This window comes from Phodopus roborovskii, unplaced genomic scaffold, assembly GCF_943737965.1.
Source record: "Phodopus roborovskii unplaced genomic scaffold, PHOROB, whole genome shotgun sequence".
NCBI classification, from domain to species: domain Eukaryota; kingdom Metazoa; phylum Chordata; class Mammalia; order Rodentia; family Cricetidae; genus Phodopus; species Phodopus roborovskii.
In genome coordinates, this window is record NW_026126549.1 from 21,192,526 (window position 1) to 21,264,614 (window position 72,089).

Genomic DNA, 72,089 nt, shown 5'->3' on the forward strand with positions numbered 1-72,089 from the left:
GGGAAGTCTGTGGACCATGTCCATCAGGGAGCGAGCAAGAACAACACCCTCAATTCCCAGGATGCTCTTTGCCCTCCTCTGCCCTGGCCACTCTCACAAGAACCGAACTGTATCTGGATCCTAGAATGCGAGGAATGTGCCACAGCCTGATAGGCATGAAGCAATCTGTAGAAGAGCAGGGAGGAGCTGCTCCCCAGGCCAAGGCCTGACAGTACAAGGACTATCTGGCCTGCAGACTGAGTGGCCCCTCCCACCTTCCCTGGCCTCCCCACTGCAGGCCGGATATCAAAGGCTGCTTTGTGTGTTGAGCAGCCTTGGTCCCTCGCGTGCCAGGGAGGAGGCGGGAGGAGGGACACCGATGGGAGGCTCCCAAGGTTCTCCTGACTGGCGTTCCCAGGGGCCTTGGCCCAAGGAGGATGGTGCACACATGGGTGGCTGCTTCTGTATCCCTGGGGAGCGGACTCTGCCCTGGGGCCCAGGTGAGTTTCCTAAGGGGATCTGGCCCGGGGCTTAACAACAGTGTTGGTCCAGGGAAGCTGGTGTTTTGGAGAAGGTATCCTTCCAAAGATTGGGAGATGGCTGTACTTTCTGGCTGTCTCTCGTCCCCTTCTAGTTTGGTGTTTCCCATTCTGGGTGCAGTCTGGGAAAATTCTACTTTACCTGAGAAGCAGGCTCTGTGCTGGGTCTTTGCTCTGTGGAGCAGGAGTGAGGGCCGCTTTTGGCAGCCTCTCCTAGTGTGTGACTAAGCCCTTCCTTCCTTTCTTCCCAAGATTCCCTAGGACAGGAAGAAGACTCCACAGTGAGTTCCTCTGTGGCCCATGGGTCGTCATAAATTTGGCCTGGGTCACTTAGCGCTATTTCCATCAGGGCTTCTGCCACCAAGGAAGCACAGGCGGCCTCCTCCCTCTTACCTATGACGGTGGCATTCAGCCTGTTGAGTTGAGGTCATGGAAAGTTGTGCTGAGAAGCTGCCCAGCAATCTGGACACAAGGTGACCAGTCTTCCTCGTTTGCCTGAGACTGAGGGTTTTCCTGGGATGGGGTCAGCTCTAAAACACAGACGGCCACAGCGAACCAGGACAGCTGGTCATTCTGTTGAAGGGATCCTGATGCTTTTCACAGTGCAGCCAAAGGGGGCCCTGTGGTCTCACTGCAGGATGTCCATCCGGATGAGTGATGGCTCTAGGGGAAAAGGGCTAGGCTGGGATGGGGAAGACTCACTTAGGAGATAGAGGAACACCACTCTAAGGCATCATTCTGCACCTTTATTAGGGTCACATGTCTTCCTGGAGCACTATTGTGGTTCTGGTGAGCACCACCTGGTTCCGGTGAGCACCACCACATGGTTATGGTGAGCACCATATGGTTCTGGAGAGCACAGTGGGGAGGTTCCCCTACTAAGGTCTTTTCCTCTGACTGAGTGCTTCCCTCTGTGATCTTGTGACTTGGGCTCCTCAAAAGGACTTAAGATTTTTGAAGTGAATCCCAAACAAGCCAGAAGTCCTGGCCTACACGTTTTGACACATACAGCAAGTACTTCTTCTTAGACAAGGGACTCCAAGAACCCCATCTGAAACCACAAGCAGACAAACTCCAAACATCACAAAAGGCTGTGACATATTTTGTTTCTCCAAATTTTTGGATTTATAACCTTTTCAAACCTTTCCTCCAAGTACTCCAATGGGAACAGATATAGTGAGAGCTACTTGGGATCACAGGCCTGAATGTCAGGGACCTGGGGTCTAGGTATGCCTCTGTTTACCTCCAGATAGGAACATGTCTTTATGCTCAGTCACTTGGACTTTCAGGCCTAAAGGTCTGGGGTTGAGCTTGGTTCTTTTATTCACATAGCATAACTTATTTAATGTACTGTTCCTGTTTCCTCATCCATGGATTTTATGACCCATCAAGCTGTCCTCTCAGGGTTATGGGAGGCTCAAGTCTACACATTCAACATAGAAACAGTTCAGCACACGGTTAGTCATGTATTAATAGATATCAGGCCTTGTTAACATTTCTGCGACCCTGGCATATCACATGCTCAGGGGTCCATGTGGCCCTCTGCAAAGTCTGAGGCTGTGGTTTGCTGATGGAGTTGCTCAGGGGCTCTGCCCCTGACAATAACCCAGTGTCAGTGGGAGGAACTAGGCCGTTGTTTGATGGAATCTCATTTGGAAGAGTTCTGTGGTGTGAAACTAGGAAGTCGATTCTGAAGTGTCCTCCAACTTTCACAACATTGTCATCCCATAATTTTACCCTTTCCCTTTTTTTAAGCCCTGGGTTTACTGTTTCACCAGGAGCCTGCTTCTATTTATTCTGTCACAGTTTCCTAGCCCTTTTTCCTGTGTTGTTCTCCACCCACCAGGCTTTTCCTGAGGGAAGTTGCTAGGGATGCATCTGAGGTCAGATGGTGTAAATATTTCCACCCAAGCCTCCCGGTATATCCTAGGGAAATGTCGCAAAGTCTGAGACGATTCTCTGGACAATTTAACATTTGCATGACCCAAGGCAAAGTCTCTGTAACATTTGACTAGCACTAGTTATCTGACAGTGTGCTGCATTGAGTGGTGTGGCATTAGATTGGACAGAGTGTTTCATGAATATGACTTTTGGTGATGGCCAGCTGTTCTACTGTTAGTTAATATGGGCCACACTTCATCTCTAATTTGCTTCTCTGTACTGGAGAGAGGTCTGTGTTCTAGTTTCTTTGGCTGCTTCTGCTATTGGGTCTGTTTAGGTGGGAGTTAACAGTAAGGACCAAATCATGTGTCCTTGTGTGTATGGGAGGCAAGGAAGAAGGTCGGAGATAATGTGGCATCCTGGGTGGCTGCCCAGGTTTGCCACGGAGCAACAGTAAGTTCTGATCTCCTGTGTAGATCCTTCCTGCAGCTCCTCCTGTTGATGCTTCTCGATTTCTGCAGAAATCTCCCACCAGCACTCAGTGGGAGGGCAGGTCCTGGTGCCAGGACCTCTGACTCCTCCCCTTTGGGTTTCTTGCCATTGTTAGATACCGTCAAGTGTCCACTTCAGATCACAGAGGAAGCCATGTCAGAAGCGTCAAGCACTTGTCCTTTATTTCCAACGTCCCATTGTAGAGATTTGGCAGAAATTCTTATAAAGATGATGTTGGGGGGAGTTTTTTTGTAGACTCTGTCACTCTCTTTTCAGCCTTTCTAGAAAGATTGACGCATTGATAAAATTACATGAGGAGAGGGAAGCACACAGCATTAAACAGGGCACCACTCCGAATTTAAAAGAGTGGAGAAACATTTTGAATGCAGTGTTGGAATAATGAGTCCCACCCACTTTGTCATTTTGTGCCATCAGAACTTCTTCATTTCTGTCTCTTTTTTGAATGAATAAAAAAGTTGCATCTACAGTTAGTGTGCCCTGGATGTCTCTTTCCAGTCTGATGTCCACTTCTCACTCAGCAAAATTAATCACTTTTGTGAACTGTGTGGATTTTCCCTCTTACATATCTATGCACATTCAGTCACTACAGAGAATAGCTTGCAGTTTTAGATATAAACAAAATGCTATTGTTTTGCAAATTGCTTGCTGACCCTCCCTACTTTGTAGTCTTCTGAGATACATTCATACAGATGGATGTAACTATAGACCTGCTTTTTTTTTTTTTTTTAATCCCAGCAAGGAGATGTAGACTTAGCTTACAAAACTGCTGATGGTGTGTTGTCTGAGTCAAAGGAAAAAAAATGTGGGCAAAGTAATAAAGGGCATACAGAGAAGCCTTCAGTGTTGATTTTCTTTAAGTTTTGGGGTGATGGTAGGAGCAGACAAGCCAGGAGAAGGGGAGGAGCTTCAGTTCCAGCAAATTTCTGTTTTGGGATGCTTTCTTCAACAGAGACCTTTGATCTTAGAATTCTAAGGTCAGCTACCATAGTAGAGATAACCAAGTCTGTCCCCAGTGATTTGGATGACCTCTGACTCCTCTGTTAAGTTGCTTTGACCTTGGTGAAGTCACTACTCATCTCTGGGCCTACATTCATTTTTTTTTTTTGTGCTGTTCATTTCAACCTCATATTTATTTTCAGTATTTAGCAGATCAGGATGTCTCCTCTTTTCCCTTTTCCTTACTGTAAAACATAGTATGGCATCATTCACTTGTTTTCTCACTTTACACTATTAAAATTGCAGCCCAGTCTCCCACTCCCTCCCCTGGTTTTCTAACAGCTGGCCTCTTTGAGTCTACTGCTTTCTTCTCTGTGTCCTTCCTATGCTTCTCCTAGCATAGTGATTATTTTTATTATGCAACCCCACTGCCAAGAGTGTTCCATAGCTCCCTACAGATTACATACCCATTCCATCACTTCTGCCTGCCACAAAGTGCTCATCTCTCCTGGCCCTACTATATTTACAGCCATGACCCCTTACCTGCCCAGCATGTGCAGGTTGGCTTTTACTACCATATATACCTACACAACTCATCTCTTACCTGCATGCTTATTTCTTGTAGATTAAAAGACCTTTTAGTTATATTTGTTCTTTTTATTTTATTTATTTTGCTTACATGTATGTATGTGTACTGCATATGTGCTTAGTGCCTGAGGAGGTAAGAAGATGGCATTGGAACTGGATTTACATACATATTTTGTGGGGGAAAGAATAGCTCTTTTCTGTTTCTACTTAGAAAACCATTAGCAGCTTAATTTATACTGATAGTATTTGTAGTTTCTGCAAGTTTATTTATTTTTCGAGACAAGGTTTTTCTGTATTGCTTTGGAGCCTGCCCTAGAACTCTGTAGACCAGACTGGCCTCAAACTCACAGGATCCACCTGCCTCTGCCTCCCCAGTACTGGGATTAAAGGCATGAGCTTCCAAGGCCCAGTTCTGCAAGTTTATTTTTAGAGACATCTTTTAAAATGTCCCATCCTCCCTACCCCTGGGGCTGGGGATGGCTTCACATTCCAAACTTCACACTTCCTTTTCAGGCCATGCAACCTGTGTCCCACATCAGGGGCTTTGCTTTGGAGGTAGGTTCCCTTCACAGGCTGCTGCTGTCAGATCCTTCCCTGTGCAAGAACACAATGAATAGGCTGGGCCATGGGGCCCGAACAGCAGGTCCTTCGAACAGTAGCCACTCACCTCTGCTGATTGATTGTATGATAATGAAAGCCCAGGTTTCAAAGGAAAGACAAGCAGTTTGGGGTAAATAAAATATTTTGATTTCTAAATTGTGTTAAACAAACCTAAAAATTCACTCTGTAGGAGAGGAAAAAGAGATGTTTTAGGGGGTGGGGGAGGGTTACTCTAGCCTGTGGTTAAAGTTTGTCATAAGGTAGGAAGCAGTTGCCACTCCGTATTTGTTTCTTGGGCCAATGAGGGAAACACCTTTAAGAAGTGCTCGAAACGCAGGACCTCACCCAGGATGATCCAATTAAGTACTCATTGCATTTGAGAAGCCCGGATCTGCTCGTGTGGTTCTCAGCCCTGCCTTACACTGATATAATCACATGGGAATTTAAGATAAAAATAACCCTGACCCCCATAGCTGCTCTGCAGATCACAAAAATCAGAATCCATGCTGATGAAGCATAAGTGTGTGTGTGTATGTGTGTGTGTGTGTGTGTGTGTGTCTGTGTGTGTGTATGAACTACAGGATAAATCTGATGGCCTCAACCCATTGCTGCCAGATTGCCTACTAACTGCTTAGCTTTCAGGACTGAGCAGCTCACAGGATTTTCCACAAGGAAAGCCGACACTTCCTTCTGTCCACTCAAGCTGAAATCCATTTCATTCCTACTGTCCATCAGCAGTGCTAACTGCTCCCACCACGAAGAAAGGGAGGGAGACCCTGGGTGTCAAGATGCCTCTATGGAGGCCCACAGTGGAGAGGGACCAAGCCTCTTGATAACAGTAGGGTGATTGTGGCTGCTTGAGTCTTGTTGCATGCTTGGGCAGTGTCATTAAACTACATGTTCAGATGGCAAGAGTTGGTGGGCCTGGACACCTCTGACCTGCATTTTATAGGCAATTGTGAAGATTAAATAACTGACTTGGAACCAGTGGTAGAGACACATTGTTAACCTTTTTTTTTCCTAAGAGGAGGTTATGCTTGCATGGTTCTTGTCCAAGTGGTTTAGTTCTTGAGAATTTTTGTTGCTGAAAGGACAAAGTCCAGCAGTCAAAATTAATGTGCAAAAGACTTGAGCTCCTTTGTATTTGGAGACTACTGTAAAAGAGGCTAGTTCTGGAGGTCTCTTTGGGTTCTCTACAGAGTGAAACCTGACATGGGCTATCTATTATCAGTGGTGTCTCAGCTGTGAGCATGATTCATGGGGTACTACTAGAGCACAAAAGAACTACCCGGGGCTGTATGTGGCGCAGGGGTGGTGGCTGGACACACCTTGGCATCTATAGCAATGGGTGAATTTCTCTGCTCCTTCCACTTCCTTGTGCTTTTTAGTTGCATTCTTGTCATCCTTAAGCAATAAAAATACCACTCCTCTAACCTCACCCTAGTCCCCACCCTGTGTTTCAATCTGCATTCCCCCTTTTAACATTTATTTATATCCTCTCTCTCTCTCTCTCTCTCTCTCTCTCTCTCTCTCTCTCTCTCTCTCTCTCTCTGTGTGTGTGTGTGTGTGTGTCTGAAGAGGTCAGAGAACAAGTTGCAGGGATCAGTTCTTTCCTTGGGGATTGGAGTCAGGTTATCAGGCTTGATGGTATTTATCTACTGAGCCATCTCATCAGTCTATCAGCCCACAGTCTTCCTTCTTTGAACTCTGTTTGGTGCTGCTTATGATGGAGTCCAGAACCTCATTCATGTTAGGCAAGCACTCTTCTAACAGCTTCAGCCTACACCCTTTACTCCACTTCAATAACTACAAAAACAGGAACTATTTTAAGAGCTGGGAGGATACAGATTTTAGACAGGACCCTGTTTGTGAACAGATAGATGGATTGCATGGGGGCATTACAGCTGTTCCTCAGCCATCTCTCTAATGATATCATTCTTTCTCATTGATATAGACCTTGCTACAGTTAGAGCCACAATGATCTGTGTAGGCTCCATATACCTGGAGCACCTTCAGTATACTGCATCCTGGAACTTGGTCTGACCTATGGGTGGGAATGTCTAATGAAATGGGTACACCCAGGCTGCTGTAGGACTGAGATAGCACACATGACAGTTCTTTGATAAGAAACTGCTGGCTACAAAGTAATTGCCAATGGTGACAATAATTCTTTCAAGCCCTGAGTCTTGGGAAAACCACTGGCACTTGGAAGGAACTTGCAGACCTACTTTTGGCTTGCATATACTCTCATATTTTTGTGAGCCTAGCCTTTAACTGTTGAGCCATCTCTCCAACCCTTGCCTACACTCTCAAAAATGACCTTTTGCTTTATTTTCTTCAGGTAAAGAAGGTCCTTCCAAGGATCCACCCAGATCGAGTGAGGACACATCCTCACTTGAAAACAAGAGAAAATGTTTCCTGCCACAGAATATGAGTCAAGGTATCTAAATCACAAAGATAAGTTCCATTTAAAACAAACAAACAAACAAACAAACACACAAACAAACAACAAAAACGAAAAACGCCTTCTGGGTAAAGTATCTCAGGAGCATCCTCACCTCTCTATCTGCAGACCCCTACCTCATTGCCCTAGCCTCTTGCATCTTTGCAAGTGTATCTATTATATTGTCACACTCAAAAACCTAGACTGTTACCCAAATCTCTTTAGCATATGGCATGTATCAGGAAATCCATATATGTGTTAAAGAAACATTGAGAATTTTAAGGCGATATGGGTGAAGGGTTAAATTTTAAAAAGTGTGCATTCAACATGGTATCTTTAAGAGTTATTTGTGTGTGGTTGGTGCCCAGAAAATGTGTGACAAAGACAAGGATTGAGGGATGAACATGTTGGAGGGCCCTTTCTATTCTATATAACGCTTATCACAGATTCTTCATATTTTAGGCTCTGAGCAAATATTTTCTAAACAAACAAATAGGAAAACGAAGACCAGAATGTGTAGAATGAGAATGTCTGAGTAGAAGTATCTGAATGAATATTTTAGAAGCAGAAAATGATTTGGAAATCAATGTGATGGAAGATGTCCATTTTCATTAATATCTCATAAGGTCCTTTTTTGTGAGACTTCAGTAGAACTCACAAAGAAGGAATTCTCATAAGAAAATGATATCATTGAGACCAGCCTTACAGCAGAAATCAGGAGACAGACATAGGAGATGTCATTTTTGTAACAAAGCTTCTGGTATGCAATAGTAGCTATCATTTTTCTTTGCTTTGCTTTTTTTTTCTCCCTTTATTTAATTTTTTGAGATGGTCTCATTATATAGCTCTGGGTGTCCTGAAACTTGCTATGTAGATCAGGCTGGCCTCTAACTCACCAAGATCCACCTGCCTCTACCTTCCTAGTGCTGAGATTAAAGACATGCACCACCACTCTGGGCTTGAGGGACAATTTTGAGAGCAGATCCTTTGTGAGGATGTTTGTTACATGGTCCTCTTCTTACACAATCTCCTCTGTATGGCGACACCCAAATGCCTACCTATCAGATGGGAAGGTGGGAAGTAGAGTCACAGAAGGGACAGTGACTTGACTGTCATATACTTACTATGTGATGAGGAGGAGGCTTGAACCCTTGTTATATTAGTCAGGGTCTAAAGGAACTGAACTAATAGAATTTGTAAAGGGGATTCATTAGAATGTCTTACAGGCTGTGGTCCAGCTAGTCCAACAATGACTGTCTGTCAACAATCAAATAGTTGTTCAGTCCATGAGGCTGAATGTCCAGGCTGGTCTGTAGTGTATGCTGGAGTCCTGAGGAAATAGACTCCAATGCCAGTGAGGGAGTGGACTTGCCAGTGAGAGAGGGCAAGAAGGCAGAGAGCTACACTTCCTTCTCCCATGTCCTTCTAGGATGCCACCAGAATGTGGGGCCCAGATACAGGGTGGAGTTTTCCACCTCAGAAGACCCAAATTAAAGGTGGGTCTGCCCACATCAGGTGATTTAATTAAGAAAAACTCCGCACAGGTGTATCCCGCTGCTTGGATTTTAATTAATTACAGATGTAGTCGGATGATAACAAAGAACAGCCATCACCACTTGTCCTGTTTGTGACAGTCCACACTCTTCCAGAAATGTAACTTTCCTTGTGACACAAGATTTGTGAAAGAGTTATAGTTTGGTTATTTTTTAAGGGTATACATGATGTTAATAGATACTGTATAATTATCAAATCAGGCTCCTCCTATTCCCCATCGGAAATTATGTCAAAAATGCTAGTTTTTAATACAAAGACATTAGCACATTTACTTGTAGGTGTGTTTGTATGTGTGTGGGCAGGTGCATCAAGACTTTTGAGAAGAGGTTCTCCCCTTTCACCACGTGTGTCTCAAGATCAAACTCAGGTCATCAGATGTAACAAAATCTTATTCACTGAGCCATCTCAGTGGTAATGAAACAAATCTTGCTCTTGGGTCACTTGCTGGACATCTATAAGCTTGGGTCACCCCAGGAAACCCTTTAGTTGTCACCAGCTGTTCCAGAATCACACTAGAGTCAGCATTTTTGACTTGTTAGTGCACAAAGGCCGATAAATGAAGGGTATCATCAGATGAAACTGAGTCTACAGGCTGAGCTTGCAGAAACGTCATGGTGTGGAAGTTGGAGACTTGGTGCTAGCTGCCAACCTTGCTTTATGCAGGCATGTGCCAGACACATTATCCTGATCACTGGCCTGGCTTCCAGAAGGATTAAAATAGGACACAACATGATTCAGCCTTGGCTAGAGTGAATTGGACTTACTGCCCCGTGTGGTAATTTGGGATACTACAGGATCCCACCTGCACAGAGGTTCTGCTCTCAATAACAACTAAGAGGTTTTTCAAATCCAGGGCACCTCCATTTTTGTATACATGGGTTCACACATCACAAGGAGAGTCACACTGAGGGATACTACCAGTGGGCAGCAATGATTTTGAAAGATATCCTAAGAAGGAGTCTGCACCAGAGATGGAATTTGGTAGAACAGAGGCCAATAGTATCAGCTATTATCAGGGTTAGTAGTATCAGCAGGCGAGGACATTGCTGAGCAGTAATTGTTGGGGTGTTGGGGCTGGGGAATGGGCCAGAAGCTTCACATGTACTGAACATTTAATGTGGGCCAGGAACTAAGAAAAGATACGAGTATAATTCATTGGAAAGATCCCTTGCTAGCCCTGTCATGGGCCTTATCAAAAAAAGAAAAAAAAAAATTTTCCCTCATAGTAATATAAACATACAGAGGTGGTTAACTGCTCAAGGTATCACAGTTATTGATACAGAGCTAATCCCTGACCTTGGGGTTGTGAAAATCCTCTTTTGGCTTCTTGTCTGTGTTATCACTCACCCTGGAGCTTAGCATGGAGTAAGGCTGCAGGGTGGGTGCTGAGGAGAATGACCAGATGTGGAGGAGGGGATAGCTGGACCTGAGGGAACACAGACCGAAGAGGTTCTGAGTGGAAGAACCGCCTCTTAACTTGATGCAGATCATTTGAATATGTTCAGGAGCTGACTGCAGCCACAGGCAGCACTTTCAGCACCTCTGGTTGAAAACGGGCCATTCCCACAGGGGAGTTCAGGCTGCAATGTGAACCCCACGTGCAGGAGAGGGGCCATCTCTATAACCTGGCTTAAGTCAAGTCTGGATGAGGAGATGTTTCTGTGAATCCAGCCTCAGCTTCTGTTTCTCATGTTAGATTATTATTATTAACAAAATTGGTACTTAATATCTGAAGAAGCCATTTCCAAAAGGACAATTTCTGCATCAAAGGGACTTCTTGTGTGGCATCTTCTAACAACCCCAGACACATATCCAACTGTGTGTATAGTTCTTGATCCCATGGCGTTTTCTTCCCTCCATAGTTCTTTTCTTCATGGAAAGAAATGAGTGGCAGGCAAGTTCTTTCTAAGCATCACTCATGGGAACAAGAGCTAACCTTATTCTTTGTTGTATGGGGCATCTAAACAGACACCCAGGAGACTTCAAGGGGTGTTTGTTAAATGAATATGAACTCTGAAGACATGAAAGATTGACTATTAATATCTTCCCTGGTTATCATGAGAAATGTTAGTCCTGGAACATGAGAAACAGGTTGGGAAAATGTGTCCAAATAGCTCATAAGATAATGTTTATTACCTACTATAAATTTGTGTGTAGGGGCTGGAGGGGATGGTTCAGTGATTGAGAGCACTGACTGCTCTTCCAGAGAACTTGGGTTCAATTCCCAGCATCCATGTGGCAGCTCACAACTGTCTGTAACTCTAAGATCTGACATCCTCACACAGACACATGCAGGCAAAACACCAACACACATAAAAATAAATAACTTAAAAAAAGAAATGTGTTTAGTAAAAATAAATTTGTGTGTAAATGCATTCCCTTCAGTTTGGATAACATAGTTTTCATTTGGAACAGTCATACAATATCTGCTAGAAGCAATGTCCGGCCTGCTGCTCACCTGAGCTGAAGTAACCACTGTGTACCTTTGCAGAGCGCTGCTGGCCCTCAGTATCTTCCCCTGTCCCCAGAGGGGACACTTGAACGGGAACTTGGAGGACCTTTTAGTCTGCTCTGATCTACTGTCAGTGGAGGACACCAGTCTAGGGCTTGTGGGGGAAACATTTCTTTCTTTGTTCCCTTTCACTGTGCATCCAGCCTTGCATCCCTGTTCTCTTTCAGACCTGGTGCTGTCATTCTGTGTGAAGAGTCGCTCCAGGAGGTGTGTCAACGCACCCTTACAGGAAGCAGCCCGGAGGCGGCTCTGGGCCCTGGAGAATGAGGACCATGATGTCTCTGCACTGTTTAAGGTGAGCTGGGGCGGCTGGCTCTCACATCTCAGGTCCCTAATAGCAAGGGCCATGCCTGAAACAAAGTAAGTCCTCAAGAAAACAGCTGGCTGTCTAACAGGAATGAGTGGCCCAAACCGGAGGACCCCATCATTCTGACCCCAATTTTGGGCAAATTACTTGCACTAATGCAGAAGGAGAACATTTATCCAATCTGCCTCAGGAGTATACTACTCCCCCACCCCCCAAGGTGCTACATTTGATTTTATTTTTGTTACTAAATTACAACACTCATATATTTTCCCATTGTTATTTAAATGTGCAGTACACTTATGATGCTTCTCTCCAGAACATTCTATCCCCATCACTCCAAGTTCAATCTTTGTGCCACAAACAAATGTCCATTTTTCTCTGGAATTCTGGAAGTAAAGATGCCATCTGTTGATGACTTTGATGAATTTCCTTTTGATCAAGTCATCTTTGCTGTGGGCAGGAGCAGGGTTTGATGACAAAAGCTGTCCTTTAGGTCATGTCTTGAGCTAAGTGTGTTTAGGAGTGTAAGCTGAGGCTGGAAGTTGGCAATAACCAAGAGACAGTCAGGGCTCTACAGCTTGCTTGGCATGACCTTGGGCAAGTTACCTCTCTGTGTCCTCATCTCTTTGTTTATAAAACTGGGGGATGGATGCTATTGGCTTCAGGACACTAATAATCATAACACTTATCCTTATATGGTGTACAACTTAGAGAAAGTACACCTGGTCCCTTAGGTAGGGTGCCTCAACACTTAAACAGCCTGTCTTAGAGAGGATTAAATGCCACAATCGCGCTCTTTTCAGGTTTTTATTGTGGGGGCTGAATTTAGTGTTGCTCATAAAAATTTGCCTTGCAAAGGTCTCACATCTAGCAATGTATATGTATCTCAGCCCTACTTGCTCACAGTTCTACACCCACTCAGGGTCTGGGGCGTCTGAGTCTCTGGTGTTGAGGGATGCAGATTCTGACTTTTCTGGGCTTGGGGCTCTTCTTTTTGGTCCTCTTCCCCTTTGACTCCCTGATGACTGGGTCTAGCAGTTGCTGTCAATGGCACTTCCTGGCCCTGGGGTAGGATGTTTAGACAATGACTCTGAGCAACCAACAGAGAAAGACTGAGGGCAACAAGTACCGCTGGCTTCAAGTGTTCCATATGAGACAGCAAGAGGCTCACAGACCTCTTCTTGTTCTACTAATGAAAATAAATTGGCAAATATTTTTGGAGGTTGTTGGGTGGCTCCACTTTTGAATAGAAGATGCATATATTCTCCACTGGCAACTGTGCTTCCTAGAATCATGTGTCCCCAAACAGGCCAGGGTGTGCATAAAGATTTATCTATCAAGGTAGCTATTCCAGTGCTGTTTAGGACATTATGATTGTAAAACAACCCAAGTGTGGAAGGATGGTGTTCATAACCATTTAACATAATGTAGGCCACTCACTGATGAGAGATGGTTTACAACATACTGCTTAGCAACCACTCATCTGCCGTTGATTAATGCTGGCTCCTCACAAGATCTCCTTAAAGCACTCTGTCACCACAGGCTCTCTTGTTGATCTTGTTCAGGAACTCTCCGCAAGGCTGGTGAGCATCCAGTCCCAGAAGGACCAGTTCCTCATCACCTTCAAGACTGTGGAAGAAATCTGGAAGTTTTCTACCTACCTGAACTTAGGTATGCCCTGGGTAGGTAGAGGAGAACATACTTCTCAATCTAGCCAGCTTTTTGAGCCTGGCAATTGGTTTGTCTCTGATAGATAAAAGAGACGCAGCCCCGAAATGGATGGTTAGCCTTTTGAAATGTCATAAACTCTCTAAAGCTAATTCTAAACTAAATACTCGCCATCACTCTAAAATGTCATGTGAAGAAACTCATTTCTCTATGTCCAGGGAGAGCTTATTTTTAAAGTACATAACCCGGAAAACCATTCAGTGAGCTGCTGAGTTGTCAGCAGTGAGATAGATGTTTCTTCGTTAAGAAGAAAGAAAGACAACTATTCCTGAGGAAGAGTGGGGGCTGCTCAAAATACTAAAGCCTGAAGATGTGTTTGTAAAAGAGTCAAAGAACAAGATGGGGGACCTAGCTGGAAAATAGCCCCAGTCTGCATGGTTTTCTAGAAAGTTACAGATGTCAGGGCACAGTGACGTTACCGTTGGAGTGGGTACTGTTTCATCCTCTGTTCCAGGACAAAAGCCTTCTGGCTGGAACTGATATTTTCAAAGCCAACTCACCTAATTTGATGGACATTTGCCAAGTTATAGAAAACACTGGGTTCCCTGTGGTTGTACCCAGAGAGTAATGCTGAGCTGGGATGAGGGTCAAAGGAACTCTTGCCTGGAGAGGGAAACTTCTCTTATATTCATGGTGATTTTGCTGCTCTCTGTGGCGTATTTCCTGTGACCATCACAGATGGTCGGTATTACAACTGTGCTCTGTGGATCAGTTTGTTTGCTCCCTAGGGTGTGCTGGTGTTACAGACTCAGAAACCCAGGCTCTGACTCAGACCTGCTGACTAGCCTCTGCATTTTCCTAAGACTCCTAGGTGTGAACCTTCAAGTTTAAGAAGACTTTTGTAATAGACTGTGAGGGTGGAGAATGGCAGTTTATTGCATTATAAGAATAGTGAATATGTCTCAAAACAAGCACAATTTCAATATAAACAATTCATGTTTAGAGAAATACTGAAATATAATAGTGATCTTTTCTTTATAATTTATATAGTTTTAAGTCCCCCTCCCCCTTTCTCTTCAATTCTGAGAGTCAAATCTAGAGCTATGTTCCTGCTAGACAAGCACTATGACCACTTTTCTACATCCCAGTCATTCCAGCTTGGTAGAGAATCCCAAGCTGTAGGGAAGGTCCGAGTCAGACTGGGTGGTGGAATGGGATTCTGACTCTATGGGCTATCACAGCCTCATCAGCCTCCAAAGTATCAGGGTACAGAAATTTGAGTTTCAGACTAGAACTTGAAGAGGAGGTCAGGAACACTTAGAGTTGACACAGCAAACTGGAAGACCCCCATTTTTGTATTAGAGAAAACAACTGAGGGCTGATGAAATGGCTCAGGGGTGAAGTCACTTGCCACCAAGCCTGGTAACCCAAGAGTTCCATCTCAGAAACCCACTCTGTGAAGGAAAACTGACTCTTGCAAGTTGTCCTTTGGCCTCTAATCATGTACTGTGTTTTACAAGTATATTTCTTCCCCTTGATTCCCCCAACACACACACACACACACACAGAGAGAGAGAGAGAGAGAGAGAGAGAGAGAGAGAGAGAAGAGGGAGGGAGACGAGCATACAAAGTTAACGAATAAACCTAAAAAGATAAATATTCACTTATGGAGACAACAAAATTCTTAGAATGGTAAACATGACTTAAACTTAACTTGTATTTCCTAGCAGATGTTGAGAAGAATCATTCTAGAAAGTGTCTAGTCATCACTCTGCTCCACGTAAATGGTGGGTCTGGGTGTGAAGGCAGGATGGAACCTGCTTTCTCTTTTCTGGTTGTTCAGGGCAGAACTCCTCTTGTTCAGCTGTGTTGGTTTGACCTCTAGGCTATGTGTCCACATGTCTGGAACAGCTCCTCTTTGACCACAAGTACTGGCTCAACTGCAGACTGGTGGATGACACTGAGATCCAAGTGTCTGTAGACGACAATCACTTGGAAAACATACACCTGGGCCTCCTGCTGCAGGAAGGTGAGTCTGGCATGGGATTTGGGATGGGAGGCTCATTGAGATATTTGCTATTGGAGTCCCTCAAATAATAAAGATACTAAGAGAGCCCCCCCAAAAAGACCATTGAAAGATGAAACCATGCATAAGTGGACCTATCTGTTGTAACAAAACTTCAAACATCCTTCTCAGCCTAGTCCTGATGTCACACAAACAGCTGTGCTAGCTGCTTCACTGATTCATGTTTAGGCTGCTTGGAGGTTTGGGGAAGTTGGGGAGGGGTCTGCCAGCCTAAGTTCCTGAGGGTGGGGACCCTGGCTCTGGCATTTTAAAAATAGTTTTTCCTATGTAACGGGTCTCCAGGATTGAGAGACCTTTCTGTGAACATATGTTATAATTTGGTTGTAAAATGAATTTATAAATCTTGGAAAACCTGAACTATTTCATGAAATTCAACAACAGAATGCTGAAGAGTCTGTTGAAGCACCCAGTCTGACCTTTCACAAGGGCAGATGCCATCGGCCTGGCAGCTGGTCAAGTCTGATCACTTAATACGTATTGAAAGCCAGATTGGTCAGCGACCATTTTAGAAGTGATTCTCCTTCCAAGTCTATCGCACAGCTCCTAGGACAGCGTCCATATTGTACCATTGCAAAGCTCATTTGGAGCCACTGCATCCATCTAAACCGACTTCCTTTTCCCTTCGTGGCTCTGAGTAAAGTGCAGGGTTGCAAAGACAGCCAGCGTTTAGTAAATGCACAAGTTTTCGTGGGGGCAGGGAGTTGTTTCATATCTCTCTCTCTCTCTCTCTAAGTCCAATTAAGCCTATTCTCCCAAATTACTCAGGTCTGTTAGTATCTATTTTAAGGGAACTCCCTGTCAGTGACTTTTCTTGCGCCCTGGGATCATAGCACAGAGCTTTTGTGCCTCCTCCTGGATGGTGGACTTTTCCTCGGAGGAAGAAAGTTGTCTGAGCTCTGCATCTAAGTGGTACCTCGGTGGAGATTCTCTCCCATTTCCGGCTACTCCTTGGAAGGCTTTTTTCTTCATTCTCTGCAGGCCACTTCCTCTGCAGAGCTGCATGCTCTGTGGCTCAGCCAGAGGAGAAGGAAGGGGAGTACTTGACACTGTGCAAGAATGAGCTAATCTCCGTGCTTCCCGAAGGCGAATCTGAGTGGGAAGGCGTGTCCTTAGTGACTGGTCAGAGGGGCCTGGTGCCTGTGTCAGCCCTGGAGCCCTTGTCTGCCCCTTTCCATCAGTGAGTAGCTGCCCACTCCCTGGGGGAGGGTCCCAGAGCAGACTGAAGTTTGTGCAGAATAGAATAGATACCTTTTAGATGTGGTATTCCTGGTGCCTGGAAGAGGGCAAAATTGGGGTGGCTTTTAAAGAAATTTTATTTATTTGTACTTTAGGTATGAGTGTTCTCCATGTATACCTAAGATACCAGAAGAGGGTATCAGATCTTATCATAAATGGGTGTGTGCCACCATGTGGTTGCTGGGGGTGAACTCAGGGCCTCTGGAAGAACAGCCATTGTTGTTAACTGCTGAGCCCTTGATATTTCTCCAGCCCATGGGGTGGCTTTTTAATTTCCTATTTTTAAATTGTATTATTTGATGAAAGTGGAAAAATATCTAAATTTTAGATGGACATAGTATATAGGAAGAAATATATGGCCTCCACTGTAGTGCTTTTCAAAGTATGGACTGGGGCTACTTATGTCAGTGTCACCTGAGGGTGTCACTATGAATTCAGCCCCCTGACCTTCCTTTTAGTTTCTTGGTGTTGGGCCCAGAAACTTCCATTTTCAATTACCCCCTCAGGCATGTTCTTCACACTAAAGTTTGAGAATCTCTACTGGAGGATGCTGTAAACTTGAGCACATAGAGCTACAACATTATCTCACATCTTATTCATTCTGCCTGGTCCTGGCAGAATTGACAGTGAGGCTATTACAGGTTGTGTGTGAGTTACTCAACTGGCAGGAGCATTGCAGAGCTATCCCAAACTTTCATTTCACAGTGTAAAAGTAAGTTCTTAGTTTGCTGTCATTAGAATGAGATGAACAATAATACCCCCATCAATTTTCTATGGGGTTATCCTGCTCATTGTTCTAATGTTTTAAATCTCCGTGTTTCCACTGGCAGATGGTTCCTAAAGAATTACCCAGGAATCTGTGGCCTTCCCAGGAAGAGAGACTGGACAGGCTCCTGTCAGATTGGTATGAGTTGAAAACAGCATTATCAGGAAGATGATGTTTACCTGTCTTCTAATCTCACTGACGGATGTGAGAAGCCAGTTATTATCTGCACACTTGGGGGCTTTGACTGTGAAGCAAAGGTTCAGGCCAGGGCCGAGGAGACAGATGCCTGCCTATGTGAATGGGCACGACACACATTTGTGGAGAGGGCTGGGAGAGGGGTGTTAGGGAGTGTCAGGGGCAAGAGAGATTTAAAGATAGACCAGTAGAAAAACAGTCTTGCATGGGACAAATGGAACACTTTTGAGCCAAATGTTACCAGCAGGCCACCCGTTTCCAACTCCTTACCCAAACATTTCCTGTCTTTCCATAGAGTAATATGATTTAGGGGGACTATGAATGCCTAGTACATAGTGAGTGACCAGGAAATACTGGACAAATATACAATTGACTATGCACACACATACCTGTGTTCACACACACACACACACACACACACACACACACACACACACCACACAATACACATACACTAGCTAATCTCTGTGTACACACACATTGCTAAGTATATGCATTTACTAGATAATGTATCTAAGACACACAGTTGAAACTTTATCCTTGCTGCTCTTTATTCTAGCACATTTCCTATCACATCTCTCTCTCTTTTTAATACAGTTGTACTAGTTCCAAACCAAAATAACACTTAAAATAACTAGAAGGATTTATAGAATCAAAATATTAGAACTATGCAATAATTGGCCATAAGCAAGGCTATTAGCATTTTGAAGAAACATAACTTATGCACAGTCAGAACTATGGGGCTTTGGAGTCTGTTGTTGTTTACACAACCTCACACTAGCACTCCCTGCCTTCACTAGGCTTCCACCTTCTCACTGAAGAAGTGGTGTAATCAAGCCAAACATTGTCACAGAGCTAAGCAGATGGACAGGAGAGGTGGGCAATAGCAGGGAGGCTTGACTGCAGTTCTAGCTCCTATAAGCCCTTTAGACATCACTCAGAACTGCTTCCTTCTTTCTCATCCATGAAGAGGGAATTCTGCTGAGTACCCTGCCTGGCATTCAGTCCTCAGGAAGACCAGAGAATGGAAATGCGCTTTATAAACTAGACAGTACAATCCTCATTAAAACATTGTTATTGGGTCCTAGGTGAGCCATTCATCAAACTGGATAATTACTATAGCTTTTAGGATAGTCCCAGATCCCTCTGGCTTCCTTGCAGCACACTGTCCTACCAGTGATTGTGCAGCAGCATCTTCTGAGGGGCGATTAGGTTTAGAAGCATCAGGGTGAAGAAGCCGGAAGAAGGTGTGGGCACCTTCTGCTGTAAAGATACTCATACACAGCTCTGAGACCTGTGCCGAGTGTGGTGATGATATGGATGATGATACAATTGGTTGAGGACAGTACAAAGAACATACATTTTCCTATTAGCTCATCTAGTTTAAAGGCATGCATATTCTGTATTCTGAGAATACCTTCCGTATACTTGGGTCTTTTCTTTTTAAAACTTGATAGTGAAAACATCTGGATTGTAGTTCCTTTTTGGATTGTGCTAGTTTGGCAAAAATGAGTAGCCTACTATCCCTGGTCATTCCTACCAGTTTGATTTTGGTGTGTGTGTATGTTGATTAAATTATTGAAATTTCTAAGGCTGGGATGCCCAAGTCTATATCATACTGATAGACAGGAAAGGTTTATCCCCTTATATCTTTCCATTTGACCTGTGTGTTGTTTTCCACAGGCAGAGGACGGTGCAAGGCCCTGATGGATTATGAACAGGAGGAAAAGGATGAACTGAGCTTCGTCCAGGGAGAAAACATTGAAATCCTTGGCTTTGTTATACCTGGGCTGCAGTGGTTCATTGGGAAGTCAGCGAGCTCAGGAGAAGTGGGATTTGTCCCCACTAGGAGCATAGATCCCGATTCCTGCTCCCCAGTGTGAGTATGTTTGGGGTCCAGCTGCCTTCTCAGTGCTTCCTTCTCCCCATGCAGCTTTGCAGAGAGTGCAGGGGGTACCCTGGATGTAGATCCAGAGGGGCTCCTTCTGACATCCTTGGTGGACACAGAAAGTTCTAGGAAGGAGGAGTGATCAGAACAGAATCATCTCCATTCATTTCAATAGATGTTCTCTGAAATCTCGCTGTGTTCATTTGCAGAAGCAGAGCCTCAAGACTTAAGGCTCTGCACCAGGGGTGCTGTGTAAGGATTTGGATCCCATCACTCACCATGTCCAATCACAAGACCTCACCCCATCAAAGAGTGAACATAGATAGAGAGTGGCAGATTACTGGCTTGGTCAATGACATTCTCTCCTTGTAGATCAGGGAGGCAGGATCCTTGGAGATGTCCACACAGTTAGTGTTCAGGCTAAAACTTGAATGTGTGAAGTCAGCCCTGGCAAAGAGAAGCAGAGGCACTTTCTCTCTGTGTCTTGATTCTTGGAAAAGTGGTTCTGAGGAGCAGACCTACTCATCTGACCAATTAGCAGCAGCTGACAGTCGACCCAACTCCATTATGGGAAGGTCAGAGATGGGTAGCATTGCCCAGGCTATTTGGTTGGGCTTCCCAAGGGTATAGGCAAGCAGAAAGTTGAAGACACTGTAGCCACAGTTTTTCATAGTGTAGAATATCTAAATCTACACAATGAATATCTAAGGCTGTCAAAGGAATAGCTAAGGCTACATGAAGAATATTTAAGGTTATAACAAATTTCTACAGCTACATAAGGAATATCTAATACTGCATAAGAAATAGATACAACTCTATAAGGAATAGCTAAGGTTACATAGGAATAGCTATAGCTACATAAGGAATATCTAAGGCTACATAATAACTACAGTTACACGAGGAATATCTATGGTTACGTAAGGAATATGTCCAATGCTTTCAGTATTTATACCAGGATTTCCTCTCATGAAAAAGAGTCAACAAAGAGAGTAGTCTAAGGGAAGAAACTCCCCTGTTCTGCCCTTTTCAGGGAGAGGAGATAGTCCAATTTTTCTATGCAATAGTCTGAAATCTGAATCCTTGAATAGGGAAGGCACCCCTTGCCTTGGGAGGGGCGGAGGAGAGCAGGATTTATATAGTGGACAAGGCTGTCAACACAACTCTCAGGAGAGGGAGTTAGTAGGGGAAATGGGAGGGGCAGGAGGCAGGAAAGGGAAGGGGGAAATAATGTTATTATATTTTAATTAAAATAAAAAATAGAAAACATACAAAGAAGGCACAGCAGAGAGAAAGAGAGAGAGAGAGAGAGAGAGAGAGAGAGAGAGAGAGAGAGAGAGAGAACTATTATAAGAAAGACAACCTTTGAGTTAAGCTTTGCAGCATGGGAAAGCAAGACATCCTCTTGGGGACAGTTGGCTGGGGAGTACTAGTATAGCCAAGACCTGGCATGGTACCCTTTATCTTACAGAGGATGGTGAGTATCTGAGTGTCAGCAGAGGCTGAGAGATGATGAGTGCCGCCAGGCTTTGGGTGAGGGATGAATCAATAAGGCACTGACCAGGAGGCAAGGCTAAGGCTGGAATCCTGGAGGAGGATTGAGGGGGGTGGGGCGTGGGGATGCTGATGCTGAGCAGCAATCAAAAGGAAGTTAAAGAATCTGAGAGACTTGCAAATATGGATACCCATGTCCTGCCCTGAGAAAGGCTTGGACTGTGATAATTAAAGAAGGTGGGTCTAGCTGGCAGCCAGGTGAACATGCTGGGTCTAAATGACACCTTTATTTTGCTGCAGGGGGTGGGGAGAGGGAACACACTCTAGTAAAGTGCTTGAATGCAAAGCCCTGTATCTAGAACCTTAAAATCCCAGCATCGAGTGTCTGAATTCTGTAACGGAGGTGCTGGTGATGGGGAAGAAAGGAGGAAAAGCTCAGAGACTTAGTGAGGGAAGAACCATTCCTATAGTCGAGGAGGGGAGGAGAAATACTACAGAAGGGCCCCAAAGAAGGAGCTGGCCAGGAAAGGCTGGAGTGGTTAACACTATTGGTGACACCGGTGGGTGAGGCAGGCTGGCTGGGGAAAGGCCTCTGTGGTTGACAATGGGGAATGATTTGGAAATACAGTAACTTATTGGGTTTCATATTTCTGGGTCAGACTGGCTAAAAGACATCTGTAGCCAGTGGATCCCATGTCTTCATGAGCTAATCAGCTCTGTGACTTTGCATTTAGCGAGTTACCTTTCTGACTCTCCATTTTCTTATCTGTAAAATGTGTGATGCTAGCATTACCTGACAGGATTGACGTGAGCTTAGGTAAGATCATGCATACAGAGTGTGCTAAGCCTGGGGCAGTGTGTCAGTGTTTGCCATCTTGGCTTTTATTATTACATTTTCTTTTGTCATCATTATGTATGGTAATCTTTGAGGTTCGGTTTTGATAAGATGTCAGAGGTCTTATAAATTATATTTGGATATCTGTGACTCAAACACTGCCCAAGTGACAACTCGGGCTCACTAAGTTGATTTGATGCTTACCTGTAAGGATTCCTCTCACACAGAGGGGCAGAATCGTCCCCATCAAAGGGTGTGGCGGTGCACTGTCGTCACCTGGGATCTAATGCATCAAAAGTTGTGGATTTGGTAGGTAGGGGAAAGAGATTCAGGGACCAGGGAGCGGTGGGAGAGGTAGGAGGACTCTTTGGACGGCAGATGTCCCTGAACCACAGTAAGGTTGGACTTTGGCTTCAGAGGTATGACAGCCAAGCAGTCTGTCCTCACAGCACACTGCTGAGGTCCTGTCATCCCTGTGCCCTGTGCCTGTCGATGCCACAGGGTGTCGCTCTTGGACTGTGTTCATTTATTTGTGAAGGGTTTCTGAGAAGGATAGCGTTTGCTTATACCAGACTCTTCCTAGTGTCCCATAAAAGGTGTGATTATAAATGCATATGAGTTTTTATGGTGTTGGGATGTGTCTGTTCATGTTTGTATGCATACCCAATTTTCCAAGTGTTGGGAGGAACAGTCCCGCAGGACTGTTTTCTGACTCAACTTTGACTAATGCTTTAGACACATGGCCAAAAACACATGGTCACAACCTCATGCTTGTCTTAGAATGCAAACTGATAAGTTTCCTTTTCATAGTATTTTAATGCCATCCACATAGCTTCACCGTGATGGCAGTTAGAAAACTAACCTGTGAAACTTGGGGCAGGTGTTTGTTTTATATTATATTATATTATATTATATTAATTTATTTATTGAAGCTCAAGAGCAATTTTATTTGGGTTTGAAAGAAAAGGAACCCAGGGCAGGCAAGTTACAAATCTCAACAGCTGCCCAGCAGAGGATGCTAGAACAGGAGTGGGGTGGAAGCCCGGAGTGGGTGTCATTTAAGCCAGCCTGGAAGTCAGCCACATGGAGGAAGAGAGGGGAACTTTAGAGAAAGGAAACCCAAATCATAAGGGAAAACATGCTTAGAAAAGAGACAGACAGGAGGAAAAGGTAAACTTTTCTGTATAGTTTAAAGAAATGGGCAGACTTAGGGAGCCACACGGCTGAACTCTGGTACACTTCTGCTTAAGGGATGGGGATTCTGAGAAGGGAAAAGGCCAGTATCTCAGGATGATTTCAGGCACTCTGATAGCTGTTGGAGTGGCTAGAATCAAGTGTGAGGTCCCTCCACGATGCCTGAGGGAGAAAAAAGAGGAGGAGAAGAAAAAACAAAACAAAACAAAACCAAAACTGCCATTTAATTTGTAGGTTAAAATAATGGGCCTATCTTTCTTGGTTGAACTGAGCCAAAGTCAGGAGGCAGAGTGTGTTCAAGGCCAGCTTGGTCTACAAAGTAGGTTCTAGGATGGCCAGAGCTACATAGTGAGACTTTGCCCCCCCCCCCCAAAAAAAAATCTCTAGTGATAAATAATTGCCTAAATGACATCTCATATGGAACTAAGCCTAATGTCCTTTGAGTGTGGTCCCTTGGATTGTTCCTCAGGGAGGAAACAGACCAATCGTTTTGCTCTTTGGTTATAGATATATTCCCATTGAGTATTTAAGGCCATGCAGGTGGTGGTGGAAAATAACCACTTTACATTTTCCTGTCAAATCCAGTGGAGAATCTGCTTCTCCAGGGTCACCTGGGCTTGGGCAGAGTCTCTGGCTCCTCATCCTTCTTTCTCACCAGTTGTCCCTCTATTTGAGGATGAGTCAAAGCCTTGCTTGACCATGGCTTTGCTTGGAAGCATGAAGGAACATTTACCTCCATGCTGACCCTTCTCTTTGCAGACTGGATGCTAGTGAGAGAGCTCACTGGGTGGGGTCTCCACAGCCTCCTTGAACAAGGGAGCAGGTGCCTCACATGGCAAGAACTTAGATTTTTTTTTTTAGTAAACATTATGTCCCCCATTGTGCTATAGATCATTTTAACAAAGTGCAACCAACAAGAAATGCACCCAGATATCTATGCTAAGAAAGGTAAGCAAGACTGATAAACCAATTGCTCAGAACCAGCAAGAAGAGAGTAGGAGAAAACTCAGAATTTCATAGTGTTAAAAATTATATCTTTTACTCTTTATAGCTTTTCTGTTTATAATTTTATTTATCATGACATCTACTGTTGCTGATTAACATTATGCTGTTAGTGTCATGGCCTTACTGTGCAGGAAGGCTGTCTCTTTTCATTTACCAAGACATGAACAGTGTCTATTAGGTGTTGATAGCAGATTAACCCCTGCTGCCTACAAAAGCTCTTAGGCAGTTATTTCCAGTGCAATTCCACAACTGGCAAACATCCCTAGAGCCCTTATTTGGATTAAATACTCTTGGGTGGTGATTTATCCAAGCATAGAGTAACATGTGTGTGGGAAAGTAACAAACCAAAAAAAAAAAAAAAAAAAAAAAAAATACAAGTGCGTCATGCTGGGGCTTTGTCTACTAGGAACCATGTTTTCTTTTGCTGGCTGTCTGTTTTCTGCACTATTGATTATAACATTTGACTTGATTATTTTCTTCCTTTGTTTGTTTTATTGCAGATGTGTGTGTTCTTGTCATTTATATTTCTTTTCTTTTTCTGTTTTGTCTTTTTTTTTTTTTTTTTTTGGACAGGGTTTCTCCAGAGTTCTGGAACTCACTCTGTAGACCAGGTTGACCTCGAACTTAGAGATCTGCCTGCCTCTGCCTCTGCCTCTGGAGTGCTGGGATTAAAGGCATGCACCACCCCTGCCCAGCCATAATTTACATTTCTTTTATGTCATTAAATTGAATACTTAATTTGTGGATAGTTAAACCCAAAAGTGAGAATAAACAAAAAAAGTAGATAACTTGGAAAGACCTGTAAGAAGTGGATCCCTTGTTTAAAAAAAAAAAAAAAATCCTTTTTATTTGTTTCACTCAGGACTTAGTGTGCTTCCTCAATTTGAAGACTCATCATGTCTTTCTCCAATTCTGGAAAGTTCTCAGTCACTCTCCCTTTGAATATTGCCCCATCTCAATCTTTTAGTCTCTCTCCTGGAGTCCTGGAGGAGGTAGGCTGGACTTAGTCTATTATCAGTCTCACTGAATCAGCTATTTTTTTTAATCACCAGTCATGTTGTTGTCAGCGGATGCCACATTCTGGGGGAGTCTTCCGTTTTTCTTACTTTTTCTTGCACTGTAACTGAACTTGCCATGTAACTCATCTCTGCCATTCTTAATGCACATGACCCTGCTTTCCATTTACAGAGCTGCGTGTTCCTCAGAGGGTGTTTGCTCTGAAAACCATCCAGCCTTTCCTTGTAGCACCTACTCATTTCTTGTTTCTCTGTTCTAACCAGGCCTGCTGTAAGTCAGACTTTGGATGACTGTTGCTTCTACTTTTGCAGTATTTGTTGATTTCTATGGACCCTGCTGGTTTTCTTTCCTAATTTTTATTTCTTACTTTGCATTTTTATTTTGTCATGAGAACTAGTTTTCAACATTTTAAATGATGGACCTTGCATGAATCCTGCAGTAAAGAAAAACTCCTTGCCAAGAGGCATCTTTGCATTTACTTCTCCTGAAATCTGAGGAGCTTGAGCTCCGGGTCCTATAACATTGCATCCTCTGTGGTACCCGCATCACACCTTGTATGCTAGGATCCCATGTACTCCAGTGGTGTAGATATTGGGGCTTGGTGTTTCTCAGTACTCACAGAGGTGAAAGGTGGGACCAGAATGACAGGCAGTAAGACATTTTGAAGTCCTCTGTAAGGACGCTGCTGTGTTTCTAGCCTGTGGGCTTCATGAAGGAACTTATGTTCAACTTCCTCTTACACAGAGGTTCAAAATCAAGACTTTTTGGATTTTGAAGAATTTGGTTTTAAATCACTTGATGCTGAACCTGATTTTATATATATATATTTGCTGTGTTTTGTGTTCTGACTAGGTTTTAAATTACTTGGTACAGAACATAACGTGTGTGTGTGTACACATATATACATATACATATATACATATACATGTACATACATACATACACATATATATATATATATATATATGTTTGCTGTGTTTTCTATTCTGTTTATACACAATATCTGTGGACATTGAGGTTGAGTGGACACCTGCTGGGATTCCTAGGCTTAGAACAAGGAACTGAATAGGCACATGCAGTGGTTGGCAGCAGAAGCAGGGAGATGCTTTTCAGGGGCGGAAGATGGCCAGAACAGGGCAACATTTCAGAAGCTACAAGGGTCATGTGATACAAAGAGTGGGGCTTTTGCATATATATCTTGGGGAGTCATTTGAACAGGGTGGGCCTTTGGTTTATGCTCTCTGTTAACGTGAAGTTTATAACAGACCACAGGCTGGTCACCTTCAGGTGCTCTGGAGTACCGCTGCACCTGCAACAGTGGCTCCAGCCAGCTCTGGCTGGCCTTGGCTGAGGGTGTGGGGTGTGGGTATGTGAGCGTGTCTGGCTTTCCTCATTGGCAGGTTTTTGTTTTTCTCTCTCTCTCTCTCTCTTGTATTGCTTTTGCCACTTTTGGCTAAGGCTTTCCTGACCTTGCTCTCTGCCCTACTCTCCTGCCTCAGTAACACTCTGTAGTCTGATGTGACCTTGAATTCAAAGCGTTTTCTGTCTCAGCCACTCAAGGAGTGCTGGAATCACAGGGGTAAGCTTAATCACTGGCTTGAAAGTGATGTTGCAGCAAGATTAGCTACTGGATGTGCTTTGGCAGGCATTTGTAGTTTTCCAAATGGCCTCTAACAAGCGAATGAGACTTTACAGGTCAGTCTCATATAGGCTGCACTCAATGAGCTCTTCGTTTATGATTGTTTCTCAGCACCTGACTCTCCCTCTACTTACTTTCTGTCCCTTAGTAATTCCTTTCCTTTCTTAGTGTCACATAGTGCGTTCTGTGTTGTGGCATCATATTGTAACAACTGTGTAGGGTTCCTTCTGTTTACAGGGAAGCGTTCTTTGTTGTTGTTCTTAGCCAGGTACCATTTGGCCCCGACTTCCTGGGAATACACTAAGGAGAAAGGAACTTGTGATGGTTTTCTTGAATCCTGACCATAGAGGCACCAGTTCCTGTCACTCCTGTTACAAACTGATGCCACTGGGGTTTGAGGGACAGACTTTCTTCCTCTGAGGGGATGGGGTTTTAGTAGAAGGATGCTTCCATCTGCCCTTGACCCACTCACCACCACCCAACTTCCCTTTCTTCTCCCATGGTGAAGCACAGACTGCAGTCGTGAGTAATTGATGTCAACCATGGACAAGCTGCTCCTCTGAGCTCTGCTACAGCCTCGTGTGTAGAGAGGAAGACAAGGAGTCTGAAGCCCAGCGCTAACCTGTGTCTGTTTTCTGTCCTATCCAGGAGCAAGAACTCTGCCTTTTTCAGTGATGAGGAAAGATCTTCTCTCTGGGCTCCGGGAAGTGACAGGAAGGCTGAGTGTTGGGGCTTCTTACGTGCACTGGCTCACACTGACATCACTTCTGTCTACCGGCTTAGTGAGTGTTGCTCCTCAGACCCAGAGAAATTTCAGGTTCCTAAAGGCCAGAAAGGGCCCATAGCCAGGAAGAGACTCCATATTCTAATTTGGGCTGCAATCATTATTCACTTGATGGCCTGGTTGGTGTTTGACCAACAGTTCCTTTATAGATTTCAGATCTTTCCAGATTGCACACATTGTGTTATCTAGCAATTGTGACACACGATAAAACCAACTTGCCTTTGCCATGGGTGGTCAGTTGACCTTTCATCCCAAGAAAAGGAAGAACTTCCTGAGTCATGGCTAAAGTTCACAGGGCTGACTAGGTACCAATTCACAAATCACACAGATAACCTGAAAGAGATCTCAGAGATAATTTCTCCCCTTATTTTATAGATTAGGAAACTGAGGTTCAAGAATATTAGTATGTGAGCCAGGATAACTGCTAGCCAGGGCAGCCCGTTTCATCACATTGCCCCAGATACAAGATGACCCTGAGTTATTGGATGCATCAGTCTCAGAAGTGAATCTCCCTTGCCTAGCATAGATTTTCTCAGTGATGAATGAATGAATGAGCAAATGAATGATAACGATTTCCTTATGACGGGAAAGGCCCACTGCTTTGTGTGATGTAGTATGGTTACTCTCACTGATAAAGCCAAGGAAGGGTTCCTTTTCTTCTACCTCTCAGTGACAGTGGCATGCCTGCTACTATGCAGCTGATTCAAGTGGTTGTCATTTCAGGGGACTAGCCAGAGATTTTCCACAAATGACTCTCAGTTCAGTTCTCAGAAAGAGTGGGAATTGGAGGCTTTCTTCAAATATAGGAAGCTTTTGTAAGGAATAGAAGCCTCAGATAACAGCACTCAGCCCTAGCAAAGATTTCTCATTGCAGATCTGCCAGGCTCAGCCAGGAAGTCAAAGCTCTGAGCACCTCCTAGTGGGGGAAGCAGAGCTCTGAACATCAAGTTTGCTCTGGGATGCAGGAGGGGAGCAGTGGTTGGTGATAGACTTGGATCTGTTTACTGTTGGCCCAGAAGATCCAAAATCAGGTCCCAGGAAGCATGTCACTTGTTAAAGACCAGGAGTCAATGTTTCTGGCTGTGGGCTGTGCCTTATGGTTGTGTAGCTCTAGCCTCAAGGCAGCCAGTAGAGGAACTATTAGAAATGCCAGCTGTTTTAGGGCTGATGCCCTGGGAAAAGAGTGCATCCCTGAGTCTGCTCCCTTCTTGTGATGAATACAGCATGTGCTTTGAGTGTCCTGGTCCTAAGACAAATGGCCACATGAAGACAGGCACTTGTCTTTCAACATTAGAGAGGCCAGAGTATGCAAATAGCTTTCTGAACCAAACTCTTCAACTCTTCCAACTTTAGCGGCGAGGCCTTTCATCCTTTGACGTATCTGCAAAGACAAAACCAGAAGCTCTCCCCACAGGAGAGCAGGAAGAGGCTGGGCTTGATGGTGGGGTTTGTTACTGGTCCCAGAGTTTGCTGGTTCAAGGTGTGGGGATCACACTGCTGCTGCTCTCTCAGGAAAAGGTGGATTCTTCCCTCTACCAGTTGCTGTCTTGAAGGTTGCGTGGCCTTGACCTCCATAGGTCCATTAGTGGGGCTCTCTTATGCTTGCCTGGACTGGACTTCATGCATTTTCTTGGTTCTTCCCTAGTTTTCTTTCTTTTTTTCTTTCCTCACTTTCATGACATTGGGTAGCTACGGTATAAACCACCAGGCCTTTATGATTCTCTCAGCTCTCTCTGCATTTTTAGTTTCTTTCTGGAAATGTTGAGATGCATATGAACACACCCCTTCCCCCATCTCGTTTTCCTTTCCCTTTAAGTACTGCACCTGTGTTCACATCAGTCCTGGGACTTGGGCCAACTCCTTGTGCTTTGGTGTGAGCCTCAAATCTGTATTTGCAGTTTCCACTGCGCCCCTTGGCTCTGCATCTACGTCATTCTCTACCCATACTTTCGGCTAGCTCAAAGTCAAAATATCCAAAACCGTGCAGGATATCCCTTCAAGTTACTTGAGGGAACAAAACTGGGGGCCTCAGGTGCGGTTTTTGTGCCTTTAAACGTGAGCACTTATGGTCCCCATTCTTGCCACTTGTTAGTGCACACAGAATTCCTGTCTGTCAAATGGGTAAAGAAGCAGGAAGGGAGGGAAAGCAGGAAGGGAGGGCAGGAGGGCAGGAAGCAAGCAGGAATGATACCCTGCAGCACAGCACTAAATGGGATGATGAAAACTCCGAAGCTGATGTTGAGGGGGGTAAAGATTGCCCATTCATACCCTTGCTTCAACTCAAAAGCTCCTCAAGGGTCGGTGGCATGGTGACCTGTTCTGACCTAATACTAGGCCTGTCCTTCATCTCTATCTAGGTGAGTTTGAATCCATCCAGAGTCTTCAGAATGATCCGAGCGGTGAGTAGTGATCGTGCCGAGCCCAACCTCTTGTCCTCAGGTCAGCTCATCTGTTCTCTTGCCGGAAGCTGACTGCCCTAGTTGCAGACACTCAGGAATGCTCAACCCTGCCTGTCCTTACAGCATCTCAGCCTGAGGGCTTCAAGGATGCCGGGTCTGGTGGGACCTGGGAGGAGCGGCAGACCCTGGGATCCAGACGTTCCAGCAGTTCTGTGGACTCCAGCCTGGAGGAAGAGCTCCTCTCAGCCTCCTCAGACAGCTATCACCTTCCGGAGCCTGATGACCTTGATGATCCAGAACTATTCATGGACCTGAGCACTAGCCTAGAAGAGGATGAGGTGGAACACTTTGCCCCCATCTTGGCTTTTCTGGATCACGAAGGCTACAGTGACCACTTTAAGAGCCTCTATGATTTCTCCTTCTCTTTCCTTACTTCTTCGTTTTACAGCTTCTCTGAGGAGGATGAACTAGTGGCTTACCTAGAGACCTCAAGAAAGTGGGCCAAGATGAGCCACATGACATGGGCCCATGCCCGGCTCTGCTTCCTCCTGGGCCGGCTAAGTATCAGAAAGATCAAACTTTCCCAGGCCAGGGTATACTTTGAAGAGGCCATCCGAGTCCTTGATGGGGCCTTTGAGGACCTCTCCCTGGTGTCTGCTCTGTACATCAACTTGGCAGCCATCTACCTGAGGCAGAGGCTGAGACATAAAGGCCCAACCTTGCTTGAAAAGGCAGGTGCTCTGCTAGCCTGCCTGCCTGACCATGAGTTCAGTGCCAAGAATGAGCTTGACGTGGTAGCCTATGTGCTACGCCAAGGGATTGTGGTGGGGAGTGGCCCTCTGGAGGCCAGGTCCTGCTTCCTGGCCATCCGATTGCTCCTGAGCCTTGGCCGGCATGAGGAGGTTCTGCCATTTGCTGAGCGCCTGCAGCTCCTTTGTGGACACCCTCCTGCCTCGGAGGCTACAGCCACCTTATTGAGCTTTCTGTATGACAAGAAGTATCTTCCACATCTTACAGTGGCCTCTGTTCAGAAACGTGGTCCCCAGAGTGCCCGGGGGATGTCTGTTTCCATTTGGCAGGCTTATTTAGTCCTCCAGAATGCCACTAAGATCCTTGGCGTTCCTTCCTTAAGCTGGGGTGAAGTTTCTGCACTGGCCTGCCCAACCCTCAGGCAGGCTCTGGCTGCTTGTGAGGAGCAGACTGACTTGAGCACCCAGAGGATCTTGTGTCTCATCCTGTCCAAAATGTACCTCCAGCACAGATCCCCTGAAGGTTCTGTCTACTACCTGAGCCAGGCCCATGCAGTAGGGAAGCTACTGGGAGAGCAAGAAGCCTTTGAAGCATCTCTCTGTCTGGCCTGGGCTTATCTCTTAGCCAGACAGTCGAAGAAAGCCCTGGAGATTCTTGAACCACTACTATGTTCCTTGAGGGAGACAGAGTGCATGACCCAAAGGGGAGTGGTCCATAACCTCCTGGGACTAGCATTTCAAGATGAAGGCAGGATAAGCAGGGCAGCCAAGAGCTATCTCCGAGCTTTGATCAGAGCTCGGGAGATGGGGAATGTACGAAACCAGGCCGTGTCTATAGCCAATCTTGGCCACTTGACCCTCAAGTCCAGCATGCAGCAGTCAGCCAGGGGTTATCTTCTGCAGGCTGTCCAGCTGTATTCTGAACTCCAAGCCAGCATGGAGACAGACATGGAATTGATACAAGTGTTACTGTGGTTGGGCCAAGCTCTGGTATCTGGACACCAGCTGGTCCACAGCCGCCTTTGTTATGAAGTGGCATTGCTGTTTGGCTTAAGGCATCAACACTTAAACAGTGAGTATGTCCCATATTGCATTGGAAAAAAAAAAAGCATTGGCACCTGCTTTGCCCATGTCTCATTCATGTCCCTGCTTTATGTTCAGGTCAGCTTCAGGTCACCAAATCCCTCTGCCATTTCTATAGCTCGGTGTCTCCAAACCCTGATGCATGCATTACATATCATGAACACTGGCTGGCTCTGGCTCAGCAACTCAGGGACCGGGAGATGGAGGGGCGCTTGCTGGAGTCCCTTGGGCAACTTTATCGGAACCTAAATACATCCAGGTGAGTTCCTACCTTAGGGAGAGATGGCGTTCTTTCTCTCAAGTCCATACGCACATGGCACATGGATGTTATGATGGAAAATCATGGCTCCTGCAGCTACCATGCAGCACTATCTATCAGCTGGGAGTTCTGTGGCCTTGGGCCAGTTGTACCTTGGTTTGCTCTTCAGTCAGAGGAGGATAACAGTGGCATTTACCTTACAGTAAAATACCTTATTGTGAAAAATGAGTGAGTTAAAGTCCCTGAAATACAGGCAGGCTTTGTAATGATTACTTTGTCATTCTATCTTGTGTGTTTCCAAAACAAGCTATCCTGTGACTGGCTGAGTGTGCATGTCTCAAAGGGGACAGTTATATTGAGGACAATGACCCTTCAAGGGGTCTTCACTACCTGAAGACAACCTGGGATTTTAGAAAGACACAAGGTAGATAAATGCCATGAAGCAGGGTATAAATTTTATGGCTAAAAGTTTCGTCTTTAAAATGGGAACCGGGACCTCAGGATGAACACACAGTAGGGGATGGGCTTGGCACTTAGCTTTGTGGGAAAACTGGATATTAGCACTTTGTTTTGTGATCAACTTCTTTATGCTTTCTTAAAAAAAAAAAACCTCAGTTTTGCAAACAATATGCCCAGCATATATCCAGGTATCCTTTAGACCACTGATACTCTGTCTTCATCCATGCACCTTACCACCTGCTTTCTGGAGTTCTTCCCCCCCCCACCAGTTCAGGTCCACCAGGGCTCCCCTTTATTCATGAGCAGCCTGCAGTCCTGTCTCTACCAAGCCTTGATGCATTTTGTTAAACTCCACAGAGGTCTTAAAAGCTTTCATTAACAGATTTGTGTTGTAATGCTACATTCATAATTCTGAGTGGCTTCTAAAATAGAGTGGAGATGTTTCCTGGGGATGAACAGAGGGGCTAGCTTCTGCATTTTAAGCACTGTCATAGTTAGGGTCTCTCTTGCTGAGATGAGACATCATGACAGGGTTTACTTGGCTCATGCTTCCACGTTGTAGTCTGGCTTGCTTCCTTTGGCTTGCTCAACCTGCTTTGTCTTAGAGAACTCAGGACCACCACCTCAGAAGCGGCACCACCCATAATAGGCTGGACCCTCCTTGATCAATCACTATATCAGAAATGTCCACAGGCTTGCCTACAGACTGGCATTGTAGAAGCATTTTGTTGACTGAGGCACCCTCCTCTCAGATGACTTTAGCTTATGTCAAGCTGACATAATACTAGCCAGCACAGGCACCATGGTAACTGTGGGTATGCAGGCAATCAGACAGCGTGAACTCTCTCTGTGTGCTTCTCCCTGCTTGCTTTTTCTTTCTGTTCCCCTTTCTCTTACAAAAATAAGATGCCTTAGCTTATGGTTCCAGGGAGAGAGTTTTGACATAGTTAGCATGGAAGGGGGTGGCATTCAAGGGAAGCCCAGCCTGTTTTGCATTTGCTCCTGCACACCCTAGGAGTCTAGATACCAAAAGATGGGTTTCAATGACATTTTGAGGTGAAATAGTCAAATGCACCTTGGAACTGGGCTTTAGGAAAGTCAGGTTTTACACAATGTTAGCATGGATTTTCAGTCTTAGATTACTCCTGGTCCCAGACCCTACCAGTCATTCTGTGCTCTCAGCTCTGGTTCAGTTGTCAAGAATACTGAGATCCTAACTAAATGGGTATAGGAAAAGAGAGAGAGAGAGTGTGTGAGAGAGAGAGACAGAGAGAGGCAGACAGAGACACAGAGAGATACAGAGACAAAGAGACACACCTAGAGAGACATAGACAGAGAGACACAGAGAGAGAGACAAAGAGACACACAGAGAGACAGAGACACAGAGAGACACACACGAATATATCACTGTTCTTAGATGATATGGGTGATACAAAAGAGACATGGAGTAGAAACCATAAGAGAATGGAACCATCTCAGACTGGCTAACTATGCCAATCTGTCACTGGCTACCAGGTTCCTAGTTCCTCCAAAGAGGCTTCATTTTTTTGAGGCAGATTTTTAAAGCTATGGGCCTTTCAGACAGGAGGGCATGGAGTCAGAGACCTAAGGGTTTTTGAGGAGTCTGACATACTCAAAGTATGTTCAGAGTTCTTGTAGGTAGATGTCGTGTCAAGCATAGAACTAGATACTTGCTGTGTGCTTGTGTGACCTGCTGAGTGGTAACTGAGTTGATTAACCCATGGGCTCACCACCCTTGTATTGCAGTTGTATGCTTCCCTGCATTCTGACAGTTAAGAGAGTGGGGGTTTATTGCCAAAGGGAGGCACTGGCTGGATTGTTCGGGGTTTGGGTAAGGAAAGTAAAGGGGGTTTGGAGTATGGAGGCAAACTTTCTAGTGCTTAGTGACAAGATTAGTGGTCAGTGCCATCAATGGAGGTTCAGGGGCCCATTCCACATGTTCTTTTTGATTCTGTCCTGTGCAGTGTTAGGTGGAGAACAGCACGGACTCCTCCTTAGGGAGCACTCACAAGCAAGGGACCAAGTATTAATTAATTATTTACAGTAAAAAATTATTAAACCATCATTAAACATTATGCATCGAAAGACAAGGATTTTTTTTGCAAGTTCCTATGCCTCAAGTTCTCCAGGTATAATTTTTTTTACAATTTAAAAAATATCAATAAATAGTTCATGCATATGAAAGATTATATATCCTATTCTCTATATTAAGTTCTAGGTACATTAAATATAATACACATATACCTTAGTTATATATGTAGGATTATGATTAAAGGTCTATTATACAATGCAGTGTTCCTTTTACTTGCATTTTTTGAGGTTAAAATCTGTTTTATTGAAAACACTTTTATACATATGTTTTGATCATGTTTTTCCTCCTCCAACTCCTCCCACTTACCCAACTTTTTGTTCTTTTTCTCTCTTGTAAAATAAAAAGAAATAAAAATCCCCAAGAAATAAAAAAAAAACTAACACAAAAACCACCAGTGAAAATGAAAAACAAAACAAAAAGTAAAACACCGATAACTCAAAAAATGCCAAAACAAAGCAAAATGAAACAGACTCCAAAAAAAAAAAAAACCCAAAATAACAAAAACCAACCAAACCAAACCAAAACAAAAGCAATGAGTTTGTTTTGTGCCGGCTAACTACTTTTGGGCATAGGGCCTGCCCTATAGTCTGGTTAATATACCCAGTGTGACTGCATTTGAGACAAGTGATTTTCTTTTGCCTGTGGGTATCATTTGCAGATAGCTTCTTGGTTAGGGGTGGGACCCCTGGGTCCACTTCCCCCTCTCAGTGATGGGAATCTGTCTCTGAATAAGCATATTACACCATGGGAGCCTGTCTGGTGTGCCAGATACTATGGTAAGTGCGGGGAGTCCCATAGTCAGGAAAAAAAAAATAATAATCCAAACTAGCAATCCCACATAGCCTCCACCGTATGAGAGTGTGTGTTGCTTTTATAGGTCCTCAAGCATATATTATCATTTAGGAACTCTTGATAACAGAATCACTGATGTTTAACCACATGCAAAGCAACTGAGCCTTTACAATTTAATTTGCAGCTCAACATACATTTTAGTTGTTACTTTTTCATGTAGCTGTGTTAAGTCCCATTGCTACCAAACTGCCAATCATCTCCAGGGCCTCCTCCTTCAAACCTGAGCAGCAGGACTCCCCACTCCCCACCCTCATCTTGCACTGGAAATTACAAATGTCCTGTGTATTCTTGTTGACCCTGACTACAAATGGGATGGTTTTGTGACTGGTTTCCAAGACTCATTTATGTTATGTATGTCAGTATTCTATTTAATTTCTTTTTGTTTTTACATGTGTTTGTTTCTTTTCTGTGTGACATTGTGTGTGTGTGCTTGTGTGTGTGTGCTTGTGTGTGTGTGTGTGTGTAGGTCAGTCCCTTCTCTTCTTTAAGTGGGTCCTGGGGAGTGAACTAGGTTGTCAGGGTTGTCAATAACAACCTTTATCTGCTGAGCCATCTTGCTGGCCCACCCATAATTTTTATTGCTGAACAATATTCTGAACTATGCCATATTTGTTTATATCATTTGTTAGTTGACGGAGAAGTAGGTTATTTCCATTTTATGGCTATGGTAAATAATGGGCATTTGTGAACAAGTGAACATGGGGTTGTAGTTCTCTTGAGTATGTACCTAGGAGTGGGATTACAGAATTCAGGGTATTCTTAACTCTGTTTATTGTTTGTGGAACACAGACTTTCTCCAAAGAGGCTGCACCATTTGCTATCCCTATGACTAATGTGTGATGACCTCACCGCTCCCATACCCTCATTACATTCGCTATTGTATGTGTTTCATTTTAGCCATCCTAGTGGGGTCGGATGGAATCTTATTTTTTCCATTGTGCTTTTAATCTGCATTTCCTTAGTGACTAAAGATGTTGAACATTGTTTCATGGGCATTATATATTCTCTTTGGAGAAATAGTTGCCCAAGTCATTTGTCTATTTTAAAATAAGGCCCTTTGCATCTTTATTGTTGACTTAAAACTTCATGTATTCTGGATCCAAGTCTCCCATTAGATGTGTGTGTTGAACACATTTTCTCCCCATCTTGCAGTCTTGGTTGCCTCATGCAATGACCTGGGATGCTCTCTATTTTGGTCAAGCTTGATGAGTACTTTACAGGTGATTAGGAAAGCATGCTTGTGGGTGTACGAGGAGGGGATTCTAGAGAGAATCAACTAAGCAGTAAAGACCTGCCTCAAGTACAGATGGCACCATCTCATAGGCCTGGATTTTCAGAGATACTTGCTCCATTGTTGTAGTAGAAGTTGACTCATGTCAGAATTCAGAATTCTTCTATTCTTTAATTTTTTACATTTTTTTTTAAATGTGTGTGGGTATTTTGCCCACATGTATGTCTACACATAGTTTAGGTGCCTGGTGCCTGAGGAGGCCAGGAGAGGGCATGGGGTCCTCTAAACTGGAGCAACAGATGCTTATAAGCTGCCATGTGGGTGCTGGGAACTGAACCCTGGCCCTCTGGAAGAGTAGCCAGTGACCGTAGCCACTGAGCCATCTCTCCAGCTCCAGGGTCTTTTTATTTTAATATTTAGTAGTTCCAGCTTTTGAGGTTTGTATTTGAATTCTTTGGAGGAAATGCCCACTAACCAACAACTTTCCCTTCCCCAGACACAATCAGCCACATTAAGAGTGAGATTCAGAAGTTCTTTGAATGTCACAGGAAGTTCTTCCAGATGGAAGGTCATTGTCCCTTTGTAAAATAGCCATTTCATCAGAGAATGTGCAGGAATGCTGTACTTAGGTGTATAGGTCACCTAATCCAACAGAGAGCTTTTAAAAGAGCAAAAAGAACAGAAACAAATTGACAGGTGTCTCCACACCCCTGGGTGTGGTCACTTTAATTTCTCATGAAACTTCCTGGTTGCTGAAGTGAAAAGGGGAACCTTTCTGAGGCCCTGACTGTCAAATAAAAGAACATAAACAAATGTATCTGTTAGAGCAACTTTGTCCTGGCATTGATTCCCAGGACGAATTTGTCAAGCGGGTCTTGATGTCATGGACCAGTGGTTCTCAACCTTCCCAATGCTGTGGCCCTGTAATATACTTCCTCATGTTGTGGTGATCCCCTAACCACAAAATTATTTTCACTGCTGCTTCATAACTGCAGTTTTGCTACTGTTATGGATTGCAATGTAAATATCTGATATTCAGGGTGCTCTTAGGCGACCCCCATGAAAGGGTTGTTCAATCCCCAGAGAGGTTGCAAGGCACAGGTTGAGAACCGTGGTTGTGAACTGATTTCTTCCGCTCCCCTGACTGGATTTCCATTCTCACCAAATTCAAGGTAAAGCAAGCAAAGGCAGGATTAGAGGAGAGAACACTTTAGGGAGGAATGGAGTGTGTGTGTGTGTGTGGGGGGGGGCATCTATGTGCCAGAAGACATCTGGGGGTAGGAATGGGAGGGTCTTCGTACCAGAAGTCATCTGGGTAAAACATTTGAGGAAGAGTCCCAGGGGCTAAGTATGATGTTTGAAAAGAGGAGAAGGGTATCGAATGGCATTTCAGGTAGCCTGAAATCGGTAGGGCCATGTGAATAACAGGTGGACAGATGTTGGTGATCTCTGGGCCTGAGGCAGAGAAGATGTTAGACCCCGGGGAAACAAAGATGCAGAGTCAGGTGGGGTTGGGGGGGGGTGCATCTCAGCAGGCCCGAAGGACTTACCCTAAGCATCCATAAAGATAATCCTAGGCTAGCAGGAATCTTCTGTTGAACATGTGCTGTTTGCTGAGCAGTGTATCTGTTTCAGGACAACCCCACACATGGCAGGAAGTTTTGTAGAAGTAGAGAGCCCCACGTGGGGGGTGTGTGGTGCCCATGAAGTCTACAGCAGTATTGGCCAACTTGTCTGTCTTTTATTTTTTGAGACAGAATCTCCTAGAGCAGGGTGACCTTGAACCTTTATTTTCCTGCTTCCACGTCTTAAGTGCTAGGGTTATGGGCAAGAGATACCACATCCCACATTAGCAAGCTTGACAAAAAAATAGTAAATTTTTCAGGCTTTGTGGGCCATATGTTCTCTGTCAGATCTCGTCCACTCTGCAGCTGTGGTGCAAAAACAGCTCTGGGCAGTACATAAACAAACGAGTGTGGCTGCATTCCAAGGAAGCTACTCACAAAAAGCAGACTGGAGGGCATGCTTGGCACATGGGTCAGAGTTTGCCATCCCCAGTCTCTAGTGTTTGTATTCAAGTACTTTGGGTGTGTTCTGTTTTCTTTGCTAACAGTCCTCACCCCAGATAAGGATGCCTTGCAGATAGTTCTCCAGGGAAACCTCGTGGTATTCCACGGGTGAGAGTGGCTCAGTGTTTACCGGCTCTGTTCCTGCCTGCTGCAGTCCAGACTCAGCATGCTGCTTGGTTTTACTGGGCTTGTCTCAACCCCCTCCCCTCCGGCCCCGTTTTTCTATTTAAGGTGGTTTCTTTCTTCTGCCCTTTTTGATGGTTATAATTATTTAGTGTAATGATTTTCTCTGGTGTTTAAAGTGAGAGCGGTTAGAAGTTTGGCTCACTCTTCAGCACTTACAGATAAAATGTCCTTTCTGCCTTCCAGGTGACAACTAGACTGGAGCTGCACCAAGTGTTTCAGGCTCCAGGGGGGAGAAGTCTGTGTGGATGTTGCTCTTGGTCTTGATCTGAGGCATACTGACTGTGTTAGTCACTTTTGTATTGATGTGATAAGATGTCACGACCAAGGCAACTTATAGAAGAGAGCATTTAATAGAGTTTCAGCTTTAGAGGGTTATAGCCCATGATGGCAGAGGGAAGAAAGCATGGTGGCAGGGACAGCCAAGTGTGCGCATCTCAGAACTTCAATGGTTGGCATGCGCGCGTGTGTGTGAGTGCGTGTGTGCATGTGTGTGCATGCGCCTGTGTGTATGCAGTGCAATGGGAGGCTTTTGAAGCCTCAAAGCTCCAGTCACACCTCCTCTAACAAGGCTTCACTTCCTCTAACAAGGCTGCACCTCTTAATCTTGCTGAATCATTTTACTAACTGGGGACCAAATATTCAAACATGTGAGTCTGTGTGTGTGGTGGTGGTGGTGGTGGGGTATTCTAATTCAAACCACCTCCCAGCCCAACCCCCTTTTCTGGAGCTGAACCAGATAGGGTTCAGAAGGCCCTTGTTTGTGGCTTCATTGGATCCACTCAACAAGTATTTACTCATCAGTTTCTATGGCCCAGACAGTAAGCAAGAAATCAGATAAAGGAATTACAGTTCTGAGCTTATGCTCACAGGACAGTAAAGGGAACGGAAAATGGACAGTCACCAGTAAAGTGGGAGAAACTGTGGTAAGTGCACCCACATGATACTAACTGGAAAGAGGGAGGGAGCATTTTTGTGTGAAGCAGGCCCTTGCCAAGACCCATTACTCTCTGCTTGTGAAAGTGGCACCTGCTTAGGATCTGTTCCTCCTAGCTTTTATTTTTATTCTATTCTTGCTTGCTTCGGTGGAACTAAAATAAAAACAACAGAAACAATAAAAAGCCTCCAACATTTGGTTTCCAATATAACTGACATGCCTAATCCCTAACTGGTTCTGCAATCCTAAATGAAGAAACAGTTGCATTTATTATGCCCACACTTGACCCCAAGGCTGTGGTACCCTACCACCCGCTTGGCAGATGAGGAAATTTCGTTCAAGGTTGGCAATTATTTATGTGCTTAACAGTTTCAGTTTTTTTTTTTTTTTAAGTGTTGAAAAAAAAAATAATCTTTCCCACAACTGATAGCTAAGCCAGAAGTTCAGTAAGGGTTGCTTGAATGTGTGGTTAGACTCTTAGTATTAGATTCTGGTCAAACATGGCTTATTTCCTGACTACAGTTACTTACACTTTCTGAGCCTTATTTTTCCATTTTTAATTACATGTACTTATTTGTGTGTATGAGAGAGAGAGAGAGAGTCAGAGTAGAAAGAAGAGAGGAGAGACAGAGTGAGTGAGAGAGATAGGAGAGAGGACACACACAGAGGGAGAGAGAGACAGAGAGAAAGAGGGAGGAGAGAGATAAGAGAGAGGAGAGAGACAGAGAAAGACAGGAGAGAGGATAGAGACAGTGAGAGAGAGGACACACACACACACACACACAACACACACACACACACAGAGAGAGAGAGAACCACAGTATGTATGTGTGTGCTGGTGTCCATACAGAAGTCAGAGGACCACGTTCACAGTCAGGTTTCCCCTTCTGCCATGTGAGTCTCAGTGGTAGAACTCAGACGTTCAGGTTTGGTGGCAAGTGCCGCCTTAACTCATGGAGCCATGTCTTTCATGAGCCATTTTGTGAAACTGATGCAGTAGTCGAACTGCTGTCTTGAAGCTATTGTGATGATTGAGATTATGTGTGCAAAGTGCCCAGAGCATGCTTAAACACCCAGTAAATTCCAGGTAACAATATATTGCCACTGCCACTGCCACTGCCACTGTAACAGCAAGTTTAAAATAGAGCCTTAGAAATGAACAGGGGAACCTGGGAATGCTCTTTTATTTTTCTCTTTAAAGCCATTGTTTATTTGTATTATCAGCTAAGCACTTTGATAACAAAGTTCTGTTTGAGAGAATGGGCATTGAAGATGCACATCCCACCACCTTGCAGAGCCCTTTGAAAGCAGGGCTCTTACTATAGGAAAAGGACAGATAGACAGCTGGAGGATAGGCTCTTTTGTAGGTCAGGTAGGTTCACCCAGGCAGGGTTGGTGGGACAAGGCTGTCTGGGAATACAGATGTTCAGGGGGAGGGGAATCACTTTGCTACAGTTCACCTGTTTTGGACTGGGAGAAAGGAACAAGTTCTGAGACCCAGAGAGTAAACCTGGAGACAGGAACAATGGTTACAGCAAAAGTGGGATCAAGACTTGATAGGCAGAGGACTCACGTGAGTGAATCAATCCTAACCCACAAGGTTTTTCTCTTCTTTCCTTTTGATTCAGAGGCCAAACCAGATCTAGCATCTTCAGGTGGTGGCAAGAGGAGCGAGGATGCTGGGTCATTCCAGGTCAAGTCTGCGTGTGACGCAGCACAGCTGCTGGATTTATCTTACCGGGCTTGGTGATGGTATGGAGTGATACAAGCGCCAAGGCAGCTGGACCCGCCTGCCTCCCAATCCAGGCTGTTAGAGAACTTTTAAAAAGAGGAATGTGTGTCTTGGTGAAAATCCTCTACTCAAGTGGAGTCTGCATGCCGCTGTGCTCATGAGTCTCTGTGTTTTACCTCCCACCCCCATGCTGGGGTGTTTCTCAGAGAGAAATGCTAATCTCTTTTTCTCCCTAGCAAGACATCAAATGCTTACTCCATTCTAAATCTTTTTTCCCTGAGGATTTGGAGACAGAAACCTCAGTGCAAGGACATTTGAGGACAGTAAGTGGCAATAAAACACAAGAGGAAGTAGGATCAAGATGAGGTTTGCAAGCTCTGGCTTCAGCATTCCTCCAGTCCGAGTGAGGAGAGTCATGGATCCTGGCCTGGGATGCTTTAACCGTGTTCAGACTTGGGAGAGAAGGTTGGGGTCTCCTGGTGTTACAAAGACTGTGGGTGTCCTACCTACTCAGAGAGTGGCCAATGCAGTATTGTATGCAGCTTTTCAACAGTCAGCATTGTCCAAGCTTCAGATTCCTAACTCTTGAGAGAGTCTAATGTTCGCCCTGCCAATCATCTTACGTCAAGGGTAGGGCAGTAGGGACAACCAGAGTTCTTTCCTAGCTCTTGCATGGGCTGAATGCCTGGGCACCCTTTTCAGATGGCTCAAAGTTGCTTCACAGATCAGAGATCATCAGTCAAGGCACTGTTTGCATCTCTCATTGGAAAAAGGGCCTGACAGCTGAGTTGTCTGCCATGAGCCAGTGTATTAATCCATTTTCCGTTGCTATTACAAAATACCTTGGGCTAGGCAATAGGGCATGTGGCCATCATCACTCCAGGTCTGGCAAAGGTCTCTTGGCTAAGGCATCACAATGGCAAGAATGTTTGGTGAGATAAGAAACCAGGGCTGTGCTGTTTTCTCCAGGACAACTCACTCTCTTGAGAACTAACCAAGGTCCCAGGAGAGCCTTGTAATCCCTCTTGTGAGCAATGGCTCCGGTGCCCGATGACCCAATTACTTTGGATTAAGCCCTGTGTTTTACAGGCCCTACTACCTTTTGCCTTTGCTACAGTGAAGATCAAGCCTTCAATACCAAAGTCCAGCAGGTGGTAGCTGTGTTTGATGTGAGCTTCCTGTGTACATGCTTACTGATGTGGTTGAATTTCCAGATGACATGTGTGTTCTGGACTTTGATGCACATGGTCATAAACATAGCATGTTTTAGGAAACCAGATTTATGGATTGTGAGTGTCATGTGACTATCATGCCTCCACTTAGTTAGTTTTAGGTGACTCTGGGCACCTAAGGTTTTCCGAAGCTCTCAGTTAATATTGATTCTATGAAGGCCATGATGGGGGCAGGGAGAGTTGTTAATACTTTCAGGACCTGTGGGTGGGGTTCTGCTCCTGGTGTACCACACAGCCATGTAAAGTCATTTTCCATCTCTTGAACGGTTTCCTCTAGAGTAGTGGTTCTCAATCTCCCTAATGCTGCGACCCTTTAATACAGTTCCTCATGTTGGTGGTGACCCCTAACCGTACAATAATTTTCATTGGCTGCTTCATAACTCTAATTTTGCTACTGTTATGAATCATAATGTAAATATTTTTGGAGCTAGATGTTTGCCAAAGGGGTCAGGACCCACAGGTTGAGAACCTCTATTTTAGAGCACAGAAAGATCGAACTAGAACAGCAAATCTAATGCAAGCTGTGCAGCTGACCCACAAGAGCTGTGACAAAATGCTAGTGCCTGGGTCACAATCACAGATTGCTGGAGACTGCCCAGAGCTCCAGCTAGTCTGACATTTTAACTTACTATGGTGAATTGCACAGTGTGACTGCATGTGTTTGTTTTAGAAACTCCCAAGTGACTCATAGCCGCTGTAGGTGACATCTGGAGGTGGCATAGAGGGTGCCCAGTGTTTCCCGTTGTTTTCTAACTCTAGATCTGTACGGCTGTGTCATCCATGTCATATCTCGTCATTAATTGCTATCATGGAGAAATTACATGACACATTTCCCCCCAAATAATTAAAGAGTACCAACTAATTAGAGAATTCCCAAATAATTAAAGGATTAAGCACCAACTTCAAAAAGATCCAGTCCGTTTTGATATCTCTTCTTAATGAATCATCAAAATCTTCATGATTTCAAGTTACCAACTACATGTTAGCACCATGGATACTCAGGCATTAATTCATAAAAGTACATTTGCTGTCTTCTAAGGCACTTATGAAAACCATACAGCAGTGTAGTCTGAAGGTTGGGGGTTAGTAACAGTGGTCAATGCTGTTTAAATATTCATTAATTGCTTATTAACAAATAGTACTGGTTTGAACACTGTAGGTGTGTTGTGTTTCTCAGCCCTCACAATAATCTTGTAAGGCAGGATAATTACATTCTCCTTTCCCAGATGGGGGAAACTGCTCTCCCTGTGATCTGCAGCAAGCTTGTTCTCCTCTAGAAGCCCAGGTCCTCCTGGGCTGAGTGACCTCAGAGCCCTTGGATCCTCCACAGCTCACAGGTCTGTCCATGTCTGTCCTCAGGTCCCTCAGGAGGTCCCTCACCTGCATCAAGGAGAGTCTGCGTATATTTGTCGACCTAGGGGAGAGAGACAAGGCGGCTGAGGCCTGGCTGGGGGCTGGGCGTGTGCACTACCTCCTGCAGGAGGATGAACTGGTGGAGCTGTACTTGCAGGTAGGTCGTGGGGTGCTCTTATCCCAGCCACTTGGGGAGGTAGCTGTACTCTCTGAGTTAGCTGGAGGAGACATGAGAGCTTGTGGGAGCTGGCAGAGGGGTACAGGCCACAGAGCATTTGCTGCTAATAACTAGTGATGGAGGCTTGCAGGGGCTGAGTCTGTTTCAAGTCTTGCTGGCTTTACTTGCTGGAGTGGATCCCACATTTTCAACTTCAGTCATTTATATATGTTAAGTGGGTGCTGTTGCTAAACCCATGCACCCTCTGAACCATTATTTATTTATTTTTTCTTGGCCTCTACTTCAAATCAACCGTTTAAAAACACTTAACTTTACATCATGTCTCAAATCACTGGCTTGACTCATTTTTAATGGTTTTCCTGAAGCACAATAAAATAAATATTTAACTATGGAAACACAGACTGTTTATCTGTGCACTGCTAAGGTCTCCCCAAGTCCCACTAGAAGAATGTTCTCCTCCCACATGGGGGGACTTCCAGAGAGAGCATCAGAGTCTTACCAGCCTCATGGGGGAAGGCCAAGTCTTCACAATGACTAGGGTTGCTAGAATTCTGACTAGGTACCCTGGGGTCCTCCCTCTGCTTGTCTCCCAGAGCTCTAGATGACCTTTTCTCTGCCTTTGACAGCCATTTCTGTCCCACTAGGCGGCCATCCAGACAGCCTTGAGGTCAGAAGAGCCCTCCCTTGCTCTCAAGCTTTACGAAGAGGCAGGTGATGTGTTCTTCAATGGGACCCGCCACAGGCATCGTGCTGTGGAGTACTACAGGGTAAGCCATGGACTTGCTGTGCTTAGTCAAACCCTGGCACAGATGTGGGTGGCTCCACTGGGTTCCCTTTGTCTTCCTTGTCCAGCACTCACATCCACATCCCATCTTTAACCTGGCAAAAGATCTCGTCATTTTAGTTACTCTCTGGCTTGAGGTATGAGTCTTGCCACAAGATACCTCAGTAATTAGTTTCTTGTGTGCACAGCCTTTTACAGTGGCAGCATACAGAGATTACCCACACTCTTACTAATGTTGCATTATGAAAGATGAGCTAAAGGGAGGCAAGGGCAGACATTGCAATGGTAAAGGTTCCAAAGGGATGAGTAACATTATAGCAGAGAAGTCTGACCACAGACAGGCACAGCAACAGTAACATCTGAGAGCTCACATCTCAAACTATAAGGGACAGCAAATTCGAAATGGTGAGTCTTTGGGAACCACAAAGGCCACCCCCAGGGACATACTTCCCCGTAAAGCCACGCCTCCTAATCCTCCCCAGACAGCTAACAACTGGGAACCAAGTATTCAAATGACTGAGACTTATGGAGGACATGTCATCCACACCACTGCAGACACTAAAAATATGCTAGTGTGCTTTTAATCAGCATGCATTAAAGTGTGTTTAAGTTAAGATACATAACACCAACTCATCAAATTGTGATTTCACAGTTGTTATTGCAAATGATGAGGCAAGAAAATAAGAGGGTAATTAATACTAATTAAGTAAATGTCCAGGTGTAGCAAATGCATCAATTGTCATCACTTTGACTGGGAAATATTTGTTCCTATAACTTTGCTTGTGGCCTGGCAGTGGTGGCACACATCTTTAATGCTAGCAGAGGCAGGCAGATCTCTGTGTGTTCGAGGTCAGTCTAGTCTGAAGAATGAGTTCCAGAATAGCTAGGGTTGTTACACAGAGAAACCCTGTCTCAAAAAAAAAAAACCAAACAAACAAAAAAAAAAAAAAAAAAAAAAAAAAAAAACTAAACCAAACCCAAACAAGCAAGCAAACAAACAAACCCTTTGCTTGTTTGGGTATGCACTCTTTGCTCAGTTGCTTGCTTTTTATCATACATGATCAGAAACCAAAGCTGTGTTAGGCACTGACTGTAGGTGGGAGATCAAGAAACACATCCCTCATCATCAAGATGCTTATTTTCATACATGGATAATAAAATTAAGGCTTGGGGCTGCAGAAATGGCTTAGTGTTTAAGAGCTTTTGCTACTCTCACAGCAGACCTTTGTTTGGTTCCCAGCACCCACATGGGGGCTCATAACTGCCTGTAGATGCAATCCCAGGCAAGCCAATACCCTCTGCTGGCCTCCTCAGGCACTGCATGAATGTGGTGCACATACAAACAAATATGCAGGCACATACTCATACATAAAATAAAAATAAATAAGTTAAGAAAATGAAACTAAGGCTTAAAGGTATGAAGTGACATGCCCAAACTTCTCTTCTAGAATTAAGAAAACAGTGGTAAGGATTATTTATTGAACACTGTCAGACATCTGCTCATATAAGTATTCCATATATCAGTGGAGATGAATGACTCCCCAGGTGACCTCACAGTTATTGGACACTTTGGGGAGCCCCACACTGGGTCCCATATGTTTCTGGGGAAACTGGAATTCCCTCTTTTGAGTTGTTAGTTGTGATAACAAGAGAATTTATCAATGGACCCAGAAAGAAGCCTAAAGACAATATTATTAAAGTTTAACAGAAAAATAAGGCAGAGAAGCTGTAAATCTCATCAGCACCAAGAGGAGAGAAGAGAAGAGCAAAAGCTATGCTGGTTGTAAGTAGGCACATGGTGGAGGAGGGGACATGGTTTAGTGAAATATCCAGAAAGATCAGAGCACCAGGACAAGCATGTCCAGGTCTTCGCAATATCTGAAAGAAAAAGAGAAAAGGAGGTAAAGAAAATGCTGTTTCTTTCAGGACTTGGAGAAGCGGCCAGGAGTCTTGGCTGTATGCTGGGAGGCCTCTAGGCGGCTGCCCTGGGGGCAGGGTTTCTAGGAAGGAGAAGTAACTTATCTCAGTAACAGGATAGTCAACAGTCTTCTTAGAGTAGCTTTAGGGTAGACTGGCTCAGATGATTAACTCTTAAGGGGAAAGACAATTGTTTGTAATATTCTAACTTTTGGAGCAGGTTAGAATGCCATGTCTTTACCCAGGGCCAGAAGTAGATTCCATTCTTTAATGGGTCCTCAGCAGAGCCTAGATATCCTCAATGGCCACCACAGCCATTCCTTCCTAAGAGCTGAGGCCTTAAAAGCAGTTAGGCTTGGGTTCTAATTGGGGAATGGATGTAACCCGTTCTCACCATGAAAATCCAGAGACCCCTTTCTAGAGTTGTTCACCAGAAGGGATTAGTGTCTGCAGTGTAGCTTCACCACCCTCCAGGTAGATACTCATTCAGGAATTGATAAGCCACAGCTGCCTTCTGGCATTCCTGGCTGGGGACACAAGGATGACATGTCCTGCTTCTGGCTAAGGAAAGAATGGAACTGTTCACTTTTGGGGTTCCTGAGTCTAGACTACCTTACCATTTTTTTCACCCCCTACCTTCATCATTAGGAAGTTTACTTCCATTCTGCTTTCAGTTGCCCCCATGTAGAAGGTCCTATGATGCCCAGTTCTTAAACTGGTCCCATCTAGGCAAAACACCAAGAAAAGGCAGTAGTAGGAAGAACACAGTGGTCACCCCAACCCCTCCAGGGGAAGCCAGGCCTGTACAGTGTTGTGTGTCTGTAGATTAAGATGGGTATGCCTTGATTCTCAGGCTGGGGCTGTCCCTTTAGCGAGGAGAATGAAGGCACTGAGAACTGAACTTCGGATCTTCAACAAATTGACCGAGCTGCAGATCAGCCTCAAGGGCTATGAGAAAGCTTTGGAGTTTGCCACCCTGGCTGCCAGGCTGAGTGTCCTCACAGGTAGGCGATTCTACCCCATGGAGCCAGAGTATTAAACACTGTGCAGGTGTGGCTGGTAAGGCAATGGATACCAGCTCTGGATTCAGGCTATGTAGGTTCTAATCCCAGGTTCACCAGTCAGGAAAACTGTAATTGAGCAAGATTAATTTCCACAAGTCTTCATCAGCAGAACAGGTTTCAGTTCTGTTATGAAGAGCAATGGTTGTCTATATAAATACGGCAGCATGAGGTGAAGGGAATAAGTTCTCATTCTGAGGTCAGTGTTGCCAATGCTAATTATTCATCACAGTTGGTAACATTCTCCCATGAGGTAAATGCCACTTTATCTTATGCATATGCAATATCTTTATTACATAAAGACTTTTTATGCTGAATTTTTAATTGATTAAGAGTTAGGCAAATGCACATTTTCCCTATTGAGTAGAAATGCAAATGAAGGTCAAGTTTCCATTAGCCTAACTGAGGACATACTTTTTTTTTTTTTTTCCCTGAGATCAGAGAGTTTTCTCTCCTTTGGACTGTTTTTTTATAGTTTTGGCTTTTGGTTCTTTGAAGTCCAAAAGAGATCATTATTATTATTTTTTAAAAAGATGGCATCAAATAGCTACCTTGTAGACATTCCTAAGACAGGACTGGATGAGGAACTTTTGTTCTCTGAATTAATAAAAGGACTTTGTATTAAAAATGGTTAGTTATTAAAAACATGAATTCACACAAACTTCAAACACCTTAAGCCCTAAGCACACACAAAGTGTTTGTTGTGAAAGATAGTCTAAAAGAGAATGGGTGCTGTAGAGTCCATGGGTCTGAGAGCTGGTAAGGAGCTGGAATGCCACTGGGCTTTCTGAAGAGGCTCTGTGTGGAAAGGGTGTTTGCTACCCAGTGTTTTTCCTTGGAAGCAATTCCTAATTGCTTAATTAAGCTTGTCTTGTCATCATAACCCATCACGGGTTTTAAGAAATAGCTCCCCTCTCAATACTGAATCACAGTATCATCTGTAACATGGAGAACATTTTCTTCCAGAAGTCAGACAGCTCAACATTTTGTGGCTCTCTTAGTAGCATATTCCATAGAAGCAATGTTCTGTTGTTTGTGGGATCATTTAAGGAATCGCTCATTCTGAAACACTAAGACCCCTTAGGGCAGGGGCCTCCTCTGTGCTCTTCCCAATGTCCCTAATCTGTGACATTTCATAGACTCAAAGTTTCTGGGCTGAATGAGTATACAATGCCCAGTGTTGGTTATGGAACATCCCTCACTCTTTTCATTCCTAGGAGATCAGAAACAGGAGCTGGTAGCTTTTCACCGCCTGGCTACTGTGTACTTTTCTCTGAACATGTACGAGATGGCTGAAGACTGCTACCTGAAGACTCTGTCCCTCTGCCCACCGTGGCTGCAGAGTCCCAAAGAGGCACTATACTATGCCAAGGTGTATTATCGCCTGGGCCGACTCACTTTCTACCAGTTGAAGGTAAGTGCTAGTCTTCTACAAGAGGAGTAAGAGGACCGGTGGGTGAAGATGCTAAGTCTTCATTCATGGGGTAGGAGTGGAGGGATGGTTTCACTGGGGACACAAAGCCCTGCTGGAGAAGTCTATCAAATGTTCTAAGTCATGCACCACATTTGGAATGGAGTTTCTGGAAGTTACATAGTTACATATATTAGAAATGCACATGCATCAAGTAAGTTAAGTTTGAGACAATCATGCATGGCATTTGGACATAAGGGTCCCCAAGCCCTAAGGAAATATTTTCCTTGATTCACTTCCTTACTGAACTGGAGTTCAATCTACGGCTCCCAGTTGCTTCTGGAACCGAGCTGGTATCCTGTCACACTCTGACCCCGAATTTGTGTCCTCAAGTTTGGCTCCCCCTTCCAAAGGTCCTTGTCACCCCAGAATAATCCTTACTCTCGTAATACAGTGACTTGTGAACCTTGTCTAACTTTGGCCTCAAAGGGAGACTCAGGGTGGGTGGCCCTGCTGACCTTCCTGGTGAGACAGTTCCTGGCCTGAAGTAATTATACAGGATAACAAATACCAGGTGCCTCTTTTTGCATCCTGTCTGAAAAAGCACCTGATTCTCACCCTACTGTGTGGAGAGGGACAGGCAAGTGAAGGCTACTTAGCCATCACACCGCAGTGCCACACTGGGCAGCTCAGGGACAGAGAGTGTGCAGCCTGGTTGCATCAACCAAGGACTCCAGGCATTGCAAAGGGCAAAACCTTGAATGACTGTAAGCAGTTGTAACTGGAAGCTGAAGTATGGATTTAGTTTTGGGTACTTCTGGCTACCGTTCCTCCACCATTTGTGGATCCCTCCCATCTCCTCCTTGACAATGAATGTTCCTATGTCCCTGTGTCTCTTGGTCTCGTTTTTAGTCAGCACTTGGGAGGCTCATCCCATATCCAAAAGGACATGGGCAGTTTTCCTTGCTGGGTCACACTGAAAAGTTCCAGAGAAGGATGGACAGGTCGGGGTTGGGTCATGTGTAGTTCATGAAATGCTGTGTCCAGTGCAATGTTGTGTCATGATTGGATGAGATGAGAAAGATGCCGCCTCTGTGTTTGAAGAGGAGGGTACTGTGATTGACAGTACCACTGGAACCAGGGTATGGTAGGGGAAGTACTTCTGTGAGGCATTGGGATTTGGGGATGGAGTATTGAAAAGTGTTAAAAGTTCTCAGCATAGACTTTAAGCCTGTCTTGGAAGTGCTGCTAATGATTTCTTCTTTGCCCCATGGGGTTAGGATGCCCATGATGCTACTGAATACTTCCTGTTGGCGCTGGCAGCTGCAGTCCTGCTGGGTGATGAGGAACTGCAGGACACCATTCAGAACAGGCTAGACAACATCTGCCATAGTCCCTTGTGGCACAGTAATCCCTTGGGGTGCTCCTCGGAGAGGGCACGGTGGCTCAGTGGTGGGAGCCTGGCTCTCTGAAAAGACCTATCCACTTTCTGACCACTTTGCCATGGCTAGCGGCTGCCTTCCTGTCCCATGTTCTTAGATCTGGACTAGGAGGGCTTAGGCATTCTCCCCATTTTATGGAGAAGAACAATACCGAGAAGGAGAAGGGCTCTGTGAGGAGCATCCTGGCCCCACACCTCACTTTTGGAGCTCTGCCCAGGTCATTGTGACTCCTCTAAACAAACAGCTCTGAAAATGCCTTCTCTCCAGCTCTGGAGAATGGAAGGAAAGCAGGCACTGTGCTGGAGAAAGGGTGAGCAGCCCATCCTGGAGCCCCTCGTAAGTGTTCTCAGGGAGAGATGCTCCAGTTTCAGCGGAGGAACCCATCATTTCTTTCTTGCTGTCTCCGGAACCAAAGGGTTCAGTACTCCACTCTCATGGGGACTACTGGCACAGAAACTCAGCATAGTTATAGCTCAAGAGACACAGCCTCAGAAGGGCCAGGTGGAATGTACAGAGGTCTAAGTGGGATCCACATTATCCATTCTCCCTGGAGGCAGGGCTCCTGTACAACCTCCCAGAAAATCAAGTGAAACTCACCCAGGGCTAAGGCTTGAGAATTATGCCAAATATTACTTGTAAATACTGTATATCATTAAATGTTGGCTGTTTACATTTATATACATGTTTTGTCTCCTTTCATGGGGGAGGGGCAGATGAGCTGAGCTACTTGAAGAATGGATCAAATAGCAAGATGCCTTATTATTTCAGAGTGGCTCCTTTATGAGACACCTCTGTGAGTTATCTGTAACTACATACCACACTGAGTGGCTGACCACACCACTGATTGTTCATCACATTGTGTTTGAGGTCAGTAATCCAAGTGTGACCTCAATGGGTCTTCTGGCTCAGGATGGCTTATAAGACCACAACCAAGGTGGTGGCTGGGGGAGGAGTCACCTCATGTTCAATTGGAGAAGACACTACTTCCAACTGGTTCACATGGTTTTTTGGCAGGAGTTGACTTGGTTGTTACTGGCAGTTGGCTACAAGTTACCCACAGTTGGTTCCATGTAGGCCAGGCCACCACTTTTGATAGCTCCCATCATCAGAGAGAGCAAGGCAGAGAGGCACAATAGAGATCAAGAAGGAGAGTATAATCAAATTGAGAAGTGATACCCATTTTGCTTTGTGTAGTGTTCACTATAGGACAGCTGCCAGATCCCCTTATGGCATAGTAATATAATTTGGGTTGTGCCTCAGAGAGGATCATCTTACACAAAAGAGGGGTGGGTGGCCAGCAAGGGCACAGAAGTCAGGAGGGGAGGGATCTCTGAGATACTTTCTGACCATCGTCACGGAATTCTTTGGTAATGGAACTAGGCAGTGAGCTCAAACTATATCCCACTGACCACAGTGTCAGTGCCAACTGATTGACACCTGGAGTGTAAATTGTGGGTCCTTACCTGAGACATTGGAGTGGAAACCCCTGGAGCTCAGCACTCTACCCTCACAAACTCCCCCAGCCATTCAAGTGCACACTGAAGTGTGGGGAGTGTTTCAGGCAAGTGTGTAAATGAATTGCCTGGTGAACAAGTTGAACATGAACTTTTGGTTCCTGCATCTCATAACTCTGGTTCTGTGAGTCACATGTTCCTGGAGCATGCATTTTGGGAGAGCAACTCCAGGAATCACAAGGCAGGAGGTTCACACCCGATCTCAGCAGTGTAACATACTCGAGGAGTCTGACCCTCACTCTCTCTCCTTGCACACAGCAGTCTAGATTTGCCTAACTGGACCACACGCCCTAGCCTCTGGACTTTTGGGGATGAGGAGGTGTTGTCTGTGTCGGTGGGGGTAGGAAGGGATGGTGCACTGAGTCACCATTACATCTAGCCACCAAGGTTAGAGTTACATCGATGTATTTTCCTCTCTGAAGGCCCTAATCCCGGTCAGCTGTTCTTTACTTCAGAGTGCTCTTCCTCAGAAAGGAAATGGAATGATCCAGTCCACCCCCGTGTGAAATAGATGCAGTTTTGCTCCACCACAAGCTGTAAACTCCCTAGGCTAGGAGGAATGCTGCAGTTGAGGCTAGCTGCTCTCATCTCCCCGTGCAGAGTCCTTGAAAAAAACATTCCTGAGGGATGGTCAGGGCACACGCATTCCAGAGCAGTTACACATCTTGAATGGCCATTCCCCATCTGACTCAAGTTACAGTCTCTCTCCTTTCCCACTGAGGGGCCATTAGCAGCCTCTGGTCAGAGCTGGTGCTGTTTCAGAGCTGCTTAGGGTTTTGATGTTGGCTGGGACATGAAGACTATAAAGGGGTGATGCTGTAATTAATGTGATTTGATGTGATGTTTGAGGGCTTACTGAGATGTGTCTCCTCAGCAGCCACATCTCATTCTCCACATGGAGCTTTCTGTCCCATCAGATATTTCTCAGTTGTTTCTAGAGTACATGCTACATGTATGCATATGCATGTGCGTTTCTATATCTGTATATAGGCATGAGTACATGAAGATCACCATACTGATTTTCTATCCCATTGTAAGTTTTGGCTAAAGTTTTCTAAGTTTGTGTATTTTGATTTATCTGTAAATCTTATAAATTTGCTTGTAACCAGTTCAGATATAAATGATCACTACATTTCCAAAGAAAAGAATCAGGCGGTTTTACTTTGAGTGTAATTGATCCCCATAATCTCAGAGGATGGCACATAGGGTGACTTTGTTGGAATGGATATGACTTTGTTGGAGGAAGTGTGCCATTGTCGGGGTGGGATTTGAGGTTTCCTGTGCTCAGGATACCATTCAGTGTCTCAGCCAACTTCCTGTTCCCTACAAGATGTAAAATTCTCAGCGACTCCAGCTCCACATCTTCCTGCATGCCGCCATTCTTCCTACCAGGATGATAATGGACCAAACCTCTGAAATTGTAAGCAAGCCACCCCAACTAAATGTTTTCCTTTATAAGAGTTGCCGTGGTCATGGTGTTTCTTCACAGTAATAAAAACCCTAACTATGGCACACGCCATTTTTTAAATAACCAAAACGTTGTATCAGATAATTATAATTACTATATGTTATGTGCAAGTCACTTGTTAAAACAGTGTTCAACATGCATGTGAACTCTTAAGCAATATGGGTAGTTGTTTTTGGAATTGTGTTGATTTTCTTTCCCCCATTTTCCACAGACATTGGCAGGAAGCAGGTTTGACCTGCGTATCCCATAGCCATGGATTAGGTACCTTGTTATCCTGGTCCAACTCTTGGAACCTCTGTGGGCTGCCTGACTCCAGGCTCCTCATCTCTATCAGAAAAGCCACATCACTTTCAGGAGCACCACTTCCCTGTCCAGCAGTGCTAGCGTTCTGAAATCATCTACTACTCTTGGACTTTTCTTATGTCTATTCAAGAATCTTGATACAGATATTTGTATATACATATTATGTATAGGTGCTTATGCTAAGTGAATATAATATAATTCAGTTGTGAGAAGTTTATTTGGGGATAGAATATGCAAGGGTGAAGGGAGAAAACATCAACAGATCACAGGAGAATGAGAAACCTCACTTTGATGCAGGAAGATGCTGTAGTTCTGACTTCTGACCTCTGAGATCAGTCCCTCTGACTGCTCCTTTCCCACAGGCTGTTGTCATTGTTCTGCATGAGTAGGATGAAATCAGATCATTGTATTCCCTGGTTTTAGTCTTCTTTCTATGGGTGAATAAGCTAAGAAGCAGAGAAAGTAGTTTCTCTCCCAGCCACACAGTTACCACAGTGGCATACACACAATGCTCCAAGGTTTCTGATTCAAGGACTTAGATGGGGAATGATAGGGATCTCTGCCATTCAGACCACCCTTCTTAGTGTGTAAGTGTGTCTATGTATATGCTTAAGCCTGTGTTGCAGCCCTGTAACACTAGAAGGTCCATTTGTCAAGCTATTTTATACCTACTTAGTTTGGGGGGCTTTAGCTGGCCCTTCTTTCCTCTTCCTCTTCATTCCTTTGCTGATATAAATTAATTCTATAAAGGATGTTGTGTATACACACACACACACACACAGTTGTATTACTTTTCAACAAAATTCTATAAATGATAATGAATGAAATGAGCAAAAAAAAAAAATGCACTGGATTCTAATTCAGTCCTGGGGCTTATTGAAAATTCCTTGCCTATGCCTGACCTTTCACTGCTCAAACGATAGAGAAATTAACAAATGATTAACAAATGAGAAAGCATAGAAGACAACCTAGCATCTACCAGGGGTTTTTTTTTTTTTTTTTTTTTTTTTTTAACTATCTGAGGAAAAAAAGAAGAGCAGCAAAAAGACCCCTGCTCCCCTTGTGGATAGAGTCAGTGCCATCCAAGCACATGTTTCTCAGGGCAGGGAGGCAGGGAGGCAGGGAGGCAGGGAGGCAGGGAGGCAGGGAGGCAGGGAGGCAGGGAGGCAGGGAGGCAGGGAGGCAGGGATCATCCTGGGTGAGAGAGGAAAGGGGCACATGATGCCCTGTGGAAGAGAATTGGGATCTGCAGCATCACTAGAGGAGTAGAAAGGACCTGTGGGTCCTCAGAACAGGAACTTTAGCAGGGGCAGGAGCAAGGGGTTTCAGGGAGGGCTTCCCGGAAGGAAGTGATGTCCTGCACGGAGAGTTTAGTTTTGGCTGGGGACAGACCTACAGGTTGATATTGTTGCCAAACAGGATGCATGCCACAAAAAGCTCCCAAGCAGGAATCAATTAGGAGGCTGGAGCAGAGTTGGGGAAATAGGGAGGAAACACAAAAGCAGAAGTCTCACTGTGGGTGAGGGGACAGCTTCTGAAAGTGTGTGGGTTTCACCCTGAGGACAAGAGCAAGCTGCAGAAGGGGTAGAGGCCTTGGAGAGTGACACAGAGACTCTGTGCTTCAGAAAGCAGTGTGAGAATGGTTTAATAGGGAAGTAAGTGGTGGAGTGATGGGTTAGGGCTTAGAATGGTATTACCACCCCAAATCTTCTGCTTCAAGGCTGTGTGACCTTCAGCAAACAACTTTTCTAAGCCCAGTGCCATCAAACTGTTAGACAGAACATGTCAAAAGTACCCAGTACACATAGTACCTGGCAGAGGGTAAACTTTAGATGAGCTGATAAAGATTTGTTTGCCTATGCCTTCTTCATTTCATCGACAAGGAAATGGCTGAAGCAAATTTATCTTTAGGGACAACTCATTACCCAAGGAACAAAGAAACCCCATCTAGAACACAAACAAATGGGACTATTTTTAAAGGGAATCTATTGACTCCACCCATCAGTTCGTTTATTTTAAAGTTAAGCTTTGAACTCTTCCTCTTCCTGGGATTTCTCAGGCACTTTGCAGTTGTATTATGCATCTTTTTCTTTCTGGTAGAAACTTTGATGTTAAAAAGAGCCTCCAGGTGTGGCTGGGGACACTGGTCCTTCATGTGTGGACACTTGAGACTGAAGGCTGAGTTGTGTTACGCCTCTAAACACAGTTCATTCTCTGCCTGGAGTTTGGGGTAAAACATCATGTGTGGGTGACTTTGTATGAGCCCTTAATTCCAGGAGCTGTCACAATGAAGGAGGATTAAATAGGTTCCCACCCTAACATAACAGGTATGTTAGTGATGCTCTTTGCTTTTGAATCTATTCCATGACAGTCTTGCCTTGTGAGTTATCTTTCTCAGTGTACATCCCCCCTGCACCCACAGCCCTTGTCCATTTTTTGAACTCAGTGGGCGAACTGATGGAGGCTGCTGGGCATCCTGGTTCTGAGAATTTGACATTGGTTCATGTTTGGCCGAGGCATGTCTTCTCCCCAGAGAGGCAGAGGGTGGTGGAGATTTTGGATGGAGACTTTGTCCTACTGAGACTGCCAGAGTTAGGGCTAAGAGAATGAACCACGTGGCTGAGACTCTGTAATACAGCCACTCTATTTGGTTTCTCGGGCTGACTAAAGGTGCCAGAGGAGGGCACTGTGATTTGAAAATGGTTTTAAAGGTGGGAATTGCACATCCTGGCCCTAAGGTTGCCTCTGACTCATGCCTAGAACATCAACGTAGATCCCTTCCAGTAGAGATTCCTTCCATAGAAGACAGGTGCTAGCCAGTCTCTGTGGAAATTCAGATGTTCAGCAGGGGGCAGCAGTGTCTTTTCCAAATCTCAATGTACAGTGTGACCAAAGATTATATATAATGTATTTAGAAGCTCTGAATCTAACCAGAAGAGCAGTTCCAAAAATGTATCTATTACTATATGTATATGTATATGTATATATATACATATATATATGTATATATATATCATAGCACTATGATTCGTATTTTATTACATTCCAGGACCTGTGTATGTAATCACACCAGTACATGTTTGACAAAACACTGGTAATTTCTTACATTGAATAAACTCTAATTTACTAATTTTAAAGAAACATTCTATTCTAGTTAAAAATACACAGTATGGGTGCTGAGAGAGGGCTCTGCGGTTAAGGGCCCTTGTTGCTCTTGTAAAGAATCTAAGCTCACCTTTCAGCAGACAGATTCAGCAGCTCACAAGCAACCACCTGTAACTCCAGCTCCAGGGAATTGACAACTATAGTCTGGTTTCCAAACCATTTCTCTCCCTTCCCCGGTCACATACATGTATATACACAGAAATGAAAAATACATAGTATGCTAACTAGATTAACATTTAGTTGGACAGGTATTGGCCTATCATTTGATCAAGGGGCTCTTGTGGTCTTGTGAGGAAGGGCTGGATTTTGTTCTTGTATGTCTTTTGATGAAGAACATTTGGAGACTAACATATGTGTACGATGACTATTGACATTGGGTGTATGTTATGTGCCATGCGGAACCCTTTTAGAATTCCCTCCTAGAATCTCACATTTTGATGGAGATACTATTGTTTTTAGTTTCACTGAGACTTCGAGAATGGAATTGGCTCTTTTAAGCTCCTAGTAGTGAGTGGTTGAGGTGATATTTGAGCTCATGTCTTTCTGATGCTGGAATCATAGGACAAAGAATCAAAGGACTAAGCTGTTCCATGCTTGTACACTTTTGACAGGAGAGACAGCATGATGGATATCACCACAAATAGAAGATAGATTAGAACTTTTCAGTAGCTTGCAACTTTGGGTGGAAAGCAACTCATTAATTCTGGTGGGTTAAACATTTGATGAACCAACAATACAACGGGGGAGGGGGAACATTTCTTTTCAGGAGATCCTAGAATAAAACATGATTCTATTTGACCATATTTGGGCTGATTAGCAAGCTAGCTAGCCAGCCAGCCAGCCAGCCAGCCAATCAACTAATCAACCAACCATGCAACAAGACAGACAGACAGCCCCACCCACCCACCAAATCAACTAACCAGCCAACCACCTAGTCAACTAGCCAACTAGCCAGCAAGTCAGCCATCCATCCAGCCAACCAAATAACTAACCAAAAAATATTGTGTGTTAGGTTCATACTCTAGCAAGTAATAGAATGACAGGCACTGACCTCCTGGAGTCTGTGGGCTCTTAGTCAGGCCAGAACCCTCTAATGAACTCCCTCATTCTCATTATCACCAGGACAACTTCAATTTGAACCTGTATGTCCTGGGCACTGTACTGTGTATTGTTTTTTAATGTAACACTGATGCCTTTTAACATCTTCCCAGGAATTAATTGTATAACATAGTTGGCCATCTGGTACATATAAAGAAACAAGTTCAGAGATGTGAAACAAGAGACAATCTCTTGTCCTACAGGTAGAAGAATGATAGAGGGAGGACACTAACCAAAACTAAAAAAGATCTTGCTCATCTGAACATGATGTCTAGTGAATGGTGGTGCCATTGATTGAGCAACTCCATTGCTCATCAGCTATGAAGCTTATCATTGATAAGAGAGGGTGTTAACAGAACTGAGATTTCTGTGAAAATCAAATGAGTTAATATACTTTTTAAATAGTAGCACTTGGCTGTTGCATTAACAATCATTTCATAATAGCATTTTTTTTTTCTTTTTTTGAGTCAACAAGGTAATGAATTAAGCTTGTAGTATGAAGGGAAGATGTTGATAGAGTTTTTATCTAACTGGATGTGAAATTAGTACAGCATTCATATTTCCCATTTGGCTGTGATGTCAGAGATTGTTAGTCTATGTCAGCACTATACTCACAGTGCTAGAACATTGGTTGACCCTTGGGGGGGGTGATGCTCAGTGTTTACTTATTGCATAAAAGAATGAATAAATGCATTACACACCACATGTTTATTTTCCCATGAACAAAATAATGAAGTAAACGAATATGTCCCTTATAGGATGCCAGCATGACCTTAAGCAGAGAGGCACTTTTGTGTGATTGCAGTCATCCTATAGACTTGAAGGACGTGCAACTTCCAGGAGAAAAAAGTGTATGTGTGAGTCATTTGCTTTCCAGTTTCAACAGGGCCATTCAGAGTTCTGGGATGTCCTGGGCTAGGCCTTCACGAGCATCCTGAATTCTCCAGCAATGATGTGGCCAATTCCCATGAAAGAAAAAGACCTATCATTAAAAGAAATGAAGAAAGAAAAAAACTATATATATAGGGAGAGAACATAAAGTCGGGTGGGTAGGGAGGTGAGGGGTGTCTTGGAGGAGTTGGGGGAGGAGAAAGAACATATCAAAATATAGTGCCTGGAAAAAAAAATGAATACAAATCCAAAAAAAGAAAAAGACCTTTCTTCCTGTCCTTTAACTTCAAACCGGGGTCAAAGGCTTTAGGCTGATTTGAAAATAAATAAAGGCCCTGAACAGACAAAAGCTATTCTGGAGCCAGCCCTCATTGTAAACACCAGCCTTCCTTTCCTCTGGCCTGAAGCTTCCAGGCACTTCCCTAGCCCACTGTGACCTCACTTAGCCTGAAAGCCTGGTGGCTGTGGCAGGTCCTGGCAATCTTCTTGAAACAGATGGAGAGACTTCAGAAGGATGTCTGCAGTCTTAGTTTTATTGTGACATAAATTTTCCTTTTATAAAGAACATATAGCACACAATTCACAAATAACAAAATGCCAGGCAATCCATTTGGACCTATCTCTGCTGTGGGGAACTGTTACATTATTTTCTCATAAAACCTTTCTTGTCCTTCAAAAAACGATGATAACTTTTTATCATAATTTTCAAATTGGCAATTAATTCTAAAATAATGCTTTTACTGATCTGTGTGTTTCTTGTATCTAGGCCCACTAGGGTTGCTGTGGGATTGCAATGTAGTTTTGACATGAATGTTGGTTGATGCCTTTGTGAACAATTAAGATGGAATTGGATCAATAAAGATGTTGGAAAATAGCCCATTTGTCAATGAGATGAGCGACTTTCTGTTGAATGAGGAATAAACTGTCTCATTTTCTTTGTGTTTGTCCCAGACCCAGAGAGCAGCTTTAGAGGTGCCACAGTCTTACCTGTAGTCTATACAACTGCCATCATATTCTTTTTCTTTAAAAAGGTTTTATTACATTTGTGTGTGTGTGTGTATATGTATGTGTGTGTTTGTGTGCATGCATGAATGTGCATATGTGTGTACATGCATGTGTGCTTGTATGCATATGTGTGTGTTCATGTGTTTGTGCATTCTGTGTGTGTGTGTGTGTGTGTGTGTGTGTGAGTGTGTCTGTCTGTCTGTCACAGGCACCCACATGTGCATATAATAGTGAGAGATAACTTATGGGAGTTCATTCTCTTTTCTATCATATGGGTTCCAGGGTTCATATTGAAGTCATCAGGGTTGGCAGCAAGTGTCTTTCCCTACTGTGCCATAATGCCTGCCCTACCCCAGAACACAAACATAACTGTGAGTTGAGCTGGAGTTTTGGTACTTATCAACTTGTGGACAATATCAAGCACCATGAAATATGACATTTGTAAAGATTCAACTGTGCTCACTTCTGGGTGGTACCCTATACAAAGGTACCAGGGCACAAACACCCAAAGAGCATAGATGGGGGAAAGCTTATGCAGGAGACAACATCCTCTCCATGTGTTGAGTCATATGCCACATCCTTTCACAGTGTTGTGAAGGGCCATTTTAAAGGTTTGGGATCAAGAGGTATTGGGTCTCAAAAGGCCTGTGGGAAGGATCAGCAGATATTTAATACACAGTTCTAATTCTGGGTTTTGGATGAAGCTTCTATGGGTACTTGGCTTGAACCACATGTGTTAAGACAGTAACAGGTATCAAGGTTTAGCAGCTTGGGGATCTTTGGGACCCAACCTAACCCCTCTGTGCCTCGGATTTCCCACCTGTTAAATGGGACATTCAGGAATATACCTCATGTTTTTAAAGTACTCACTTCCAAGCTGTGTTTGAAATTTATATTCAATAAATAATGGATATTGTAAACCATGTGAATTCCAAAATAAATAAAAGCAGCTAATGTTTAGTGAGGTCTTGACGTGCACTAGGCATTTGATAAGCTCTTTGAATCCATGATCTCATTTTGTGCTCACAAAACCTCAGGGGAGAGCTATCACAAAACCTCAGGGGAGAGCTATTAGAAATCCCAGTTTGAGCTGAGGAAACAAGGGCTTGAAGATGTTGTGGTTTGCTCAAGGTCTAGCAGCTTGCAGCATTAGAGGGAAGGGTGGACATATTTGGTCTGGCTCCAGAGACAATGCTCTTCACTGACAAGTGGTTCTGAGAGCCTTCTCTCTCTGAGTTCATCAGCAGGGCTATTTCCAGGTTAACCTTATGTCTTAGTTAGGGTTTCTGTGGCTGTGAAGAGATACCGTGACCATGGCAATTCTTATAAAGGAAAACATTTAATTGGGGTGGCTCATTTACAGTTCAGAGGTGTAGTCCATTATTGGCATAGCAGGAAGTGTGGCAGCATGCAGACAGACACGGTGCTGGCGAAGGAGCTGAGAGTTCGTACATCTTCACTGGCAGGAAGTGATCTGAGTTACTGGGCATGGCTTGAGCATATATGAGACCTCAAAGCCCACCTCCACAGTAACACACATCTTCCAACAAAGCCACACCTCCTAAAACTGCCACTTCCTATGAGCTTATGGGGGCAATACAATCAAACTACTATGTCTGATTATCCATCGAATTCTCTTATTTCAGACAATCAGCTGTGTGTGTGTGTGTGTGTGTGTGTGTGTGTGTGTGTGTGTGAGTGTGTGTGTAAGTGTCTATGTGTCTGTGTGTATTGACAAAGCCATGTTACTTGTGAGGGGAAGAAACCAAGATGTGGACAGTCACATATTTGCACTTCCAAAGAAGAACCATTAATCATATATGAACATATTTCATGTGGACACGAGGTGTAGAAAGTGTGACCAGGGTCAAGAATAAGAGAAAGAACAAGGCTTTACTATACCACCAAAGTCTCCTCTGCATTTGAGTTTCCCCAGAATGCCTAACCCACAAGAGAAGGCAGAGAAGAGTGGTTCAAGGGGAAACATTTTGCATAAGAAGACTGCTTAGGCATGGTTCATAGAGAAGAAGTCTTCACCCCATCCACCATGCTCAACAACACACATAGAAAGGTATGTACATATATGTACCCCTATACTCACTCTGGGAACCCATAGCTTTTTATGTGTGCTTCTTCTGAAACACTGTGAAAAAGCCATAGATTAGCCCATAGTTTAATATGCCCTAGGAAGTCACGCTAAAGGAAGGACATACACACATCTGAGGTTTGGAGATTGCAAAATGCTAACATCTTCTAACTGCTTTTCATATTGCTAACCACTCGTTTAACTCTCTTAGCTGAATGGCCCTAATGGCTTCTGTGTATTATGACATTCTGTGCTGTCATTCTAGTATATGAATGCTGGAACCAGCCATTCAAGGAGATGTGTGCAAAGGTTTAGATGGAGCGATAAAGACAGAAGAGGCACACATAAAAAGCTATGGGTTCCAAAGTGAGTATAGGGTATTCCTTTTCTGGGTATTTAGGTTTTCTGAGGTCAAAGCAAAAGCCTAAAGTTGCTGCCCTGGAATGAGAAGCCCCTGGGGACATCTTGAACATCACCAGCAGTGGCAAGTGCAAATGATCTTTATGCAGAACAAAGATGGCTGACAAATGTGACCATCCTTCTCTGCATAGGTAGATTATTATAGTGGTTGAAATTTCACTAAATTTTTGGGCTGGAGAGATGGTTTAGTAGCAAGAGCACTTGATACTCTTGCAGAGGACCTTGCAGAGCACCCACATGGCAGTTTATAATTGTAACTTCAGTTCCAGAGGACCCAGCACCATTTTCGGGTCTCCACATGCATCACATCAGCATACAATGCTCTTACATATATGTAGGCAAAATTTTTATAATAAAATAAAATAATAAGCCTTTTAGAACAATTAAATTTAACTGGGGGATGGTGACACATACTTTTAATCCTAACACTCGGGAGGCAGAGGCAGGTTCATCTCTGAGTTTGAGGCCAGCTGGGTCTACAGAGAGAGTCCCAGGATAGACAGGGTTGTACAGAGAAACCCTGTCTCAGAAAAATTATTGTATATATTTCTTCTAAAAAAGCAAGACTAGCCAGGCAGTGTTGGTGAATGCCTTTAGCCCTAGCACTCAGGAGGCAGAGGCTAGAGGATCTGTAGTTTAAGGCCAGCCTGATCTACAGAGTGGGTTTCAGGACAGGCTACACAGAGAAACCCTGTCTTGAAAAACAAAAACAAACAAACAAACAAAAAAAAAAAGCAAGATTAATAAGATGACTCTGTAATGGATCTAAACTACAGAATTTCAAATTAGAAAACTAGGCATTGCCAATTATCCTGAAAGAGGTTAGTTATTGAGTTAATTTTTAATTTTCCAACAATTATTTCTTAGACAATAGCTCCCTATTGAACTGGAGTCTTTGAAAGTCTGCCTCTCCTTAGAACTCAGATATGACCTCACATTATAGCATTGTTAAATAATCTCAGCATTTTTTGGGTGTAACCAATTTAGCAAGCTAGCACTTGATGCCATTTATACAACATGTTTCTCGGAGAAGCAAGACCGAGCAGGGCTGGGAGGTTACAGCATGGCAGTGGGATTTAGGCACCCTGCATTTAGTCACCTGAAAAATTCTCATGCTTTGATTTGGCTGCAAGATCTACAGATTCCACAACAAGAGACTTACAAATCTTATCAGAGAAGATGCCTGTCATTCAGTCAGACCCGTTGAGTGTGAATAATTCAATTAAACCCCATTTTTAAAAATCATCATTCAATCTACATTAGCAAGGACCTGCTGTGTGCTGGGCAACACAGATAACACATAGTGAATTCACTATCTGGAGGGCATTACCTCCACTGGGACAAGAAGGCAGATGAGACATGGGGATGCCATGGGGGTGACTGAGGTCACTTTTTGTTGTGTGGATGCTCCATTGCAGAAGGACTGGCGTCTTATATTTAAAGTGGATTGCATTGGGGCTAAGTTCAAAGCAGCCTGTAGAAGATAGCTGTGTAGGACAGCTGGTCAGAAGGCTGTGAGCCCTGAGCCTTTAGTAGTTATGTGTGATCATGGCTTTGCAGGGCTCCCACTTCTTTACTAAATGCTAATAGAGGTAGAATTTCATGGAAAAACTCCAAATCTTTAGATTTTAACAGTTAGTAATGTGATCTATGTTTCAGGCTTTAAGGACACCCAGGCATACTGAGGTAAAAGCTGGAATCGCTAACAATGTTTTTTTGTTTTTGTTTTTTTTTTTTTAAACTTACATTTAATATTTAGTTGCTTTTTGAACCTAAAGTCCTTTACCATGCACATTTTGATCCTCAAAGAACAAAACAAAATAGGACAAAACCAAACCAAACCTGTATACATTGAAAAATACTCAGAGTTTAAAGTAGTTAAGTAATATACTCAGTTTCACAGGGGCAGTAAGCATACGGTCTGTTTGGTGGAGCTGGGGTGTGACAGTTGCTTATAATTGGATTAAAACAGTTCTTTTCAAGGACATTGAGAAGCCAGTTTCCCTTTAAATACCAGTGTTTTCAGATTGGATCTTCAAAGCAAAGAAACAGGGTCATGACAGATAGGACTTTTTTTTTTTGAGCCCCAATGAAGACTGAAACTACGTAAAATGATATTTTACCCAGTTGAAAATGAAGATGGTGGCATTGCTTTTGAGATTGTAAAATGAAACAGTCAGATTGGGAAATATTTTGATGGTTTCTTATAAACACATGCTTAATATTCTAAGTATACTCTTTTATATAAGAGAAATGAAAACTTGTTCACAAATAAACCTGCACAAATACATTTACAGTGAGTTTGTTCATGGCTGTCCCTAACTGGAAAACCCCAGTGCCTTTCAGTGGGAACTGAAAAACAGACATACTTGTGTAATGGGATTCTATTCAGTAATAAAAAGGACCAGACAACGGTGCAGGCAACAGCCAAGATGATGCACCCAAACGTTATGAGAATTGGAGGAAGTCTGACTTGAAAGGATTTACACACAGCCGATTTCATTCATATGATATTTTGGAAACTACAGAGTAAAAAAAAAAAGAGGTATAGTCACCAGATGCTGGGAGTCATGGAGGGTCACTAAGGAGCTGGGTGAAGTGACAGGAATGTTTTGTGTCTTGATTGTGGAGTGAACAGCAAGACTGAACGTATTTGTCAAAACTCAGAGAACTTTGAGACCTAAACAGTATCTGAGTTTCACCGTGTGAAAATTGTAACCTCATAAACAGACACATTAAAAAAGTGATGATATACATTTGCTTGTTTGGGTTTTAAAATATTTTAAGTGAATGGCTTTAATTTCTTCAGGAAAAAATACCCCATTCTTCTTATTTATTGTCTAAGGGTGTCCTGTAGGCTGAAAATCAACAAAGCTCTCTTTAAGAACACTCTGGTTGCACGTGCTTTCCTGACTCAGGGTAGGAATAGAAGACAGGAGAGAGAGAGAGAGAAAGAGAGAGAGACAGAGAGACAGAGAGAGAGACAGAGAACATAAAAGAGGGAACCATTATTGGTTTGAAGAGAAAACTGAACCTAAAGTAATGTCTAGAGACCAACAAGACTTACTCCAACTAACAACTTGAGCAACCGTGGAAAGGCTACCATAAATGCCCTTCCCTGATAGTGAGATCAACAACTAACTTATCCACCATCATGGAGCCCTCATCTAGTACCTGTTGGAAACAGAAGCAAACACCCATAACTAAATACTGAGTCGAACTAGAATCCAGACGCAGAGAGAGAGGATAGGACCACGTTACAGAAACACAGAGACAGCTGACCTGAACAAGGAGGAGCTAATGGGCCCCTAGACTGATAGCTGGGAATCCAGCATGGGACTGACTCAGACACCCCTGAACATGGGTCTCAGCTAGAAGGACTGAGCAGTCTAAGGTGCTTCAGACAGTGGAACCAGGATGTATTCCTGGTGCACAAAAGGACCTTGCAGACACATCCCCCATGGAGGGATATTGCCTTAACCTAGAGACAGGAGAGAAGTCCTAGTCCCTACTTCAAATGACTTGACAGATTTACATGACCCCACCTGGATGGCATAGCTCTACATGTGGAATTGGGGTGGGGGAATGGGAGGGGAGGGTGGTCAGGGTGCATGTGAGGGGGCAGAGAGGGTAAGAGGGAAGGGAGGGAGAGGTAACTGGGATCGACATGTAAAGTAATAAAATAATAATAATAATTAATAATAAAAAATAATAATAAAAGAACACTCTGTCACCCGGTTAAGCTCATCCAAGTTTGGGGACCAAAAAATCCAGGCTAGAAAGGAGCAAGGCAACCCCCATTGCTTTAGGGATTGTTGCCTATAACCCGTGTTGTAAACAAACAGGGCACCTCTGCGATCACATGCTTTTAACACTGAATTTCACTTTTCCATTTGTGGCTTACAAAGTTTTCAGGTTGGAGAGGCTCACAGAGCACAGAGCACTCTAGGTCATGCAGGTTCTCCCTTCAGAGTGTGAGCTTGGGGAACTCAGGCGTTTTGAGACTAATTTAATCCAGCACCCACGTGCTACGATAGCTGAAATGCCCATGGACCCTTTAAACAGATATGGGGATTTGCTCTTCTGCCATACACATCACTGAATCACTTCCTGTATCCCAAACAGAAAGATTAAGGTTTGGAAAATACAAAACCCTACCCAATGCTGAGGGAGATAGAGCCCCAATGCTGAGGGAGACAGAGCCCCAATGCTGAGGGAGACAGAGCCCGAGCCAAGAGTTTCACCTCATTCAAGGTCTATCCCATCTACACATCCCTTTCTTCCCAGGAACCTTTCTTAGTATTCATGGGTCCAGATTAGGGCACGAGGTTCCTTTCAAGATAGCTCATTAAACTGAGGTGTGAGGCATGCCTGTAATCCCAGAACTGGATGGGTAGAGGCAGGAACGTCACAAATTCAAAGCTAAACTTGGCTACAAATGGACTTTGAGGCCAGACTGAACCATATGAGACCATGTCTCAAACAAAATAAAAGCAAACAAATAGATATTTTATCAGTCAAGTCACTTTGGGTTACCTGGATTTAGCATTTGTATGTAGGCTGATTTTTTGTATATATTTTGATACCTTTTTTCCGTGCTCAACTTCTAGGTTATTTAAACCTTTTACATAGTTTCTGAATATATTTATTTTAATTGGCAATTATTTAATTGGAAAATCTCATATATTTGCAGAACATAATACACGAATTGAGTAAAATTCAATAGAACACTCCCATAGCAGAAGAAAGAACTCATGAGCTCAAAGAGGGCATTTGAAACGTGCAGATAATTTCTGCAGGGAGAAGAAAAGAATGAAGACAGCAGGTAGGATTTAGAGAGCTAACGGCTGTAAAGCACACAATTTAGAGGCAAGTCTGAAAGAGACAGAAAGCCCACTTAAAGGAATAGTGACTTAAAGGTTTTCACATCTTGGAAAAGAGATGACTGTCCAGGTACTAGAGACAGTCATCTTAAAACCAAACTGGTTCCAAGAGCCAGGCACAGTGCTTCGCCAAGTCCTCAGCTCAACTCTGCTTTCATTCTTCATTACTCAGCCCCTTGAGTTCAAAGGGAGCTCCAGCGTCTCCGCATCTCCCTGCCATCCCGGGGCCAGCAGCCTCTTCTCCAACCCCTTGAGCAAAAGCTGGGACGATGATCATTGTGGCAAGGACATGGACTTGAATTCTTTGTTCTTGGGTGCAGGAATGGAATGCTGACCGGAGCTTGTGATGAGGAGCAGGCAACTCCCATCTAGGAAACTGGAATGACCTTATGGAATGGGAATGCTCACCTCTGCCAGATGAAACCTATCTATGCCTTGCCTTACATCATCAAAGCCCAGGTTACCCAGCATGAATGTATGTGCTAGTGAGAAGCAAGCCTCACTTGGCTGCTTGGGGCATCTACCAGGGAAACTGAATGCAAAGGCTCAACTTGTGTCTACTCTCAGGGGTTTTGTTTTCTTGTGCCTCTTACTGGATCCTTCGGGGTCACATCTGTGCGTTCAGGAGGCCTACCATACATACCCCCAGGACACAGATGGTTCATCACCCAGATACTTCTCTTCAGCAGAGGCGAGGGGAGAACACTCAGTAGAAAAGAGAAGTGGAGAGTGGGAGGAAGAGAGAAGGAGGGGGAGGAGGGAGACACATAAAATCAGTACTATATATAGAACCTATGATGTAACTCAATCGAGTACAGCCTAGTTACTGCAGGCAACAGAAGTGCAACAGGGTGCATTAGGAAAACTCCTTCTTATTTACTTATATACTTTTAAAACACTGGGGAAGTCTATCATAGGTTGTTTTAATAAGTACTTCTTTAAAAGTTCCTTCTTATTCTACAGATGGAAACACAAAGGCCCAAGGGAAGTTGTCACCTGCATGCCATTGTCAATGCAGGTTTGGATTCAAGGACCTGCGTCTTATGCTTTAAGAGGTGCATGCTCTACGTTTTGGAGGTGATGGAAACTTTTAAAAGGTCAGGTCTATTTGGGGGACTAGGTCACCAAGGGTGTGGGGGGACTGTTGCACAATGGTTTCTTCTTTTTTTCCCTTTTGTTTCTTGGCCACTATGAGATGAACAACTCTGTCCCACCGTGGCTCTTTACGTCTACCTTGTGGGTCCAAAGGCTCGAACTCAGGTTGTCAGGCTTAGTGGCAAGCACCTCTACTCACTGAGCTACCCTGCCATCCCACTGATTAGTTTTTATAGCTATAAGTTTTCTAAGGTGGTGAAGTATAGGAATTTGAGGGAGGGGATGAAGGAGGGCCTGCTCTGCCCTCTTCCCCTGGCTGGGATCCTTAGGAGCTAACAGCAATCGTGTATAAAGTGAGCAGCACATTCCCTTAAACTGGCAATTAACTACTGCATAGCTAATACATTTTCTTAATTATTGTTACTAATATATTCATTCATTATTATACCTTTGGCCTGAGTTGACCTGAAGTTTTGGCTTATGTAGATAGAACTTTAAAATCACCATTAATATGGTTCCAGGGAGACCTGGAGGCACAGAAAGCCTTATTGCCCTGGTGTCAAAAGCACTGATGTCAGTCTGATACCTAAGAACAGGAACCAGGATTGGGGTAAGAGTGAAGGACCTTCATTGGGCATGTGATAAACAACTCATTGTCTACTTCAATCCTTTTCAGTTTAGAACATCTCTTTCATTTGGACTCTGGCTGGCTTTTTATCAGCTTCCTGGGTTAGGGAGTAGAAATAGCTCTTCTCTGAGGCCCCAGGGGACTGTGCGAATCTTTCCTCTTGTTGCTTATATGACTTTGGACAAACATTGGTGGAAAGCTCCAGACTTGCATGGCCCCTCCTTGTGTCTTGTCTGACCTCCTCAGAAGGCTGGTCACCGCCAGGCTTAGCGTGTGTGACAAGGACTTGGCTGAGAGATGCAGTGACCTCATCTTACTAAGCTGCAGGAGTCTTCCTGCCAGGCCTGTTACACCTAAATGGTCTGTCCTGCCCAGAGGCATGGGTGAGGCAGGAATGGGCCAGACAGTCTCCACCGGGCAACTGTGTGCACTGTTCCCCAAGCCTCCAGGCCTGGCCACACTGCTCTTTCTGCTCTGGGCAATTGTGTCTACCTATCATTTCTGGACAATCCTTTCTACTCTTTAGCATAAAGTATCTCCCTCCACATCTATGGCTTTCCTTTCTTCCTTCCCATGGTACTCAGTATCTCCTCTCCCTGGCTTCTGCACCAGAAGCAAATATGGTAGATCACTCATGCGTCCATAACTATTTACTCAGCAACTATTGTCTACCAGGGCTAGTAGATGAGGCTAATGCTTTCGTAAAGAATCAGAGGATGGGTAGGAGGAATATATTTTTTATTATTAATAATGGCTACGGCTAAGAGAGAAAAGGCCACACGTTAGTTTGGGGATAGGGTATGGGTGCCCCAGGTTAGACAGAACAGTCACTCACAGGCAGCCTGCGGAGGAGGTGAAATCTGAGCTGAGCTATGAAGGGCAAGGTGAACACAATTATGTAAAAGCAGGAGGAAGAGCATGCCTGGCTGAGAGGAAAGCAGATACAAGGCTCTAGGCAGTCTCAGTGTTTGAGGAACTGGAGAAAGTCAGGTGCTAGGATGGAGTGGAGAGGACAGGTAGGGACGAGACAGGACAGAAGAACTCTGAGGGTCTTGTGTGCTGTGTAGCGTTTTTTTGTGTCTAGAAACCACTGGACTAGCCACGGTTAGGCAGGGCAAAGGCAAGGGCTGACTGGAATCAACTCATTCAATCAGTGTTGGCACTTACTTCTTTAGTGATGGAGAGGGAGCAAGGTGCTGAGAGCAAAAGGGGCCAGAGATACGTCCATCTGACCCTAGGTGTGCCCTAGTAGCAATGCTGTTCATTAGTACAGCTGCTGCCCGCACTCATGGCCTATTAGAGGTGTTGGGCCCCTAGTGCAGCCATCCAAGTACAAGGTCTCATTTCCACATTGTAGATTACGCAGCCTGTCAGTTCCTTCCCTCATTGAGAATATGATCCAGGGTCCCCTTTATGGTCTGGGGAGTGCATCAAGAGTACAGACTCTGGAGGCCACTCAGGACCTGCCATCAAGAATCTGCACTGTGTGAAAACCCTCAGTTGATTCTCACATCGAATGTTGAGAAGGACTGACCTAGAAGTGACGAGAGGAATGGACTCTCACTAACTGAATGAGATGGCAGTAATGAGGCAGATGCCCATTACTGTAACTTATACCCTCACACTAGTAACATCTTACATCGGGGTATCTTTACAGTTCAATGTGCACGCATATCGCCTGGGAGCAAACACAGGCTCTGATTCGCTTGTTTGGAATGGGACTCTGCATTCTGTGTGACAATCAGACTTTAAGGTGATATGAACACTGCTGGTCTGACAAACTGAACCTTGCTTGGATGACATTGACCCAAGTGCATATTTGATAGCCATGGCTACCCTGTTGTTAGCTGTTTATTCCCATTCTGCCAGCTGGTGGAGAAGACAGCTTATATTTGAGCTACATCACCCAAGGTGGACATCTGGACTCCTATCCTTATCTATAAAATGGGAGTGGTCTCTCTTCAAGGATTGCCCAGGCAGTACTGGTCACTGCAGCATTGTGTGCTTGGCACAGTGCCTGGCACACAGCAGGTACTTAATATTTAGTAGCTCGTTTTCTAGAAATTGCATCCAGCTTTCAGCCTTAGAATCTGGGGTTCTCTGTACCGGTTCCACGGGAATCAAGAATTGTCTCAGCAAGTAGAGATGGTTGGCAGTTAAGATACTTAACACTAATTGAAGATGGATGGAGCTGATTGATGGAGTTCCCTCCAAAGGTTATAAATTTACTTTGGCAACTCCAAGGACATTTCTATATCTGGAACTGGCTACTCATCAGAGCATCCCTCCTGAAGAGGCTGCTGAGACTTGGAGATGTGCCTTTTGGTGTCTACCTTTTCCTTCCCAGATCACGTGCTCATATAGGCTGTCTTTCTGACAACAACCATGAGCCATCAGGTTCAATTGCGAAGACCACAGAGCCCGTTCCAGTTT

At 44.2% G+C, this 72,089-nt stretch overlaps 1 protein-coding gene across 1 annotated transcript; it reads left to right on the forward strand.

Moving 5' to 3' along the window:
• Positions 1–262: 262 nt before the first annotated feature.
• On the forward strand, positions 263–51,223 carry Sh3tc2 (SH3 domain and tetratricopeptide repeats 2). The gene is made up of 17 exons (XM_051201130.1): positions 263–479; positions 7,378–7,476; positions 11,713–11,840; positions 13,418–13,523; positions 15,406–15,549; positions 16,585–16,783; positions 17,673–17,746; positions 19,487–19,682; positions 27,521–27,654; positions 30,014–30,055; positions 30,179–31,876; positions 31,966–32,146; positions 44,314–44,464; positions 45,130–45,252; positions 48,040–48,190; positions 49,465–49,661; positions 50,939–51,223. Exons 1-17 carry the CDS (start codon positions 359–361, stop codon positions 51,128–51,130), a joined length of 3,936 nt encoding a protein of 1,311 aa, XP_051057087.1. The 5' UTR covers positions 263–358; the 3' UTR covers positions 51,131–51,223.
• The last annotated feature ends 20,866 nt before the right edge of the window (positions 51,224–72,089 follow it).

Coding starts and splice junctions, on each gene's coding strand:
- Sh3tc2 (XM_051201130.1), top strand. CDS start 359: ATGGGAGGCTCCCAAGGTTCTCCTGACTGGCGTTCCCAGGGGCCTTGG. Junction 7,477..11,712: donor GCCACAGAATATGAGTCAAG/GTATCTAAATCA, acceptor GTTCTCTTTCAG/ACCTGGTGCTGTCATTCTGT. Junction 19,683..27,520: donor CCCGATTCCTGCTCCCCAGT/GTGAGTATGTTT, acceptor TGTCCTATCCAG/GAGCAAGAACTCTGCCTTTT.